Consider the following 72,089-nt stretch of genomic DNA (forward strand, 5'->3'; position numbering starts at 1 on the left):
ATAAAATCGTTTCTATAGCAACTGAGGGAGCCAGAAGTATGACAGGAATACATAGAGGGGTAACATCGATTCTTCTGAGAAAAAATAAACAACGAAATTCTAACATTTTACTGGACAATTCATCAAGAAGCGCTTTGTGCCCAAATATTTCCGGCAGAAATAGTTGAGGTCACGAACTTGGTAATTAAGATTATTAACAGCATCTTTGCAAAGCACTCTACCATCGCCAGTTTAGAGATTTCCTTGAAGAAATAGATAGCCAGTTTTCTGACTTACTTCTGCACAATAAAGTGCGATGGCTTTCCAGAAGCAACGTATTGCAACGTTTTGCTTTGTGCTTGAGTGAAATAAAACATTCCTCAGAGAAAAAAAAATATTGAACATCCCGAATTGGAAGAAGAAAAATGACTGCAAAAATTCATGGTAGATACCACAATGAAACTAAATTAGCTAAGTCTAAAACTGCAAGGAAATGGCAACCCAGCCCACATCTTGCTTGAAAAAAAATCACTTCTTTTTGTTGAAGACATGGAGAGCGGTAAATTACTTCATTTTAAAAATCTAAAACAATATCGCGATGAGACCAATGCAACTATTGACACGAATTACTTTAGCATAACTTAAAAAACATGAAGGATCGATTCGCTGAGAGATTCGAGAAATTCAAAACAAACGTACTCTCACGTTCATGAATCTTCTCAACACAAATACAAATGATGTCAACATTGAACCATTTTGAATGGATGCTGGATCGCTTCAAATGCAATTGCTAGATTTGAAAACCAAAGACTTGTGGAATGGCAAGTTTGCAGAACTCAAGAGCAAGTTGCAAGAGTTGGAGGTCCAGAAATGCATGCACATCGTGCAGCACAAGTGGGCAGCTCTAAAAGAAATTCCACCCTCATATTCGACGCATGGAATAGTCTTCCAGAATGCTATAGTGAGGTGAAGAAGTTAGCATATGGAGTTCTGACAACCTTCGAATAGACTTTTTCTTGTGAGCAAGCGTTCTCTTGCATGAATATAATAAAAAGTAAATTCAGAAGTCAACTAACAAATAAAAATCTAGAGTCGTGCTTAACAATAAGCTATAAGCCAGATTTAATCAAACTTTCAAAAAGCCTACAAAGCTAATGCTCCCATTGATGTAACAACTTATATGTTCTATATTTGTGTCTATTTATGAATAAAGATTATTCCGTATTTAAAACCGTTTATTTTAAAATAAAAATCGAATACATATAAGCAAATTATATAATATGAAATCGAAAATTTTTAGTGGCTCTTTAAAAACTGAAAATTTTTGTCAATGGTTGCTTATGGCTCTTCCGTTTCAATAGGTTGCCGACCCCCGTCTTAGGCCAATCAGTCTTGAGATACCATGGGCGCTGATTAGGGTATCATCTTTGGGACGATCGATTGTCTAAAATTGCCCGATTATTATTGAAAAGTAATATTCAAATTTTCATAAATTAGTCAAGTTTAAGGACTAGCTTAGTTAACTGGAGTGCAACTCTTTATTTAAAATATTAGTATCTCAAGAATATTCTTTAAAATACCGTTCATAGAGCTACGGTTCTAGATAAAAGCTAAACATTCGCAATTTTTTAGAGTATGTATTGCCTCAAGTTACATTACGTATAATTATTTTCTTCATTTAAACCATTTTAATACATATATTTCTATTATTAAAGGTTTATAAATTACAGCCGTTGGGCCCTGATTTATTGAAAGATGATTTATTGAATTAATAATGTAGATATTGCCAGAGATCATATAAAAATTTCTCTTACATTGACTTAAAAAAATATTTTCTTATTTATTTCCTTCATACTGACACGTGAACGTTTCTTGATTTAATTTTTCAGTAACAGTTAACTTTTTTTTTTTAATTTGACCTTTTATTAATGTGATGGCAACACGTTCATAAAAGCTAATTTTTCCCATGCACGCGTAACTTGCTCGTGCAGGCTAAATTTTATTTCTATTTTGTGCGATTATTTCTAAATTGTTGAAAAATATAATTAAATTATTTTTTAAATTCCTTAAAAATAGAAATTAATTTTATAATTTAAAACATTATTGCCATTGATAAGATTATTTTTTGAGCTTCAATATGATGTTAAAATCAATTTTGTGCTGTAATATTTTTAGAAGTTATAAAGGAAAAGGGCCAAAATTTCGCTTAACTTTTAATTAATTAAAATTCCAATTGAAAAAAAAATCGCTCCAAGATGTACATTTCCGCCCTTCAAGATACAGACTTGCCAAATTTGGTAGCTGTAGGGCAAAAGGTCTGGTCTGGAGAGTGCTAACACACACTCGCACACGCGAGTTCGCAAATTGTACAGACTAAATCTATGACAAAGGATACCGACGTGCTCTGATTGGTTTAAGCCTTGGCATCCTTTTGGCAATGTTTTGCACTCATAATAGTCTAGTTTTCGTTTATTTGGCTCAAACCTTGTACCTTTCATTAGTTTTATGGAAGATACGAGTGAATATCAACACGGTCTAATTTTTATTAATATAATTGTTTTCTCTAAATATTAGTAGTAATACTACTAATACTAATTAATAATAATAATAATAAATATTACTAATAATACTAGTAATACAAGTAACTAATGTTGTTTATGCACAGAAGTATAAAAACTGTATGAAAGTAATTACTAAACATATGATGCAGCAATTAAATAATTCTTATTTTTCTATGATTTTCGTGCCTTTATTAGATAATTTATGCAGTCATTGAAACTTGTTGCTGAACATTTGTTACTTTCCCATCAACTACATATGGGGAGATGATTACTTAATGCCCAAAACGTATAAATATGTAAGCTTTAACGGAATATGCGATTTCGTAGCTAATTTTTTTTAGTTATATCAAAATAATATTAAGAAGAAAGACATACAAAAATTATTTTTAATAAATTGTAATTTTTATATTTCCTGAATTTAGGTTTCAGGATTTGATCTTTTCCGCTGTATATGTGTTCCAGATTAATATTACATGTAAACCGTAAAAAATAGAGGGGGGGGGGATAAATCCATAAATTTTATTTATTTTTGTAAAAATATATTTCGGTATGGCATCTTTTTGGCGAAACATTGCCAAAAGGATGCCAAGGCTTAAACCAATCAGAGCACGTCGGTATCCTTTGCCATAGACTTAGTCTGTACAATTTGCGAACTCACCTCGCACACATACACATTGAGCTTTATTATAAGATAATACAATATACAATCGCTTTTATTAAAGGCCAACGGATTATAAAATCAATTAGTTTCTAAAATTCATTAAGATTACAGAAAATGTAATAAAAATTGCAAACTGGCTACAAAGGTTTCATAGTACGGCTGGTGAATTGGCTGATATTTGACTCTTTCCAAAATTATTTGTTGCATATGTGATACTAAGTCGAAAGCTATCAGATATTGTTGAGAAGACTTGCATTTCAGCATATAAAATGAAGAAAACTCCAAAAATACATTGTAGACGTATCCTGCGTAACTTCCACACAATTCTAACAAAGACAATCTGAAACATTCGGACATGCAAATACTCCTTCTGTAAATACAAAAGCCAGATGTTATTGTAATATTTTTTAAAAAATAAGAGACTAGACATTAATATCAGATAAAATATAATTAACTAACCATTAAAAGGGGGAATGAAAAGTTAGAACTTACTAGGGGAGGTGTGGTCTCAAAACCACATTTCCATTACATTCGAATTATATTTTCTAATGAAAGCATTAGTATGAAAATTAGCCAATATATTCGGCAAATATTTTTCTTAATTTATAAATTTGCTTAAAACATTTTCCAAAATATATTAACACTGAAAAAAGTAATTGCATTTGTACATATTGTTAAGAGATTTCCGGGGTTCGTTTGGATAGTGGGAGTTATATGGTGTGGAGAACGCTCAATCAGCAGGCGGCAGTAGAAAATAAAACAACGACGTTTATTTACACGAAGACACACAGGACAGCACAAAGACGACAACTATATATAGCACAGAAGACTTATCTTCAGCCGAGACGTGCAGCATACAACAGCGTACACAGCAGCATATAACAAGACTCTACTACAGACAGTAGCGCGCAGCTTAGTTTAGCACTCGCTTGACTCCGTCGCTTCTCCGCTTATCTCTGGAAGGCCAGTTCTTCTCCGTCGATCCCGACCACGACTCCTCTTCGACTACTCTTCTCTGTCACTTCCGACTACGACTACCGATCTGGTTCACGACGACCCCGGCAGCTGCAGGCTGCTCCTTTTATAGGTCTCAGGAGGCGGGGCTAGAAGCCTCTCAACCAATCAGGAATGTTCGAGGCGTATCTCGGTTCCTACTGGACGGACGGGAAAATTCGATGTTTCGGGTATAATCTATTTTGGCGCCAAAGTCGCCAAATGGTCTCCAAGTTTGTCGCCATGCTCTGGGACCTCTTATGGAACCAACTATGCTTGGAAGCAGCATTACAGATTTGTAACAATATATACACTGGCGGGAAAAAAAAAATTCCAAAACAAAGAAAAAAACTATTATAGAATAATGAAATTCGGACAATGCATTTGTCCTGTTAACATGTTTAGGTGATTAAATTTTCATGTCACAGGTTAATTTAAGCTCAAGAAAATGCATTTCAAATGTGAAATGCTGTTATATTAATAGCTGGTGTAACTTCCAGAATTTTGAAAGCAAGCTGACATATCTGCATACATTGTGTCAAGCAGGTACCGAATGACACTTTGTGCTATTGAGTTCTATACTTGTTTTACTTATTCTGTCAATACTGGGACGGTCTGTGCTGGCTGTGGATGATGCCGGAGCTGTCGCCCAATGATATCCCGTACGTGCTCAGTTGGATATACTGAATATTTGCTAAAGGGAGCCTGGTTCGGAGCTGTCCTTGAAGTAACTGATTTCTAACATTTCGTTGTGTCACTGTGGTACCAACTACAGCTAAATTGGAGATTTGTTGGAGACAGATCTAGTGATCTCGCAGGCCAAAGTAACTAGTCGATACTTTGTAGAGCACGTTGCGTTACACTATCGGCATGAGGGCTAGCGTTATCGTGTTAGAAAACTTCCCCTTGAATGCTGTTCATGAATGTCAGCACTACAGATTTAATTACCAGCATGTCATACAAATTTGCAGTCTGTGTGTTTGGGATAACCACGAAATTGCTCCCCGGAACATGACTCCAAGTGTAGGTCCAGTGTGTCTAGGCCGCAGATAGTTTGGTTGCAGGCGTTCTCTTGGCCGCCTTCTGACTAACATAACCATCACTGGCACCAAAGCAGAACCAGCTTTCATCAGAAAACACTCCACTCCGTCCTCTAATGAGCTCTGGCTTGACACCACTAACGTCGCAAACGGCAATGCACTGGAGTCAGTGGATACTATATATACTATAGGGTGCCTGGTTCGGAGCTGTCCTTGAAGTAAGCGAATTCTAACACTTCATTGCGTCACTATAGTACCAACTGCAACTAAAATTTCTGCCGCAGTCGCAGTACAATGAGCCACACCTCTGGGGATATTTAAAAGCTTCTGAGGCTGTTTCATAAGGGGATCAGTAGGTTGGATGATATTTCGAGGATCAATTTTTAGAGTATCTGCTAAGCCATATATAATACTAAAACACTAATAGGGGGTACGGTCACACAGACGTCGCTCAAAGAAATAGCTGCAATATTTAAATCACCCCCCTCCCCCTGAAACCGGTTGAAAAAGTGCACCTGTAGTGAAAGTCACGAAACAAGAGGTTATAAGGTCAATCTATTTGATTGAGCAAAAAATAGAATAAGGGTGACCGAAAGTCCATCCTTATCGGTCTGAGATAAGAGTTAATTAAGTCTTTTTAAATTGTCAAATATTCAGAATACTGTGTACACAGTACCCATGAAGTCATAAAAACTTTAAAAGGACGTCAGGCGAGCAGAAACATGCTCTATTTTAATAGAACAAAGAGTCGGTAACCTCAAAACTATGATCACCTTTTCTTCCAACTCATAACCAATGACTTAAGTAAAAGAAAGGAGTATAAACCAGATAAAGCATACACAGGGTGCGTAGTGTGAAATGGATGCAAAAATTAAGCACTTTTAAACACCTTCGCGAAAAAAAAATTAAGCACTTTCGTACATGCATGAATACATAAGCTCAAGAATTTTCTACTCATAGAATATTTTTGTCTTATAATAAATTATAGTTTTTATAGAAACATTTTAGAAAAATATCCATTTAAAAAATTTTTAATCTTAGATTAAAAAACAATTTTTTATATTATTAGAAAAATTATCTTCAACAATAATAATTACAATAAAAATTTGAATTAAATGCAAATTGAATAGAATAAATATAGATCAAGATTCAAATAAGTGGTAAATTCGACAAAAGTGGGTTTAGAAAATTATCTTCACAAAACATCGGACGAAAAAAAATTTTTACTAATTATACAAAAACTATAATCAATCATTCATTAGCTCAGAAAACTTAATTTATTAACTTCACTTAATAATTTCGTCTTAATAATTTTCATTTTTTATGTGATCAAATTTAAAAAAAAATTACACACAAAAAGTAACCGACTGTTTTCTTCCCCTAATTTTTAAAATTTTAACATTAAAATCACAAAAATAGACAGTATTATTGATAAATTAACTAATACACACTAGGGTTACATTATTTTTATAAAAAAAATTGATTATGTAAGACATTTTCTATTTATATAAATATATGAATAGAAATAATAAGCAAAGAAAGAAGAACGCTATTATTACAGATAATTTGATAGGTAAGTAAAGAAGCATTGTTACAGCTATTTTTAAATTTAAAAAATTAATTCTCTTTGACAATTTCAGATTCTACGTCTTATAAAAAAAAATTTTCTATCCTTCTTTGAACATTTCAGTACAAATAAAAAATCCTTTGTTTCATTAGCTTTTCGTGACATTAATCTCTACAGTGTATAGTACATGTGGGTTGCTGAATGTATTCAAGAGAAAATCGGTAATATTCATTTTCCATGTAGGATAACTTACAACTGCTGTACGCGATACTTTCTGCTTTGTGTCGTCCACTAATGGATATTTGCATCTGGTTTCGTTATCGGAACTGAATTCCAAACATTTGTACTAACTATCAATTTGATTTTTTCGTTCTAAAAAATGGGTTTACAAAGGAGAGGGGTAAGAATTAATGGATGGAATGTGAGTAGCTAGAATTTATCTGAAGCTTTAAAAGAGGACGAAATTAATCAAAATACTATAGGAGAAATTCAGATTTGAAAGCTGTTAATGGGAAAATTATTCTATTACTATCACAATTAATGCAAACCTTCCAAGATCATCAAAGTAAATGAGAAGTAACAAGCAGCAACCAAATTCACATTAGAGTGTCGAAAATATTGTATAAACACCTTTAAGAAAATGTAAAAATAAATTTTGGGCCAATAACATTCCTTATGTTATGTGGGAAGTACGTTAAAATTTAATTTTTAAATTGAATTTCTAATCAAAATTTTGCAAAATCCTTCCTTGATGAGCGTCTAACATCCAAATAGTCATTGCTCATTAAATTCCATGTCCCTTATTTCAGTGAGCTCGGCTTAGTGGGGCTAATCTTTATATACTGAGAAAGAAAAATTTCGCTGCGAAACCAAAAAAATCGTGTAAAAATTACAAAAGGAGAAAAAACTTTAAAAAAATATAATCTAAATTACAAAGGTTCTTTAAAACTTATAACCTTTCTTATAACTTATGACCTAACCTTATAAAGGTTCTTTAAATATCCGACCTAGCAGAATTTTTTTTTTAAATAAGAAATGACATTTGACAAAATTGGTTCAAGAAATGATAATTTCCAAATGAATGGGAACATTAAAAAAAGTATACCGCTAAACAAATTATTGAAGACTTATATCTTTAAATTAAAATTTCATCTCGCTGGATTTTACGCAGTCAACTGAAGTAATGACTATCGCAACAAATAATCTTACAGTAAAATCTCTTTCGTTGTCACTCAAAACAACATATTAACGAGAATGTGTAATGAGCCTTCATAGTAATCAGAATAAAAGTAGTTAAATATCAGAAATATATTTCATGTACGCTAACTTTATATTCAACTTCTCCCTCTTTGATGCATATATTTCTTTTATGCACCATACTTTATTCTTATTTTCGTCGATCGGAGTTAATCAGTGTAGTCTTTATGAACACACAAAGCGTTGAATATAAAGTTACCAGGCATAACTAAAATAAATTATTCGCTATTTAGAACACTAAATGGAAAAGAAGTTTAAATGTTTTTTGAGTTGCAACCAGTTCGGTGTATTTAGTCTTTCCCTCTTTCAGAATAACATTTCGATGTATGCCGGTGCCCATTGTTAAAAAAGAAGCAGCGAAAAAAAATTAATCATTTTCGTAGCATGTGTTGAAACTCCTGTATCCCTACACCGAATGCTTCCCTTTAGTTGGTTTTCTTTTTCGATATATCTAGTAAATAAAGATTTATGATTGTTTTCGATTTATCGTCTTCATCGTCTGCGGAACAAAAAGGAATATCTTTTTAACACTTCAAGAAAATTAAGCACTTTTTAGGACTTTCTTCCAAAATGAAGCACTTTTTAGGACTTTCTTCCAAAATGAAGCACTTTTTAGGTGCTTAAAAATGGTTTTCAAATTTAAGCAATTTTTAAGGACTTTTCATGATGCTATTCACCCAGTGATACACAGATTGCACTGTTATAGATTTAAAAGTTTAGTTATATTAACGTCCAGTTTTAAAGCAATATTAGGGCTATTTCGGGGCGAATCTCGTAATTTCGAACCGCTGCCAGATGACAAGAATGACACCTGAGCTGCATCCACGCCCCCTCTCTAAACTTCCACACCACACCACACCAAAGGGAGGACTTTTGGCCTCGACGAATTTAATGTGCACCAGACCTGCTTACACGACAGTTCATCAGCGGAATCTGGTTTCGTACCCGAAACCTTACCACCAGGCCTTATAGATTCACAAAGGCATAGATTCATAAGGATGCAGCATCGTCGAATCTGGGGAAAAATAAGATTACAGTTCGTATGCAGCACAACAATTGCATAATAAAAAATATTGGAAAAAATCTTTTTGGAGTTTTTGAATTAAGTCTTCAAATATGTTGCCATCTGAAGCGAGACTTTCTTTGCATATTTCTATTCGCCACTCGATTGCTTTTCTATTTCAAATTTGAAATCTAATATATTTCTTTTCAACGTTTTATCTAGTGTGTCCTTTTTCTTAAATAAATTCATTATTTAAGGAATTTATAAATTCATTATTAAGTTACAGAAGTGGTCTTCTCAATACTTTCCAGCATACTCTATAACAAAGGTATTACCTTCTATCCCTCGCATGAACCTGATTAAGATTGCATAAGACCTGCAGGGCATTGGCGAAAAATAAGTAAAAAAATATAAATCTTTGGCGTGAATTCAGCATATTTTTAATTAATTTATCGTGCGAACTTTGAAGGTTCTTTTTAACAACTATCTCCGATATTTAATTGATAAGCAAATTTGTATTGTAAATGCTAATACCCAACCATTTGACACAAAAATTTGATATACAACTACAACTGTAGTCGCAAGAGAGCACGCAGGGTTTTTATTATTTTTTTAATTCACTGCTTTTTTTTAATTATTGCGTTTACATGCAACTTTATGTACGAGAGGTGTTCAAATAAAAAGTTACGAATCGACACTGAGTAAAAAGGAAAACTTCATTCTAAGTATAGACCATACGCCTGAGCGCAACGATCCCATTGACTAAAGAGCCAAAGAATTCCTTGTTCCCAGAATTCCTGTGACCATGACGAGAACAGTCCCTCAAATCGTCCTTGATTTCGCCGTCCGGGTTGAAACTCTTTCATTTCAGATTTTTTTTTTTTCAGAACCATTAACTCCGATGTGTACTGTGAGACACTCCGAAGACAACGCTGGTCCATCAAGAACAAAAGATCGGGGCTACTCACGGAAAGTGTGGTTCTGCCTCTGATAATGCACGTGCATGCACGTTCAGTATGATAGAACTGTAGTAAGGCATAGTAAAAACCTATTTTTTTTTCGAGGAGGAAATTAAACTTTTAAATGACGATATAATAATTATGTATAACTCCATCGTCACGTGCAAAATTATTTATCTGGGCACACCTGCTTAAATTAAAAGTTCTGAGAGAGAATTTGATTTCCTGTGAAAAAGTGTCCTAAAAAATGTCTTAAATTTTCATACTTGAAAGTATATAATTTTAAATACGGGATACATTATCAAGTATCAACATATTTTTCCTATTATTTTTTGCTATTATCCTGTCAAAACTACCTCTGAAACGTTTGTGCAATATGTTTATATTTTATTAGATTATATAAGTTAAGTAAAAATAGCTAATTTGAGAATGTCTAGCCTTCCCGCATATTATTGAACAGCTATTGTAAATCACTTATATAAAGGGGTCCCCAAAATTAATGCAAGGTTTTCATTTGCCGCCATTCGTGCAGTAAATTGTTTGCGACACTTTCAAAAAAGCCATCTCACAGCTAATAGTTTAGGGTTAATAAAAATGGATCCTTACGCGATAGAACAACGCGATAAAGGAAGATTTGAATAAAATAATTTTTTTAAACGATTTTTCTTTAAATTTTTATATTTTTATTGAATCGCAAAGTACACAGAATAGGGTTATGCATGGAACAACACATAGAGCAAATGTCCCCCAAGGCCTTGCAGGCACATACGCACTCTTTTGTCTACATTTTCCAGGACCATTTTTAATAAATGTGCCTGGATTTCATTGATGCATCATTAATTTCCTCCTTCAATGCACGTGTGCTTGTGGACACATTGGCATAGCAATTTGATTACAAATAAACCTATAAATAGAAATCCCGTGGTGTTAAATCAGACGATCTAGGGAGCCATTTCTCAAATTTTTGAACTGTGGCCATCAGATTTCATTACTTTTGAAATATTGTTCAACCTATTTTGAAATATTGTTGAAATATTGTACCCTATTAAAAAAGGCCATCTGGCAGCTAATAGTTTAAGGTTAATAAAAATGGTGCGTTACAAGATAGAACAACGCGTTAACGATTTGAATAATATGAAAAACAGTTTTTTTTTCGTTAAATTGATATAAATTTACTGAATCGAAAAGTAAACAGAATAGGGTTATTCATAGAATAGCACATAGGGCAAATGGACTTCATGGCTTTGCTGGCACATACGCACTCTTTTGTCTAAATTTTCCATGACCATTTTGCATAAATGTGCCTGGATTTCGTTGATGCATTATTGAATTTCCTCCTTCAATGCACGTGCTTTTGTGGACTCATTGGCATTGCATTTGGACTACAAATAATCCTATAAAAAGAAACCCAGTGGTGTTCAATAAGACGATCTAGTGATCTTAAATTTTCAAACTGTGGCCATGAGCTTTGTTTTTGAAATATTGTTCAACAATGAAAGTAAGTTGTTCTTTCGTGTAACGCTGCATTTTTACCAATTCTAAACTATCAGCTGTCAAATGATTTGTAATACGGTTGCCAATACTTTACTGCAGGGATGGTGGCATATTCAAATATCGTGTTACTATTGGAACACCCTTTACATTTGATTAGAATACCAGTTTATAAGCATAGAAATGGCAAAGAAATATGCTGCATAATATTAATTATATAATTGAAATATATGGTATAGAAATAAAGTTTTTGCAAACGGAAAAGAAAAATCTAAATTCCAGAGCCACTTCATACTTACATACATTCTTCAGAACTGGTGCCTTTTATACGCTCATATTCTTGGTGTTCGCTGATTTCAGCAACAACTAAATCTGTCCACCTTTCGCAATCTCTTTTATCCCTTTTTGCTCTAGTTTTAAGACAAGGAGCCACTGCAAAATATTCTGTGGGGGGAAAAATGTCTCAGATTTTAAATAATGTTTTATGGGGTCTAACAATAGGCTGTACATAGATTTCATGCATTAAAATTTATAATAAATTTTAAATAATGCAGTTACATCTACGGCATATACAAATCATTACACATGTGTTCAATTATTCCCGAAAGAAAATTTAAATTATCAATTCTGAAAAGTTTATATTATATTTATGTATATATATATATATATATGACTTATTCAATTAATACAAAGTTTAAATAATAACTTCTACATCTTCTGAATAGAAGAAGTTTTAGCGATCAATCAGAAGGAAAAGTTATAATTTAAAAATATAACCGTACTTTAGCTAGTATTAAAAAATCACCATGCTTAATTGTACATAATCAACTAAATTACTAAAATTAAGGAAATCATATTAAATTTTTGGATTGATGTAGGAATATTTATAGAAAGGATACCAATCAATATTTCATAAATGTTTTGAAACAAATTGATCAAAATTTTTTTATGATAAGCATGTTACTTATGACGAGGGACATAGGAGGAAAAATCACAAAAAGAAAGGAGGCATTATATATGTTTTATTCTGTCAGAAAAGAAAATTGACCCTTTCAGAGATCTTATTGGAAGGAACTAATAAGGTGCGATTTCTTAAGTGACATCACTTTTGAAAGAAGTGACGGATTTATCTCAACGATAGCCATACATAACCTTCAACGATATCATGGCAAAGAACCTATCTGGAAAGTAATGAAAGGTTAAAATATTCTACAACAGACTTTGTTAAAAACCTTTTTGCAGCTATTGAATATTTTGTAAAGAGGACAGACGACCCTGACTAAAATTTGGACTTACAATATGTATAATATATTAAATGTCCAGAGAACAAACTGATTAAAACATTTGGAAAATTCTTCCATAATTAACCTTTTTACAATAGAGCCTGCCTAACCACCCGTGCAAATTCATGATATTTCCAGGTTGGCATACTAATTACAATTGGCATGGAAACCGATGCTTAAATTTGAATATTCAAGTTTATGAATAAAACAGTTGTCACCATTTTCAAATATGATAATTATTAAAACTCATTTAATATTACAAATATGAATCCAATTTTAATGACAATATTCAATGAAATTAATCAAAGATTTTCTTCAGCTGCTTATTTGATAATTTCAGTTTTGTTACACATAGCAACAAAATACATTAAATAAAAAAGAAGAATTAGAAAAATATAAAGTATGCTGTCATATTTGGTGACTTATCGCCAACAAAAAGTTACAACTTGGCGAGAAAGTCAGCCTTGTATTCGATTCTCCTATCTGGCCAAAGGTTGAGGTCTTAAGAAGTTATCGCTCGAAGAACAGAAAGAAAATGAGAATGGACGCGAAACAGCGAAGGGATGTATCGAAAGTTATATTATATATTTTAATTTTCAATTTTTCCAGCTAACAAGAAGGTTTAGCAGCTAGAACAATGTTTAGACTCCGAACAAAAAAAGATCGTTTTCTAAATATCAACGAATGCGTAATCCGATAACAACGTGACTGTTTCAAACCGGTTTAAACTGGTTAATACTTAAATTAAGACAAACAATGACTTAAAAAATAATAATGTTCTCACAAAATAACATAAAATTTGAGATAGAAAAAAAATTGTAATCTGTTAACTTTATATAATACGCATCAAGAAATCTTGAACTTTATGAAATTATACTCACTCGGATAGAATGAAGAAGAATCTGTATGACATATTTCATGAAGTAAATCTATCGCATTTTCTATAGCAAGAGGCCAACCACAGAAATCTTCCGTCTTGAATTCATTCCTTCTAATGCAATTTCTGTACGCAAAAAGTTTACTGAAAGGCAAATTTAAAGTTAGCAATAGTATGTTTAATTTTTATTTCAATTTATAGAAAAAGTGTAAGGAAACGAATCATTTCAGACGGAAGAAGGCATAAAATAAACAAAAAAATATTAGCTTACGATAAATAATTTTGGGTAAAAATGCTTATTGTAGAACATTCATACGTTTAGTGTCAGTAGTAGATCGTTAAAGTGAGTTAAAAATAAAATAAACTCATTGCTTTCGTTAATTTTTTGAATACTTAATCATCACACACTTGAGTACGCCACCTTTAAGAGTGTCATAATATCGTGCTTCAATGATTTCATTCAATAAATCAAAGTAAAATATATATATATACTTTAGTAAATATTAAGTTATCATGCGAGAACATTTTTTTTTAAGTCACTTGGTTTAAACATGGATGATACGACAGGAAAACGCCATGTTTCTCTCACATTGACTCCTATTTCGCAATCACCAACATTTAGAAAAGTGACTGTTTTTGATAATATCAAAAGCAATCAAGTTTTAATTTTTTTTTCGAGGAAAAAACAGATTTTTTTTAAAAAAACGATTGTTTAACACGTGACTATAAAATTCCACATGTATCGATATTTAGAAAAGAATGACTTTTTCCCCTTTCATCTCAAAATTGTTTGAACTCCAAAACTTTATATCGAGGTCAGATTTAGCGAAAATCCGGTTTAAACCGGTTTGGAATGATGTGATTATTGTGTTGTGCAATCGTCAACTTTAAGAAACGATGCTTCTTTTTCCTTTTTTTTTTTTTTTTTTTTTTTTTTCCTATCTCAAAATCACTTCCTTTCCTTTTTTTGCCATCTAGAAAAATTGAAAATTAAAAATATAACTTTCGATAGCTCTCCTCGCTCTTTCGCGTTCATTCCTATTTTCTTCACTGTACTTCTTCAGGCGAAGCTTCTGACTACGCTGCCCTTTACTGGCCAGACAGGAGAATCGGGCACATGGTGAACATTCGTGCCAAGTTACTTTTGTTGACGATAAGTCACCAAATGTGACAAGCTTCTTTATCATTTTGTAATAACTTTAAAAGCGAAAATCTCATGCCTTAAAAATCAATAAATCGCCACTTTTCTGCCCGAGCATTTTATGGCTTCAAAAATCTCAAATCAAAACAATATCTTCCACAAGATAAAAAGTGTTAGTTCGTATCTCTTCAATCCTCCATGCTTCTCATCATGGTAAACTAGTCAGTGTGGTGTCTCTGAAACTTTTGTACATACCTTTCAAAAATGCTGTTACCATTCATCTTGCCGATGCATAAAATTCTGAACTAAGAGCAAGATCTTGAACAACAGAAGTACTCAGATTTTTTTTACACAAGTATGTGCTTCGAAAGAAAATAAAGAATCCTAATATTTGTGTATTATTAACCGCATGACATCGGCGAAAATTAATTCGAAACATCTGATAAACACCCCGTCTTTCACGATTAATCACAGATATACAGAAGTGCAATGGATATGAAATATATATTTTGAGTGCTTTTTTTGACCAATTAAAAGTAAATTTTGGCACAATAATATGAAGGTAATCACAAGAACTATGGCCTAATTCCATGTGTTTAAGGCATTTCGTTTATGAGTTACGACATTTAAACGCATTTAAAATTCAAATAGACATACTGTTACCCCCCCCCCCCCGTTTTCGGATTCCTTTCAAAATTCGGTACGCATCAGTACTCTAAATGCTAAATCTGTATAGAAATTTTGAATCATTTTCCTCTTTTTTTTAGCATGTTAACTTATATTCGGACAGCTGGACAGACAGCTTTCTTTGAATGAATTTTATTCAAAATGTGATAAAAGCCTAACATTTACGGTAAATTCCACATCCCAAATTTTACTAGCACAGCTCAAAGATATTTTGAATTATCTTTTTCATAGGCAGATATAATTCCAATTTATATTTCTTCGCATTCAGGAGTGTCTAAAACTATGATTTTCTAAAATTGCATTATCCAAATTTGTTGACGATTGCAATACTTTCTCTTTGCATGTATCACATTGGAAGAACTGAAAATCGTATGTGCAAAGAATAATAAATCATTTTTCTTCAATCATTTCAGAACCTAATCTCGTAATTTTTGCACTAATTTTAAATTTAAAATAAACTTTCTGGGAATTTAATTTTATCCCCATTCAATTTTTTTTTCAAATAATAATTTTATACAATTTTTCATAGATATTCTAAGGTTATTTTTTCATAATTTGATTTACCGGGCTTATGATTCGAATGCATTTCTATGAAATAAATATGTCCTTTGTGCTCACTTTATCGTTGTTACATATATTAGAAAGGGGAATTTTAAAAATAAAGTTAGACGAATCACCTAAAGTATTATCATTCTACGAAGGGTTTTCTTTGCATTAAAATTATTCGAATGTCTCTCGATTGACAAAAACATGCACTTAGAAAAATGCCTGTAAAAATGAAATTGCTTTTCGAAGAAAAAATATATTGGTTCAATCAAATGATAAAGTGAAATTTAAAAAAAAATTAAAACTATATGCTGGTGGAAATGAAATAAACTTGTTAAATAACTACATTTTTTTATTCTTGTCGTATAGATAAACAGTATATAGTCTGTCAAAGATAACACTAGCTAATCGCAACTCGAGACTTTATTCAAGGAACTAAATCTTACATCTGTTTGTATCCACAAGACGAAATAACTGGAATCTTCAAGATTTAGTCCAATCAATAACAAAACAATTTTTAAGGCAACTTCGTTGTAGTCAGATACGAACTTGCGAACAGTCGCTTTCAGTCCATAGCATTCTATCAATGAGCCATTCAGTCTGCATCATTCGTTGTAGTCAGATACGAACTTGCGAACTGTCGCTTTCAGTTCATAGCATTCTATCAATGAGCCATTCAGTCTGCATCATTCGTTGTAGTCAGATACGAACTTGCGAACAGTCGCTTTCAGTCCATAGCATTCTATCAATGAGCCATTCAGTCTGCATTATTCGTTGTAGTCAGATACGAACTTGCAAACTGTCGCTTTCAGTTCATTGCATTCTATCAATGAGCCATTCAGTCTGCATCATTCGTTGTAGTCAGATACGAACTTGCGAACTGTCGCTTTCAGTCCATAGCATTCTATCAATGAGCCATTCAGTCTGCATCAAGTTAAAACAAGTTTCGTTACAATATTTGTTATAGCATTTAGTAGCTGGCAAAATTCACTTTAATTTTCTATCAAGAAAGAGAAAAATTGCAAATGATTCATCAGCTACCGAATTTCATTTCATTTCTGTATTATATGAACGTTCCAATTTGAAGCAATTCTAAGTCTATCGTTGGATAGACATAATAATTTTGAACTTCGATCAGATGACGAGGACGTCACTTCAACAGTGGCCTACGCTCTCCAAAATGAGAAGGGACGGCATTTGAAGAATTTGGTCCAGTCCTTTTTAAACACTGGTTCTGCAGGATCGGGTTTTGAACCTGGAACACTCCGATCATTACTCTGAAGCCATCGTTGTCAATGCTTGATTCATTTTACCTTTATCCAAATAAAACTTTTAACAATTTGAGTTGGTTTGTTTTTGACAGAAGAAGTTACAGTTGTTGCTGCAATGGTAGTAGTAACGTGTTCAAATTTATTAATTCAAAGAAATTAGAAAAAATAAATTTTTACCTGATAGCGAAGACTAAATGACTTACGCCATGTAACCATTTACTCACATAAGCTTACTATAAATGTCCAGACTGCCTTTAATTGGATATTTCGAGCTAGAGGTTCGAGCCTCTGTTTATTGGCAAAAAACAGACATCGGAAAAGGTTTGGAAAAAATGAAAAAGACTGCTTTAGATAGAAAACATTTATAAATGATCGCTATTTTACACTGGAAGTTCATAAATTGAAACAGGAATTGGGAGTTCAAAAGATTATAGTCATATTGTGCTACTAACTAAATTCTAGTGTCATAAGATGTTTGTAAGATGAAGGACTTCCCAAAATTTACAGCTATCAGCTGTCAAATGATTTTCTAATAGAGTGTTGCCAATATTTTATTGCTCGAAATGGTAGCAAATTCAAATCTTAATTTAATTTTTGGACACCTTTTAGTACAGCGCAGCCTTAAGAATGCGAGAAAGTTGAATGGGGAATATTTCAAATAGATGCTTTCATTTCTGATGTGTTATAGTATATATGTATTGAATAAATTCCTCCTGATGTTATTTTAATATATTGGTGGAAATTTTTCACCGTCAATCAATGTGTATGTTATCTTTGCAGCTAGTATTGTTCACACAGTTAAAGTATTTAAAAATATTGTTACGAAATTTCTGGGGTTCGTTTGGATAGTGGGAGTTGTATGGTGTAAAGAACGCACAATCAACAGGCGGCAGTAGAAAATAAAACAACGGCGTTTATTTACACGAAGGCACACAGGACAGCACAAAGACGACAACTATATACAGCACACAATTATCTTCAGCCGAGACGTGCAGCATACAACAGTATACACAGCAGCTCTACTCCGTCACTGCTCCGCTAGTCCCTGGAAGACGATTTCTTCACCGCTTCCGACTCCTCTTCGACTCCACTGGTCTTGACTCGTTCTTCCCCGTCGATCCCGACGACTCTACTCTGTCGCTTCCGACTACTCTACCATTACTGGGACACGATTCCAATTCACCACTGGTTCACCACTCGACTCACCACTCCTCTGCTCTGCCGCTTCCGACTTCTTCTCAATTCACCGCTCCGGTTCACGACTGCCCGGCAGCTGCGGCTGCTTCCTTTTATAGGTCTCAGGAGGCGAGGCTAGACGTCTCTCAACCAATCAGGAACGTTCGAGGCGTATCTCCGTTCCTACTCGACGGATCGGGAAAATTCGATGTTTCGGGTATAATCTATTTTGGCGCCAAAGTCGCCAAATTCGTTGCCAAGTTGCCAAATGTTCGCCAAGTTTGTCGTCAAGCTCTCGGTCCTCCTATGGAACCAGCTATGCTGGGAAGCCGCATCACAGGTTCGTAACAATATGATTATATCAACAGTAATACTTGAAGTTTATGAGCATCTGCAGCTTATTAAAACACGATATTGAAGGATATTATCAATAAGTTAGTCAATATCGTGATATCGTAATGACATTATTCGAGACTTTAGTGCTAAGTATATTCAAAACTCATACGATTAAAACTCATTCAAAATACATACGATTAAAACTGAAAGATCTGATCGCCGCGACAGTATAGGTTAGAGCTGGATTAGAGTAATAATGCCAATCAACGACTACGGTACAAATCCTTTCGTAGAAGATATATCCCGTCCTCGCTAGAGGCCTCTATTCCCCATTTTTGAAGTATCTCTCGGTGAAACATTGCGATTAACCCCTTCACTGCCATTTACGAGACATCTCTTAAGAAGCTACGGTAAAATTAAGCGTTTTTAAATTTCGCTGGCATTGAATGCGTTAAAGGGAAGCAGTCCAAAAATAAGAAATCATTAAACAGTATACACTCACAAGTGTTCGAGTATAACTAATTAGTTTTACTTACTTGCAAAATTCTACGAGCTGTGTTCTGTTTACCGGAATTAATTCGTAACTTATTTTCAAATTGCATGTATTAAGTGGAGTATTTTCACAATGAAATTCTTCCGAAAAACGTCCTAATGTGAAAAAAAATATTCATTAATATTTTGAAAATTACAAAACAGATCATTCATTAAAAATTATCAGTTCTTCATACAATTCCATTATTAATCCAACAGAATAATTCCTCTCAAATATTTAGTGTATTCGCACATCATGGGACATGATGCATTCAGATTCATAACTTTTCAAAAAGATTCAAATTAGTTTCATTCTTAACTTTTTCTACTGTGGAATGTAAATTAAAATTTGATACTACTATGCATAGTTTTATTTTCTTAGCTAATTATGTGCTTTTATAAATATCTAGCTCTGGAATATTGGTACTTCTTAATTTCAGTTAAATCAACTACGAATTCAATCTTTATCTCTTAAATTACAATTGGTGTTCAAATGAAAAGGCACGAAACCCTACTATGGGTATAAATAAAATCATAATTCAGTTATACACCATCAGATTGAGTACAACGATCCCATTGATTAACGAGCCGAAGGATTCCTTGTTCTCAGAATTCCTGTGAACGTGACGAGACCCAATCCTTCACAGTGTCCTTGAGTTTGCCATCCAAATTGAAGCGCTTCAATTTCAGATGTTTTTTTCAAGGGACTAAACAAATGAAAATCGCAGGGTGACAAGTCCTGGTTGTAGGGCGGATGATTGAGCTTCTTCCACTTGAACTTGGCCAGGTTATCACGGAGCTAAACTACACCCTCTGTGAACAGCCCCAGTCTTTTGTTCTTGACGGACCTGCGTAGTCTTCGGAGTGTCTCACCGTACACATTGGAGTTGATGGCTCTTCTGTTGGAGTTGATGACTTATTCAAAAAGAATTGGATCTTGCATGGCGTTCTTTATAAGAGCTTATGCTCTCCAATCGCATCTCCAAATGTTTCGCTACGTTCTCCCATAGCGGTATAGGCAAATATATTACGGTTATGTTGTTTCGTATCTTTTCATTGGAACACCCATTATAGATGAAATTTGACACATGGTATTTTTACCAATTAATATTAAATGTTGAGCCAAGTCCGTTGAAAGAAAGTCTGTCTATCCTTCTGTTCGAATATAAGGTAACATGATGACTATAAAACGAAGAGCCCCCAATGGATGAAATTCGGTTCACTGGCATAACATCTATTGTGTTGACATCTATCAAAATTGAATCAAGTTCAACATGGGGTTGACTGTCTGTTGGTTTGTACCTTCAGAATCACGTGAAAGCGATTTCTCAAAAATGCAATAACACAAATATACCAAATACGGAATGTGATTTTGTACTTACGATTGGATTTCCGAGGTAAATTTTTGTTCCTAATGGTTGGGGAAAATTAGATTTTCCGCATGTCAGAGATTAATCACCAAAAAACTCGCCACGGATCGGTCGAAAGATTCAATAAAAAATGGTAAATTTACACAAAGGTTAAATTTCTGTTACTCTTGTTATGCCAATGCCATGTAATATGTTTAGTGATAACACTTTTATTAGAAAATATGCGAGGAAATTTTGAGGAGACTATTCGGCTTGCCGTGTACATAAACATTTACAATACAATCTAGTCTCATGACATCATAGAATAATGCTTAAAAGTTTCTGGTTTTATTTTGCACGTTGTCATTCCACTATTATTCGGTCCACTATTATTTTTCAGGTAAAATAAGCAAATAATAAATAAAATATATATCAGTTTTATTCTTTAGCTTTTAAAAGGGGAAAAAACAAAGGAGTTAAATTATTTAATGAAGCAATGAATGTGATTTGAATTCCACTGCAAAAAGGAAATATGGGTAAAAGTGTAATTTGGTGTGCCTCTTGCTGTACCAGGGATAAAGATGTCGGACAAAATTAACACTTCTGCAAAACAGTTTCGATCACCACTTTCTGCATTAAAATTATAATCTTTACTCATAAATATTGTTTTATCTGAGATTTTTTTTATCTTTGGGATCTTATCTTAACACACTTGAAATAAAGAAGTTTTTCAAACCGGCTGTGCCGTTTTTTTGGGTAGAGAGTAAAATTTAGAGCAAGTGATGCCTTCGGCAGCTGAAGCAGGCACCGGGTAGAATTTTTTTAAATTTAAAATAAGGTATCCTACAGCTTCGCCAGCACCGGGAACGGAATCCTCGTAGTTTCGATAGCTCATTGTACTTAAGGACTCTGTGGATAACAGGAACAGTACATAATCAAAAGAAGAAAGAACGGAGGAAGAAGCAATTAACCCATTCTCCATTCAAAATTTATTAAAAAAACTTTATATAACATTATATATATATATATATATATATATATATATATATATATATACACACACATATTATATATGTACACACACACACACGTTATAAACTCTTAATTTAAACCAAATTAATTTTCAAAATTTTATCTTCAGTTAGCTCAAAGTAAAATAATCTCTTATTTCGTGATCCAATTCCACTTTTGGTTTAATTAATTCTTTTGTAAAAATAATGCGCCATCAGTACTACGTATCAAACGAAAGCGATACTTTCGTTGCCCTTGTCAGGGTCAAAACGTGTATTGAATTGGCCCGTGGCCGAAAATCCCATGTTATATAAGGCTAGTGATCATTTGTTTCGGCCCTTTTTGCCTTCTTTCTTATTTCTGTTTTCGTGCCACCTGCGTCTGCTTGTAAATAAATTGCTTTCCCGGAATGGATATTAAAGAGAATTAAAAATACAAAGTATCTTCTCTGCTTCAAACCTGCCTTCTGTTGCAAACAAAATAATGTTCCATTTCATTTAGCCGACAGGATTCGACACACACACACTCACTCACTCATTCCAGTCAACCGTTATCCATTGTGCAGTTTCAAAATATTTCCTGCCATCCCATTCACCACACATCCGTTCTTGAACAATTAGCGACATAACGACTTATCAAGGGGACTGTCAAATCAGAAAAAGAATTACGAAAAGTGCAAGGAATTCCATTGCATACTATTTCTCAAATTAATCATTCAGGTGATTTCTAAAACGCATACCGAACAGTTAAGTATTGCAAAAGAATACATATTTTCTGTTCGCATTCACATTAAAAATAACATTGCAATGTCTTATTCATGTACAACTCAACCATTGCAAAAAAAAGTAAACAAAACAGTATTAGGGTTGCTATAAGTGTTATCGTCGATTAAAAATGGATGTATTAGAAGAAAATACGGATGACGTTATGTAGTTATTCAGGCTTTATTTTGTGCAACCGCTTTCAACGGGTTACAGCATTCGAATGTACAAGATCACATTTGTTGTAGGTGGCGCTCTTGCATGCCATGACGTAACATTCCGCCCGGCGTTGAAATATGCAAGATTTCAAAACACTTTTAATTATACAATTAGCTTACATTTTCTAAAACCAAATAAACTATTCAGATGAAATATTTACAAGTGAACATCAAAATTGCAAAATATATATTAAATTTATATTAATTAAACTTATATATTAAACATGATATAAATACAATTATTATGTACATACAATATATACAACTATCTTAATTTTCAAAGATATCCCTTATTGGTAAGAGACAAATTTTTGAAATAGGGCGTGTAAAAATACCTGTGTTAGTTTTTGATTTAACAACTCTTACTCTGCCTTCATTTCCATAAATTATCTCTAAAATTCTACCCATTGCCCATTTGCAAGGAGGCAAATCATTTTCCTTTAACAATACTAAACATCCGACCTTAACATTATTTTTTTTGAATTGCCACTTATTTCTTTGCTGTAAGTGGTTCAAATAGTCAATTTTCCAGCGTTTCCAAATTGTTTGAACACATTTGGTAGTATATTGCCAGCGCGACAACCTATTGTCAGAAATGTCTACAATTTCCGGTTCAGGTATTGAAGTTATTGGGCGTCCAATGATAAAGTGTCCAGGAGTTAAAACTTCATATTCATTAATATTATCTGATAATGGGATTAAGGGACGTGAGTTAAGTATACCTTCAATCTGAATTACTATTGTTTCAAATTCTTCAATAGTTATTTTACTGTTAGCTAAAGTTCTATAAAGATGGTGTTTAAATGATTTTACTCCTGCTTCCCATAAGCCTCCGAAATTGGGAGAAGGGGGAATAAATTTCCATTGGATTGATTCTGCGGATAGGTAATTGGCTAAAGTCTCATTAGTCTGACAAACTAGTTTTTTTAAGCGATTTAATTCTGAAGCTGCACCCTTGAAATTAGATGCATTATCCGACATCAATGTTGCAATGCGGCCTCTACGGGCGCAGAGTCTCTTGAAAGATGCAATGAAAGCTTCAGTCGTCAAATCTGTTACCGTTTCTAGGTGAATAGCTTTAGTTGACAAACATACAAAAATCGCTACATAAACCTTTGAATATATTCCCTTTCTTTGGTTTTTAAACTTTATTTGAAAAGGACCACAAAAATCTACACCAGAATTTAAAAATGGAGAACTAGGAGTTACTCTTTCTGAAGGTAAATTTCCCATTAACTGGTCTAACACCCTAGGCCTTTGCCTAAAACATCTAATACAATCATGGACAATTTTTCTTGCAATACCTTTACCATTTAAGGGCCAGTATTGTAGTCTAATTTGATGTAAAAAACCTTGTGCACCAATATGTAGACATTTTTTATGTACATGCTCAAAAAGTAACTTAGTGAATGTATGTTTACTGGGTAAAATTATTTGATGTTTAGATTCAAATGGCAAGTCAGAATTTTTAAGTCTACCGCCAACTCTAAGTAATCCTTTTTCATCTAGGAATGGATCTAAAGATCTTAACTTACTTGTTTTAGAAATATTTTTACCTTTATTTAGTGCATCTATTTCTGATTTAAATTCACTCAACTGAGCTACACTAGCTAAATATTCAGTACTTTTTTGCAGCTCCTCAGTAGTTAAATATTTACTTATCTTATTACGAGACTCCTTAGCTTTAGTGTTGTTAATAAACCTGAAAATAAAGCTAACTATTCTAATTAGTTTTATGAAATTATTTGTATGATTAAAGAGTTCATCATAAAAATTTGAATTAGAGTCATTAATGTTTAGAGTCACAACACATTTTAGTTCATCAGCAAAGGCAAAATCCTGCATGGATTGATTGTCTACTGGTTCATCAGTAAGTTCATCTGGACCAGCAAACCACATTTTATTTCTTATGAGTTCATCTGCACTGCATCCTTTAGAAATAATGTCAGCAGGATTGTTTTTGCTACTTACATGCTTCCAATGACAATCTGATGTGAGGGTTTGGATCTCCGCAACCCTATTGCTGACGAATGTTTTTAGCTTATAGGGCGCAGTCTCGATCCACGCCAAAACAATAGTAGAGTCTGTCCACAATGAGATAACATCAATGGGCAATTGCAGAATTGGAACTATCTTTTTCACTAATCTAGATAACAGCAACGCAGCACACAGTTCAAGTCGGGGAATGGTAAGTGACTTTAATGGAGCCACTCTGGATTTGCTGCATACTAGACTAGTTTTAAACTGTCCAGATTGGGTGAAGCACTTTAAATAGACAACAGCAGCATAGGCACGTTCTGATGCATCAGAAAATCCATGAATCTCAATGCGAATTGCATCAGGAAGTAGAATAAACCTTTGAATTCTGAAGTTGTTTACTTCCGAGAGTTTTATGTAGAACCTTTTCCATTCTGTCATTGCATCAGATGGTAATTTTTCATTCCAGTCCAATTTTATCTTCCAAGGTCCTTGGATAAATATTTTTGCCTTTGTAATGAGAGGGCCTAAAAGTCCAAGTGGATCATAAAGACTCGCTATTTCTGACAGCACTTCCCTTTTTGAAAAAGAGTCCTTAGGCTTGATCTTTACCTTATATGTAAAGCAATCTTCTTTTGGATCCCAAAACATACCTAATGTTTTTACAGAACTAACACCTTGTTCTTTCGAAAATGAATAGGATGTGGTAGACAGGTTTTGTAATAAATTAGAGTTATTAGCGACCCATTTGTGAAGCTCAAATCCAGCTCTTCCGAGGAGTTCAGAAATCTGGGTTTGAAGATTTTTAGTATCTTCTAGCGTTGCATCACCTGACAGAATGTCATCCATGTAGAAATCAGAACAAATCACATCTGCAGCCTTAGGAAAGTCCTTTTTTTCCTCATCTGCTAAAGCTCTTAAGGTCCTGGTAGCCAAAAATGGCGCAGAAACTGTTCCATAGGTTACTGTAGACAGTTCGTAAATCTTCACTGGACCATCTACACTTGATTTCCAGACAATACGCTGTAAGTCTCTTTGAGTGGGATCGATCAGTATTTGTCTGTACATTTTTTTAATATCTGCACTAAATGCATATCTGTGCTTTCTGAATCTACTTACTATGGAAAAAAGATCTTGCTGAATAATACCTCCATTTAGTAAAATGGAATTCAGAGAATATCCACTTGTTGTTTTTGCACTTGCATCAAAAACCACTCTTAAGGGAGTTGACGTTTTCTCAGGTTTATATATCGCATGGTGGGGAATGTAATAGTTCACATTGCTATCAGCTTCAATTTTAATCTCCTCCATGTGTTCTAAACTCTCATATTCTCGCATAAATTCCTTATATAAGATTTCCATAGTATTATTTTTGTTTAATTTATTCCAGATACCATTTAGGCGCTTGATTGCATTTCCTTTGGAATTTCCTAGTAATGATTCGGCATTTTCCTTTATGGGTAACTGAACTATAAATCTTCCCGTTTTATCTCTTTTATAGGTTTTAACAAAATGCTCCTCACAGTAAATTTCTTCTTCACTCTTTGTTATTTCTTTAACATTATCCGGCAATGATTCCAATTCAAAAAATTGTTTAACTGCCTCATCTAAATTTGGTTCACTTACGAGATAACAATTGGCTTTTTGAGGTAACTGGGGAAGAATGCCTGTAACTAAATAACCAAACTTTGTATTTTGTAATATTACATCTCCATTTTGCAGACGAAGTTGCTCAGGTTTTAAAATCTCAAAAAATAGCTCACTTCCTAATAGTATATCAATTTGACCTGGTGTGTGGAAATTGAAATCAGCTAGTTCAATTGAACAGGGAATATTTAATGCAGATATATTTAATTTCGATACAGGAATCTCATCGGTTATTTTATTAAGAATAGAGCATTTCACCATGTGTGAAAATGAATAATCTCGATTTGATACTTCAATGTTAGCAGCGTGTTTAATAAACTGCGTAATTCCATTTATACCAGTTATACCTTGTTTTATTGATTTTAGATTGATTCCCAATTTTCTAGCTACATCTTCTCGAAGAATACATAAAGTCGAAGCATTTTCTAAGAGCCCTCTTAACTGAACTCTCCGACCATCTGCAGTTTTCACATAAATAAGAAGAGTGTTTAATATAACTGATTTATTCCCTTCTATCGCCTGTTTAGTCTCTCTCGGATTCAACGTCAAAGCAGATACTTCGGTTAGTACGTTTAGTTTCGGTTTCGTTTCTGCATCTGTTTGGCTTTCGCTAGCCCGTGCCCTTGGATCTGAAGTGGTAGCTTGATTTTCAGCTGACTCATCATGTATGAGTGAGTTATGCCTTTTACCGCAACTTGGAATGTTGCAAGAATATTTTGATTTGCAGATCCCCGGGTGAGGTTTAAGACAGTTAATGCATAATTTGTTATTCCTAACAAAGTTCTTTCTGTCATCGATAGACATATTTTTAAAAGTAACGCATCTAAATAGTGCGTGATAGTTTTTGCATAAAATACAAGCTTTAGCATTGGAATTTTTATTATTAACTATAAGTGTTTTCGCTCTTTTAAATATGCTCGTATTTTGTGGACGTTCGTATTTACTAGGAATACGGTTAATACTTTCTAACAAAGAACTTCGCTTTTCTAGAAATTTCATCAAATTTTCAAATGTAGGAATTTCTGCCGTATTTAGAGAAAGCTCGAATTGCTTCCTTGTCTCTTTATCTACTTTCTGTAGAATGATGTTTACAAGCATTAAATCAGATAGCTTATTTTGTTCGAATGTAAGAACCTTTAACGCTCTGATGTTTTTATTAACGCAGTCTATTAAGGCACACAGTTCTTTAGCAGATTCGCTACGAATTTTCTCAAAATTTATTATTTCTAATATATGAGAGTCTATCAATTGACGTTGATTTTCATAACGATCTGATAATGCTTTAAAGAGTGATTGAAAGTTATCACTAGACGATTCTAATAATTTAGCTTCTCCTCTTAAGCATGCACGGAGATAATACAGCTTTTGAGAATCATTTAATTGCTCATTGTTGCTAATTAAATTAACAAATAAATTTTTAAAATTTGCAAAATCAGCTATTTTTCCAGAAAATTCTGGTAATGGAATTTCCGGTAGTCGGATTTTAGTTACTGCATTATCCTTTGAAACAGGGTTAATTTTAAATTCATCTTTAATTGAATTTAATAGCAATTTCAGACCTACCTCTGTTTCTTCAATCCGTATATTTATTTGATCAATATCTTCTAGGATGGTTTCTATATCTTCCGACGTTTCAATACCGCAATATTGTTCGGATATCTTGTCCAACTGTGCTTGCAATTGTCCAAGTTTCCTTAATTTCACTTCTAATTCCATTGCGTTAATGTCCTTGGAAGCTGACTTTTCGGCATTAAAACTTTCGATTCTTTTCAAAGTAGTTTTTATCGAGCCTTTCAGTTTATTTAGTTTCTTTTCTGAAACCGCTTCTCGGTCATCGCTTTTTTCAACTTTTTTATCCATGGTATTTGTTCCGGCTCGCTTTTGACCAATGTTATCGTCGATTAAAAATGGATGTATTAGAAGAAAATACGGATGACGTTATGTAGTTATTCAGGCTTTATTTTGTGCAACCGCTTTCAACGGGTTACAGCATTCGAATGTACAAGATCACATTTGTTGTAGGTGGCGCTCTTGCATGCCATGACGTAACAATAAGATCGTTTAAGCTATAGAGTCGTTTAGTTGGGTTACCATATTGGCGATACACTTGGGAGTACACTAAACTACACTTCAACCAAAATATGTTGTCGAAGAAAAATCAAAAAATATATTAAAAAATCATTGAAATTCTGAAAAACATTACATAACGTTGAAGTGTTATCAAAGACAATTAAATACTCATACAAAAGAAAGTTTTATGTAATAATATCGTTGGAAGCTCAGAGGCAAAATATCAAAGTCAAAGCTATATTTAAAATCTAAAAATGCCTTTCAAATAAGTGCATATGTTCATTTTCCGAAATACATTTGTTCTTTAGTGATTCTAGCTCGAAACTCAAACATATACTTTTATTATAAGTATAAACTGTACGTGTATGCACACAAATGCATGCATGTAGTGTATTCGTCTAAGGAACTGCTGCAAAATTCATATTAAAAAATCTTGTTGCTAAATGTATATTGTAAATTTCTTTATATACTTTACAAATTGAAAATATATTTATCAATTTAAACGCAAGTTTTTGTACCTTTAGCTTTAAGAATGTAACGATCATTCGACTTTTTGACTATCATCATACTTTTAAATGTCAATTCATTTGTTTGCCATTATAATTTAAAATAAGAAAATTGATGAAATGCTTATTATTACATCATCTACAATCATATAATTTATATTTTTTCCATCTGGCTCTTAGAAATTTGACATTAGAAAAATATGAATACACGGTCAGTATTGATTATCAACGACAAGAATTTTAAAAAAAAGTATAAAAATAAACTACATAAGGATAATTTTTGATTCAAACACATTAGGGAATCGGAAGGTTTATAATCACAAAATAGAATATTAAAGTTTAGATTATTCACTTATATTATATACAATAAAACTCATTTTAACAAATAAAACATTTACATAATATATATACAATACTTTTTAAATGCTGTTTTAAAAAAGAGAAAAATACGTGGTAATTATTAAGATATGTTTAAAATGAATATTTGTCTTATTTGTTCTATTATATGCGATGAATGTATCCATTTCATTGCAAGCAATTCCACATACCAGTTTTTACCTTCTATAAATTTGTCAAATCAAAATTACCATCATGTTTAGTATTTATGTATAAGGAATAGTGTCCTTGAAAATATAGTGACAAGAAGATAGAATTTGTTGAAAGTTATTAGAAGTTATTATTATTTATCTCTTTTTGAGAATAAACTTAATTTTTTTTGTTTTCTCTTTTAAATCATTTGCATCAATTTTTCACCATCAAAAATAATGCATTGTTCCAAAAGTAGCACATTAATTATAGATTTAATTCAATATTAGAAATCATAATTTATGGAATTAATTTTACCAATTTCAAAATTAAATTATGGAATTATTTTTACCAATTTCAAAATTAAATTATGGAATTATTTTTACCAATTTCAAAATTAAAAATTCAGAGACTATTTAACAAATTCTCTATTTTTAGCTGCATTCTAGTACAAATTCCAAGAACAGGTAAAATGCTTAAAAATGTTTAATAACTTTGTTGCTATAAATTTGTCGAACCCTTCATCTTGGTTTGGTTTGGTTTTGGTTTTGGTTATATTAACGTCCCGTTTGAAGCAACACTAGGGCTATTTTGGGACGGACCTCGTAATTTTGAACCGCGGTCAGATGACGAGGACAACACCTGAGCTGGCACCCCCCTCTCCACACCACACCACACCAGCGGGAGGACGTTTGGTCATGACGGATTTAACGTGCAACAGGCCCCCTTACACGACGGTTCTTCGGTGGAATCGGGTCTCGAACCTGAAACCCTCCAGTTCCAAGGCCGAGACCTTACCACCAGGCCACCGCGGCCCCCCCTTCATCTTGGAGTCATTCATATATCTATGCGGTTACATCCATATTTTGATTCCGATATTTATAAATTTTAATGGAAATATTTATATTCAAATTGATTAATAAAGCATTTGCTTATTTTTTTATATCAATAGGTTTTAATAATTATTACTAATGTTAATTAATGTTCATAATTATTGTAAAAATTATTTTCAATTTTTTAAAAAAATTTAATTGCATTGCTGTCTAATTCAATGGCAGACTTTAAGAAATGAAAGGGTTCTTTAGAAGTTCATGAATACCTAATACATTAGATAGTTTAGCCGTAATTGCTTTAATTTTGTTAAGAATATTTAATGAACTATAAATCATCCCTGGTTCATTGCTCATTTGTAATTAATTGAAAAAGAGAAAATTGATTGTGTCTATATTCTCCTTTTAGATGTACTTTTTTTTAAATACATGAATTGAAATAAATGTCCAAACTAAAATGTGAGATCTTATTAAGAAGTTAATGCTGTTAAAAGTCAAAATGTGTTAAGGTCATCTCATATTTCATTTTGAATTTTTATTTGTTAGAATTTCTAGCCAATCTACATTAAAACACTAATTATTATGACTTCAGTCATTTGTGTCATTAATTAATATTGTCATTATGTGAAAAACTAAGAATTATGTAATAATATTTAATGAGTAAATGCAGCAGAGCAACAGTTTTTGGCTAATATGTTCTAAGCATAAAATTTTACTATAGTATGCAATCTTATACAATATAAGCAATGCCCATTGCCATTTTGCCATTTATACTTATAGTCAAATTTCATCTCATGCATCATCATGCATTTATTAAATAAGCTTTTATCATCATTTATAAAACTATCCAGAACAGGTCCGGTTATTTTCTAAAGATCCAATTATTTAATTTGAATAATTACAATTCCACCAATTTTTTAAGAATATTTTCTAAAAGCATTCATAAAAAACACATTGAACATAACATCTCTTTAAGACCGTACTATATTATATCTTGAAATTCTAAATGTATTTAAATAGAAAAGAGTTAAAATTATTCCTCAATTTTAAAATAAATCATAAATGTAGAAATATTTTTTTTAAGATTTGAAAGTAAATTAGAATTAGAAAGTAATAAATAGATTTCTCAATAGACTTCTTGATTATCCCGCATTAATTTTTAAATTACAATGAAATATTATAATGCATGTGTAAATAGACTTGTGTATTTCATTCTATTATTCTAATCTGTAATAAGTAAAACTACTAAAAAAAATTGAAAAGTAACTAAAATTTAAACATACTGCTATGTTAACTGCATTTTAAATTATTAAGTTAATAAAATACAACTATATTATACATTTCTCCAAAGTATTCCAATAACATTTGAAACTGTCAGTAAAAAAAGAGCATTTAACGAAAATTCTATTTTAAAATTTGATATTTCTACCATAGTAAAGTTTCTAATTGATGCATTATACTTTATATTTAATTTAAATGTTATGCATGGCATTTCAAAAAAGTAATTTCATAATAACTTTTTAAAAAACAATTTGTTTTGTAAAGATTTAAAAAAAAATCTGAAAACTTTACCTGAAATAAAACAGCAAAACACGTATAAAAACAGGAGCCACGTTTTATACATATTGTTATTAAAATCAAATATTTAATCAATCTCGGTCGTCAAAACTTGCTTTGGATAAATGTTATTTCAGAATGTTTTAATTATTTCTTATTCATAGAAGAGGAACTCTTTTAGGCATACATTTCTAATCGAGCAAAAAAATATTCCAACTCGGTTATGAGCTAAAATTATCGAATGATTTCAATGCTGTTCTCACAAAATTAGGATACGATTTTATTAAAATTTAGGATACGATTTTATTAAAATTTAGGATTCGATTTTATGAAATTTTAGGATCTGATTTCACAGTATGAAATTCCGATTTGTATAAGGATCTTGATTACTGTAAATACTAATTCAGTTCAAATAGTTAATAATCAAACAGCTAAATTTATCGAATGTTTTTAATGCTTAGCACATAAAATCAGGATTCGAATCTATGAAATTGCAGGATTCGAATTTTAATTATAAAAATCCGACCTACATAAGGGTCCTAGAATACTTTAAATACTCCATCATAAATCAATAATCATAGGTCTTCAAAACACATCAATACAAGTTCTTTATCATGTGAAAACCTGATAAAAAAACTTGTATTGATTTGTATTGTTTGTTGTTGAAACTTGCTTTGGTTTCTGGTTTTTGAACCCTCAAAATGCAAGGGCAAAAAATTGGCGATTTTTTTGCTTTTGATTCCATATCGAAAAAAAGTTTTGGAGCTCGAACTATTTTAAAATGGAAAGAAAGAAAAAAAAATTAAATATGATTAAAAGAATAATATTCTCACATGATAATTTAAAATCTGCGATAGAAGAATTCAATTTTTATTTCTTTTTCAAAATTGTTTTTATGACTTGGCGTGTTTTAAATTTGTTCTTACATATGCTATTCTTAATTCTATAAATTAAGGAATTCTCATATTTCCATCCCTTGCAAAGAATTTTTGGATTTTCAACAACTCCATACCACAGGAAAGCAACTTAATCAACCTAAGTTTCAGCCCGAGTTTCCAATTCCCAGAACATCAACAAATTCTCCGATTTCTCATCAATTCTAGGATATCTGAAAAATAAGATCGTTTCTTCTATATTCAAATCCACGCTGGAGATTCTTTTTCTTTTTTGCTCCCATATCGAATTCTAAAAAAAGAGAAAAAGTATGGAAGTTCTTTCCTTAAAAGTGGTGTAATTTAAAACGATTTTTTTTTCTAACTTCGGGATCAAATGAAGAAAAGGTTTTTATTTTAGCAAATGCTAGGAAAAAAATTTGTTTCTTTTTGGAGGGGATAACAGAAAATTAGATCGCCTTCATATGGTTCGGAATATTTGTTTTCCACCAAAGTTTTGCCTGAGAATCTAAATATGTTTATGTTTGAAGGAATTTGACAATTCAGAAACGAAAAAGGAGTTTTAAAACTTTTTTTCTAAGACATCAAAATAGAGTACAATGTTCGTTATTTCAGAAAAGATTTTTATTGTTCGACATTTGCAAAATATCTTTGTCTGTATTATTTATCCTTGTTATTATGCTATATTTCAAATAAATAATTGTGATCACCCCGTCATTAAGCTACAATTATAACAAAACCTGAAAACCGATTTAGAAAACGAAATTGATTCCCTTCATCTTTACTGCATTGATTTTTTTTAGGGATGAGGTGCACATATACCTGTGAACCAAGCAGAACTTTTGTGAAGAAAGAAAACATTATAAAATATAGTAAATATTTATACAAATAATAGATAACTAATAACAAAAGTGATTAAGGTCCACTTTTATCTGAATGAGTGTAACCATAATCGAGTAATTGCAGATTAGAGTAATAAGCGACGCGATAAATTTTTTAAAAAAATTGTTCGTATTATGCATTAACCGTGTTTTGAAAATATTTATGTTTTATTTTGTTTATTCATTAATTTTTTTTTCTCATTCAACGCGAGTCGTTTGTTTACATATTGCGCTTTATCTTTCCAAGCTGTTACCTTGCAACTTGAAGAAGATTATGAATTCGCATCACAATTTTCCAAACTATGGAATAAAACTCATACATTGAAAATCATATCATGACCACTCAAACTTCTTCTAAAGACCTACAGTTTGGGAACTTTTGTCTTTTAATGTTATGAATAATTAACTAATATTGATTAATTTTACTTTGAGCTTCAAGGTTATGAGAATATAAATTTTCATACTTGTTGAGAAAGTAAACTTACAATTGGAATGAAGTTTTTTCTAAGTTGTAAGCATGATTATATATTAGTTAACCTTAGTGAGTGCCTTAGTGAGTGGTTGAGTCACTAAGTTAATGGTGCTTCACTTAAATTATTGAATTAGATATGTTTAATTAAATTATTTTTTTTCTTCATAGAAGGAGTTTGACTAATGCCATCGTGTTCCATGAAATAAGAGTGATATTAAAAACCTGATAATTTTATTTCAAATTACACATTACATTTTACGATTATGCAATTTCACTTTCACGTGAACTGTGCGCAAAATATTTCTGCCTTTGCTTTCAACAAAAGTGCAAAATTGAAAAATAAATGCATAAAATCCATGATTAAAATCTAAACAAAAAGCATTTTTTTTAAAGAAACTGTGAAAATTTAAGAAAAAAATAGCATGACAATGAAATGTTCCAGTTTTTTTTTTAATTCTTGGTAATAAAATAATTTTATTATTTTTTTAGAAATTCAATCGTAGAAAACTTACGACCAGACTACTGGAACTTGACAATTTTCGGGCAGTACAACACTGAAACATTTTTTTTTCAAACACGAACGAAAAGCACTCGTTATAATGTAACTTTAATTAAATAAATTAATTGGACTACATTTTGATTAAAAATTTGCACTTTCTGGACTTGCACTCGAAAAATGACTAATTCTATAGTATTTATGATAGTGAATTACAAGTTTAGCATTATAAGAAAAAAAATAATGAAAATGAAAATGCTCTACTTTTTAGGTCACTAATCAAAGCGAATTTTTAAAAAAACATTTTTATTAAATTTATTTCCTCTAAGTTATATTTTTTTATTCAACTTCTAGAAATTATAGAGTAAATAGTAATAGCATTATTAAGGTATTTTTTTAACTTCTTTAACAAACAAATAAAATGCTGTTCTTTTCAGCCATTAATCAGTTTAATTGAGGAAACTAGACGGTTAATGTGTAAAAGGAAGAAGAAAAAATATAATATTTTCTTTTATGCAGTGAGTTCTTATTTTTGATATCGCAATATATATAAACTCACTGAAGCTACATTTCTTGTAAATACGTTTCACATTTCTTAAACAAATGTGCCGAAATTAGCCAAAATTATATACTTACTATTTAAAACAAGAGAATATAGAGAATTTTTACATTTTCAACTTTTAGAAAAGCAAAAATTAATTAAATAATCATTTAATATAAATTTTCCGAAGGTCTTTTTCCCGCAGTAAATTCGGAGTGAATAATTCCATAAAAAATATTTTTATTTTTTCTTTCATTTTTTTTAATTTAACAAATTATTGAATAGATGCAGAAAATGTTAAATAGGAAAATTTATTCGGGGCTTTTGGAAAATCATCTGACTGAATTGATATTAACATTTTAATTAAAAAAATGTTTCAAACAATAATAGCGATATTTGTTCTAATAATATTTTACACAAAAATATTTTTTGCATTTAAAATATTAGACACGAAAGTACTTAGAACACGAGTGATATCAATTAGTTTATGGAAAACATATATTTTCACCAAACCACCTCTCAGCAAAACAACTTTATCGACAATTGTACTTCGAAATTTTCAACATCTCCAATTTTTCATCAATTATTTGAGATTTCTAAAAAAGGAAAATACAATCTTTTATATTCTGACTAAACTAGACTATTGCTAGGATTTCTTTATCTGCATCGCTTCCATATTGAATCCAAGAAATGAAAGAAAGATGGAAAGAAAATATGGAAATTCTTTTCCTAAAACTATATTTTAAATTTATTTTCCTTATCCTGAATATCAAAGGAATATCCCTTTCTTTCTTTCTTTTTCTTTTTTTCAGATTCCCGGGTTACACAGAAAAGAATTCACCTCTTTTTCTATGGAATAACATAAAATTGCATCGCCTACACAGCATTTTTCACATACATGTTTAGCCCGAGGGCTCGAAATGCGTTTGCGCTTGAATGAATTGGTGCAACTGCGAACATGAAAATTTTAGTCACCAGATTAAAGTATAAAATTTGTTAGTTTGTGAAAGTTTCAATTAAAAGAGATGCGAAAAATATTTCTGTGTGTATCAATTGTTCATGCAACTGTGTTGTTATACAAAAGAAATAATTCCGATTCTTATAACAATAAACGAAAAAAATTTTTTTTTCTTTTAATGTCATTAAAATATAGGTTATCAAATAACTGCATAAAATATTGATATTTTGTTCGAATACACTTACCAGAGGGCTTATTTACATTTTATAGATCTAATACCAGGGAAACAGACCTTAACTCGACATATTTATTTTTCTTTTCTGCATTGCAAAATCGTGTTTTTTTAAAAGAAAATTTTAGATATAAATCGCGTATTAATTACGTATGAATATTTTTCAATCTTACCTACTTATGAACTAGTCATTCAAATTAATATCAGGAATGTACTTACTTTAACATGTAATTAGAGGCAATCTGCTGTATTATAGTATTCGTTTTACAGTTTATCTACCATTACTTACATTTTTTAACTTACAGTCAGTTTTGCCATGCTGAAATCAAATCCGAGAACGTCTCTATATGACATTGTCAGCATGAGAGCAGACAGAAAAAGGCTCAAATAGTTAGATACAAAAAATGTTCCATTTAATAGATACAAGAAATAAGTGAATTTATATACATGCAAGAATTGTCCGTTTATAGTTATAAAACTTTTATTGAAGTTCGGATGTTTACCTGGTTTGTTTAGGTTCTTCTTGGAGTGATGGCGCCATCTCTTGGACAATATTAGTTGGTAAAAAAATGCTTTTCTATGTGTGCGTAAAAACTCATTTTAATTTTTCAGGAAAGACGCCCACATAGATAAACTTAAAAAGAAAAACTTTATAAAAATATAAAATTTGATCCAAATCATTGGAACCGTTTCTCAGATACACGAAATAAATATATATACAAGAATTGCTCGCTTAAAGATATAAAATGTAGTGCATCTGTTAACTTAAAAGATACAAAATTAGAAAATGGCATATTCAACATCTGGTATAAACTCATATCAATGCCGTCGATGAAAGGTCAAATATTTAGTTATATTTTTATTATTCGGGCCATCATATGTTGACAAGCAAAAATAAGCTCTGGTGAGAAGCAAAATGCGAAATTTAAAACGCAACCAAATAAGCAAACAGCTGCTATTTAGGTTTTTCTAATTGTTATAGTACTGTCACATCATTTGTCATATAATATTTTAATAAGGATATTATTGATATTATTTTCCTTTCTCCTCTTAAAATGTTGAGTTCATTTTAGTTCAATAGTTTAAATGACAAATAAATTATGAACAAGGACTATATAAATAATAAAATAGGATTTTAAAAGATTAAAATGTGTCTTAATGTTAAAAAAAATTATTCAGCTGTCATCATCCTTGTGTGAGAATGTCGATATTTATTTAAATGTGAGTTAATGATCTCTAAAAAATTATTTCGAACATACATTTAATGATTATGAGTACCGATGAATGCTGGCATTCATCGGTGAATATCGATATTTACAACATATTTGTCTATATTTGTATCGGTCTTTCATAGTAAAATATGCTTATGAATCCGTAGAAAAATGATTTTCATATGTTTTACATCATTAGAAATTATCGCATTAGAAAAGATAGATTCTTTTTCTAGCAACAGAATTTTTTAAGTACGTATCAATGTAAAAAGTTTCTAATTCCCCTTAATGGTATGAAACATTCGATACATATTATTACATATGGAACAAAAAACGTCATCATTAATCATAATACTTAACCTGCCCCTAAGAAAAGGAAGAAAATTAATGATAAATGTGATTCATCTCGGTAGGTTGACTCTGAAACATGATTATAATAAAAAAATAGCGACCGAAACAATTGCCATAAAAATAATCAAGAAAACGTCAGGTCCTGAGATAAATTATAAAATTGAGGCTATCAAAAAACAAGCAATAAAAAGTTTAGAAACACAGTTATTAATGTTAGATATTATTTACAAAGAAATTTTGTAGAGTTAAAGAGATGAGAAAAATCGTTTGTTATGTTTGATGTTGAAAAATAAAAAATACTGCCAAAGAGGAGTTTTCCAAAGACTAAGAATTAGATTTAATGGGAGAATGCGTCTCCATAGAGAAATACTTTGCAATATGGTTTGCAGAATAAAATTCTCCAAAGACAACATCAAAGTTTAAGTAATCAGTTGTATCTAACTACTTCGCATTACGCCATAAACTCATTATTTGATTTCCGTCAAACTTCAGTTCCTAAGATAAATCATGAAATTAGAGAATATCAAAAAATAAATAATAAAAAGTCTAGAAACAATTTAGATATTAATAATGAATATGATTTATAGAGAAAGTACACTGAATTATAGAGGTGTAAAAATTGTTTGTCAAGCTTATGAAATAATAAGTATTGATAAAGACAATGTTTTGATAATCTAAAAATGACATTTTTACGAAAAAATGCATCTTCATAGAGAAGTACTGTACAATCTGTTTAGTATAATAAAATATTCCAAACACAACATCAAAGTTTAAGCAATGAAGTTGTATCTAAGTACTTCATACTAAGCCAGAAACTATTAACTGAATGTTTGATTTCCGTCACACCGAGCTGATACGTTTGAAATGCTTTGACATTTCACGAAGTATGCTACACAAACCTCTGACGGGTGTATTCGGCGCTAAGCACACAAGCTCATCTTATATTTATTTAGAGACGCAGCTGCCATTTCGGTTGTCGCGAGGTCTCTACAAACCCTTTATGTCGAAACAGCTGCTTTTAAACATGTTGCATATCATTTGCCAGCTACTCTCATCAATGAAATAAAATCTGGGGCATTTCGATAACACCTAAACTAGAAACCTAAATAATTTTTTAGCGCTTTACTGTGCTATTTGGTGTGTAATATATTTTTACCTTATGAGTTTTACTTCAGTTTTGAAGTGCGATTTAAATTTTTACTGTTATAAATATAACATTTATGAACGTTATGCGACAAATTAAATGTACTTTTTTCACTTTCTCGTATACATCGGCATCAATTCCAGTATGGGTACATTTATTTACCGACTAATAGCAAATGATCGCCAAAAAATATCGGCAAAGATTCATGTTAGTGTATTGACTATGTTCAGCAATGACTTACGGTTAAGCCTAATATTTGTCAAAGGCATGCAATTGATAATAAATACAATAGTGCGGAAGAATATTTAAGAAGACTTGTAATATATTTCCTTTTACCCAATTAATAGTTATAATAGGAATATTTAAATTCATAACAATAACATCTTGATTCCAATATTAACTAAAAAAAGCAGGTTATCCCTCCCCCGCCCTCCAATATAAATGAAAATCAGACGATAAATGTTTACTTTCTACTATGAAACGTTATTGATTCCATGTAATTAAATGATCAGTATTTGACAACTATAGTTAATTTCTTCAAATATATTTAAAATGCAGAAATAAACTTTCAGTTCTTGCCGACTGATGCAAACTTTTGGCTTCAAAGCTTTTGAGAAATATAAATTTTGTTACAAGCCTAGATTTGTATATTATTTTTTATAATATTTGTGCTTTGACGGAATTTATTTTTCAACAAATACTAAATTATATGGTAGAAATGTAAACATTACTTTTGATTGCTTCAATATTTCATATTATTTCAAAGTAAATGAAGTATAGAGAAGACATTGAAAACGTCAAAAAATTCAAACTCAAAATTTTGAGGAAACTTTTTGTTTCCGACCTTGCTGAGTTCCAAAAATATATTTTTGGCATTATGGATGTCAGTCTATACAAATATAACTCAAAAAGGCTTTGAGATATATAAAATGAATTTCATATAAGACCATTTCACCAAATTTTTAAATTTCCATCAAATATTGAGCAAAATCTATTCAGAGGAAGTCTATCTGGACGCAAAGAGGCATATAAATATATTCAGAAGAACGCAAAGAGGTATATAGATATATTCTTTGCGGGACGTCAGCGAACACCATTCAATGTATTTTTGAACTCATCCAAAGTCCATCATTTTTTGCAGAGAAAAAGGAGAGGGAGAAATTAATTGGGGGATATCCGAGAATGTTTCTGGAAAACCATTCTCGTGAGGTTTTGCCTAAGGATTGAAAAAAAAAAAAATGTGAAAATAGTGATTCAGATTTTAGGGAATTTACCTTTCCTTCCAGTTTGCCGAGATGAATAATTTTTATATAAACTTCTAGTATTATTTTATAAAATCTTTCATAAATGAATTTGACAATATAGATAATGATAATTTACAAAAAAATGAATTTAGCATGCATTAAAATTTTCATTCCATTGTGAAATATCAGTTTTATTCAACCGTAAATTTCATTGAAGCCTACATCATTTATACAATGAAATGATAAATCTCATTTGAATTCTTGATTCTTTTGATTAAATAATTATCAATAAACAAATTTACTCATCTCATTATGATTTGATATTAGAAAACGAAAAATTTAGGATTTTGCTTCTTCAAAAGAAATTGTCACAAGCAGATATCAATTATTTCTTCACCTTTAGGTTTTGCATATTACTGCCTTAATATAACAAATATAATTATGATAATTTACTAACTAATTTCATTATTTAAATCATGTTATGCACTCAAAGTATTAATTGATATTTTTTTCAAATTATTAAGAAATTGCAGACAAAAGGAGGAAAAATAACTGAACATATACATTTAAAGGTGATTAAGGTATCCGACGAAGTTTAAAACATGAATTTGGATGAACATTCGCATTTTTATTTATTTTTTTATTTTACTTGTATTTATTTATTTATTTTATTTTTATTTGCAATTTCATTAAATAGGCACGTTTCGTTTCTGTTTCCAGTGATATCTTTATTTAATCTTTATGTTAAGTAGAAGCCAAGTTATGATAAACTATTGACATTCAGTAATGCTTATTAAGCATATAAACAATTTAAATGCATTTTTTGACGAACAACTTTTTCATAATCTTATTATGCGAGTTTCGCTATATCTCAAATATATATTCAAGATATCGTGATGAAATTTGTAATTTGTGCTCTTTATGTTATGCAGAATATAATGAACAATGGATTTGATGTTCAATGCTCTAGAAGTGGATTTATTATTGTTTTAAATAATAAATCCACTTCTAGAGCATTGTTGAAAAAAAAATTCCAGAATTTCATAAATAATTTCATATATTAATATTGCATATAAAAATTTTATTTTTGAATATAATTCTTAGAATTACACTCTAAAATATGCTGCACATGCAATGTTACAGAAAAAAATGTAACACATAAAAAAAAAACATTTCTGCACAACAATCCTAATGTTAAAATTTACATCAAAAAATGGCTTTTCCTTCAAACGCTATTTATATACTTAAATAATTTCACTTTTATTCATAATTTTATCATTATATTAATAAAAAAATCAATAAATCAAAACAAAAATTGTTCCAACCTACGCAAAATCATTTATGGTGTCGATATTTTTACGGCCGACTTTCATAGAATTGAAACATGTCGTAGAATCTGAAACGGCTTCACCTTACGATATTCGAATCCGCGATAGATTCACTTTACATTTTTACTACCAAAAGTTTTTTCTCCCACCATTTCTTAGCTTTTTGATTTCTACTGCAATAAAACTCTGGAATGTAGAAACTTTTCACATTTATTTTTCTTAATTTTATTTATGAAAGCATCTATTTTTTACATTAACACCAAGTTCATAAAATTTGATATTCTTTTTATATATGTTTATGCATTCGAATGTTTCTCACCTTTGCTATTTCCTTCGTTTGAAATAAAAATTAATATCTTCCTCTTTTCTAAATTACCATATAATGCAATATTTAAAATCTCAACTGTTGTTTTTTTTCTCTGCATGTTAAAATAAGAAATTTGGAATTGTTATAATTTATTTAAGTTCCTATAATGATATCTACTATTGGTGTTTTTTTTAATTTCCCGTATGTAATCTATACAGAGAGAAGGGTGTGTAGTCGTCGAAATATTCGATCCTCATATTTTGATGAATCTTCACATTTCAAATATCACTGAGCCCAAAAATTGCATATTTGGAATCTCAGTAAGAATATGTTAACTAGAAGACGATTTGAGCTAGACGGATGAAATTTAGTATGCCAGTTTAACACCATAACAATTTTTTAAATAATCCATTCACAAACTAGATATCTAAATACAAATGGGCACAAAAATTACAAAATTTAAACATTTAGATGGATAAAAGTTGATAAACCGTTTTAGCATTTAAAACATGGATTCTTATTAGATTTTGAACTAAATTAATCAAAGTGTAATCCATCTGTTGTTTTGTACTTTTCATTCTTGAAAACGCTACAATTGAAAAACATAAATAGTGAAATTTGGTTATGTGATCTCATTACTTAATTTGTAAATCTGTATCAAATATTGCTCTTCATTGATCGGGAAAATGATATCCAAAATGTGTATTATTATTCATTTCTATACTACTAAAAAAAAACTCACATTTGTGGGCATCTGAAAATAAAAATGTGAGCTCTCTTGCTTCCAGACCCTGCCGACTATAGATACTATTATAGAGGGGAAAAGTGGAGATAACAGTTTTATTAGAAAGTATGCTAGAAAGTTTCAACCGGACTATTCCCTCTTTTTTATATGAATATTTTCCATTAAGGAGTAGATTGTGTCCCTTTTAAAAGATTTTAAATTTCTTATTTTGGATGGTCTATCCTTTATATTTATTTGGGTGAAATAGAATCGTTAAGTTCTATCATTTGGCAACCCTCTAACTGACTCCAATACATGTTATAATGTCACAAGATTTATTTTTCTGGTCAACAGATGAAAAGGACATACAACTTTGATAACGACTACTATACTTTGAAACTCTCGGTGACGTTTCATGCAACGGACGGTGGTCCTAACTGTCTCTTCTTTTATTGTGCGGCCAAGAGTTTTTGAATAGCGTGTTAGGTAAACTGCTTTCTTTGGTAAGCCTTCTGAAAAAAGTACAAGTAAATCAACAGAATGTGCATATTTATGACCATTTATCAAATTTCATCTGTCTGATTAAAAGCGTTTGAGAGGTATCGTCGCAGACAGACATATAAGCATAATTCCAAAAATAAATTTTTAGATTTTTTGCATTCCAATTTTTTGGCGTTTCCAATATTTTGTAGGCAAGAAAATAAAAATGAGTATAACCTTGAAATAAAGTTTATATCAAATAAATAATTTTTTCATGCTTTGCAAAATCTCGCTTCCGTTTCATTTTGTTATCTGTTGAAAAGTTAATAGATATTTGTGAACTTTGCCAATGAATTACATCATGATAAATCATATGCACACAAGAACATAAGAAATATGAGAAGAAAATAAAAAAAATTACAAAAGAAATGGTTTATTTATTATCATTCATTCTTTTATTTTCATATTTTTTTTTCTCAAACCTCTTCCTATATTAAATAAATTTTTTCGATAAAAGAAAAGTTTTTATTTTTATTTTATTTATTTATTTATTTCTGAAAATATCACTATCAGTTTTGAAAAAAAAACACGATATTCGTATAATCAACTTACGATAGATAAACTCGAATGAAAAACTTATTTAATACATATCTAACCAGATTTTACTTCAAAAACATAAATTTTTTTGTCTTAAAAATATCCGGTTTCCTTTCGCTTTTTTTTATCGAAGAAGATAAAAAGTTTAAAAAAATCTATACTAGTAAATGAAACTAAAATGATTTGCTGGATTTTCTGTGCATTTCTTCGCATTATTACTGCTTTCTGCGGTACATCCTGGAATATCGCGTTTCCAAGAAGATGAGCACGATATTAATTTAAAATATAAAGATATAAGCAAATGCACCATTTTTTCAACTTTTAAAGTTGTCTTCCCGAAACTTTCTCGCATAATTTCCAATAAAGGTTTTACCCCACTCACACACGTAAAATTGGAGAATATGGGTAAGGCCTCGAATAACTTGCATGCCATGAATGATGGTTACGAAACACATATTTTTGGTACGAATCTAGCATTCTTATTGTATCTTTCGAGAGAATAATTTTGATTCTTTTTTTTTCGGACGATTTGCACCAAAATTTGATTAAAAAATAACTATAGTTCATAAGATAGAAAACTGAATTCCATTGATTTAAGAGATTGCGTTTTTGATTTATTGCTTTTACATACACGAGAAAGCACAGACTTACAGACGATCAACTTTTTGATGCATTTCCTTCGATCAACTGTTATATTCTATATTTTAGATGCTAAACCTCTATACTAAATTTCATTTACCTAGCTGGGTTTTTTCTTCTTTGCTTTGAGTTATCGAGTTCAATTCTACAGACAGACTTCCTCTAAATGGATTTCACTCTAAACTCCCAAAAATATTTACAAACTGGACAGTAATTCCATCTATCAAATTTCAGCTGTCCAGCGCCAAACGGTTTACAGTTATCTTGTTCAAAGTTAGAGAGACAGAAATTTTTAAAGAATGTGTTTTCCGAACTCTGGAAGGTCTCAAACGAGGAGATTTGTCAAAATCGCGAATTCGAATTTTCTAACAATTACGATAATAAACTGGCTCATTCTGCGAAAACGCAGCTCCACCGTTATTTTCTCACAACTAGTCCTACCAGATTGAAAGAACTGAATCATTGCCATTTTAGAAGTCTGGATACCTTATCTGTCGTAATCCACAATTCATTTGTCTTTATTTCACTACATCTGTCTCTGAACTAAAAGATAACATAGTATGTCATATATATAATGTCACGTACGTAACATAGTACATAAATTGCTTTAAACAGTTGAACATAATATTTTATGCTTCCAAATGGAATTAGTCTATGGCGGATCATATCGAGCATGTTTTGTATAAAAATATTCCACATTAAAAATTTTTCTTGCGTTCTCTATAAAGTATTTCATTATGCCATTCCCCAATTTTCATAACATTTTACTGCATAATACTCGATACAGACATTTCGCAAATGGGATTTCCTCAGGGGGACACCTTCTTCAAATGTGACGGGCTTCACGACCCAAGGTACCCTAGCGATCTGATCTGTCTTCCAAGTTCTCCTCCCCTCAGTCTACTACTGTCTGCTTTTTCTCTTCCTTTCCTCGATGGCAAGCGAGGCAGCTCTCCATGAGAAACTGTCGCTGCTGTGTTTGCTTCTTGCTTCTCATGGACAGCCCAAAACTCCACATATTGGCTTTGCGTGGCTAGCCATCAGGCGGGTGGTGCACTGTAGTCCCCAGTGTATCAATCGACCGGTAGCTAGCCACCTGAGTGGTTAGTTTGCTAGGGATCAATCGAAGGACACACTGTATTTTTAAACTAATAGTATAAAATCTCAAAAATTAATGATTGTAATTGTATTATTCCTCAAGATGCAACTCTACGCAGTGCAATATACATCATAACAGGTTAAAAACGATGTCAAAGCAGAAAATGATAAACATTCTTTTTTCTGTGTCTTGCCATATAACTCCATCAGTTAAAAGTCTTAGCATAAATAATGCTGAGTTTGACAAAAATTTTCATGCAGTTGTTAATAAAATAAATTATTCTAATTTTTCGAACAATAGCATGATCAAGATATGAAATTTTTATAACATTTTTCCAGTTCTATTAAATTTCTTTAATTTGGATTGAATTTTCCACACTTCCATAGTTAAATTCCCCATTGAATAAAGTTATATAATGTATCTTTATAACTTTCTACATTTTAGAATTCTCAAATTTCGACAAACATTTTATTAATTCATTGAAAGAGAGGACACGTGCAGCAATAAAGTGTTTCATAAACTTCAATGCTGACATTTATCAAGCAAAATAAGAGCCAGTAATAATAGTTGGAAAGTTTTGGCAGCCGAGGGCAAAATTCATCGACGTCAGAAATGACTCGAAGAACAAACAACTGAATACATTGATTATTTTTTGAAAGCGATTTGAAGGGAAAGTACACGAATGAAGAGCACTTTATCTAAGATGAGAAAATGTTAGAGGCAATTTTTTTACCCAATATTTTTGTTACTACTTGGAATATTTGCAAAAATTTCTTGAAGAAAAATATTAATCAGTAGCTTATATTAATAAAAATGTTTATTCCTGTTATGTTAATCATCCTTTTCACTTATTGCAAAGATATTTTCCTTCAGGTATTAAAGCAACGGCATTAAAGAGTTCCTATAAGGGTTCTAATATTTTATGTCTCTAATAAATATTTTTATAGCAGTGTTTTGATAAGAAGTAATTACGTGCTTATTACTTATGCTATTATGTTAACAATTTCTCCTGCAACTGGAGTTGTTATTGTATATTTTTCAGTTGCTTCGTAATTGAAGTATTATCCCTAAGAAGAATTTATTATATTTTCAAAATAATAGTCAAATTCAATTTAAAATTCCACAGCAATAATAAAAAAAATTTTTTTTAATTTTTTGTTGTAATAACATGGGCGTTCCAGTAAAAGATGATTGCATTTTCTTGCAAGAGCCATAGAAATGTAGAGTCAGCAGAAATTCTATATGTTTTCTGATTAGTACTGTAATTGATTTCGAGACGCAGTAAAACACTTCTCCACTTCTTTCGCAATCTTTCTATCCTTAACTGTACCTGAGTCTCTTTGAATTTAAATGTCTTATAATTAAAAATGAAATTTCGATTCAATTTTATTGTTTATTGTATTTTATCAGTGAATGTATTTCGAAAAGAAATTTTTTGATGCTTCAATTCTGACAACATTTCCCATCCCTGTTTATTTGAATATATATTTTAAATGGAATTAAAAAAAATAGATTATTATATGACTTTTCCTGGTTTTCTGAATCATGAAACTAATTGATTACACAAAGTCAGAGGCACAATTCACCTTAAACATATTCTCTAATTATTAAATTGGTGAAACTGAAATGGTGATCTCTGAACATCCCAAGCAAGCCTTCTATTACCCAAATAAAAAATTTCACTCCCATTTTTCTAATTTCCACCTCGTCAAAAAACATTAAATTTCAGAACCATCCACCAATCTAAAAGATTCCTTGAAAAGCGATCTGCAGCCCCGCTTTGATGATGACTTAAGAATTCCAAGAAAGCCCCTCCCCCCCCACAAGGAGCTGCGTAAGCGACGATCTTTAACCTTAAACAAAGGGCTGTTGAAAGATGGGGCGTCTTCCGCTGAAAGGCCTAACAAGCGGCGATGTGTTATTTATCGAGTCTGGACCTGGCAGATCGCCCTCCCTTTGTCCGTACATCATTCGCACCCTCGTGGTCCCTGTACAAAAGAAAAGAATGGAAAAGCAAATAGGAGCAGCCTATTATGATGCCGGCAGTATCGCATTAGCTCAGTAGAAGCGTTTTGTGGTAGATTTTCTTCGCTTACCGAAATGCTCGCAAAGAAAGGAATCATAGAAACGAGATGGGGTCATTTGTGTTTAAGGCAGAATTCTAGTTATTAGTTGTTGTAAAAGACATGGTTTATTTTTATATATCTTTTGGAACTTAGATGTCAATTCTAGCAATAAAATATTTTCAATAAAGAAAGACCCAAACGCTTAAAGAAATACATGACTCGTTTTTCGTTTTTAAATTATAGCGTTTACTACTTTGAGTCAAATTTTAAGCTTATCCAGTTTCTGACTGGGCATGGAAACTTTAAAGCATGTTTAAAACGATTCAATTTGTCGCCGACTGATAGGTGTTCGTGCTACAGTGGTGCAGTCCAGGATGTCAAGCATTTGATATTTGAATGCCCCAAGTTTATTCCGGAAAGACGAAAACTCAAGAACTGCCTTCGAAAGAACAATATAGCTTGGCCTCCTCATTTATCTGCCTTTGTACAGTGTAAATCATCTTTCATTTCATTTTGTACATATATCAATAGTATTTTTCCACGTATGATTTAAACTTTACTTTAGTGTGTTTGTCTACATATATTTGCATATATACTTTTGTATTTGTATATTTTATTTGATCATGCTTATTCAATTGTTTTATATCATTTACTGTATGTTTCTGTTATTATGTGAGCAATTTTGTTTCATTTTGCTTTTGTTTGTGTGTCTACTTGTTTTCCCCTATTTTTCTTTCTTCTATTTTTGCATTTGTACCTGCGACCTTATATTTGAAATTTACTTTATTGTCGATTGCATACTGACTTACATCTGTAAGCCTTGTGGTATACTTGTTGGCACACAAGGAGTTTAAACGTAGAGAACAAAAAAAAAATTATAGCGTTTACAAGCATGTAAAAACAGAGACTAGAAAATAGTTAAACTCTAGAAGGATGTGGTTTAAAATTGTAATATGAATCCAGATTTTAAATTTTAAATATGTTTACTGAATTTTATCTATAAGGTTATTATGTTTTACTGTTGCCGTATTCACTCGTACTCGGATTTGCAGAATGCCATTCATTTAAAATTTGATAGAATTCATTTACTTTGGTGAAGCTCAAAAACCAAATTCGTCCGTTTATCTGAAAGAGGTTGTTAATTACGGTGTTAATGGTCCACGCGACATGCAGACATAATTTAAAAATTGTGGAAGCAAATGCTTGTGAAAGTGAAGATGTCGATAATTAATATCCAAAAACTAAGAAAATTGGTTCAGAAGTTTATGGCTATGTACAACAAACATCATAACAATAATATTTCAAAATAGGAAAATAGAATTAATATTTATTAAGAAAAATAGTGAAAAAAAGATATAATCTGCAATTTGCAGTGGTATTAGTTTGAGGACTGAGACATCCAGTTAATGTAACAGCAGACAACAATTGTTTTAGTTAGCTGTATTAAGCTTCTAGATGACATAGAAAGAAAAGAAAAACGATTTTGGAAAGAAAAATGTTTGAATTACAAAATTCTGATTAAAAAAATTAGCCCACATAATCGCAAAATTAAATTTGGCCTTCACCTCTTCGCATACAATATCTTTCTTGACAGTCGTATCAAATTACTGAGTTTTTAGTTTTAAATCTGTAATGAGGAGACAAGATAATATATCTAAAAAATTCAAAAATCACTTAGAAACGATTCCATATCTCAAATTCTTATCAGAAACCAAAAAACAATAAATGTCCAAAATAGGATGTGTCATTTAATAAAGAAGAAATAAATTCGCATGGCAAGAGGATAAAATATAATTAATTCCTGAAATACAGATTTTTTTCTATACAGAACATTATAACCACTTTAAAAACTTTCTTTTTATGGCTATTCGTATTTTCAATCTGTTTGCACATGTAAGCATGAAATAATAAATACAAAAAATACAAATTCTCATATAAAATGCACTCATGTCCATAAATTAAGGATAATTCAGAAATGGAAATCTAAAATACATATATCACCCATAAAATAACTACACACATCTTCAAAAATCATATGCAAATTGCAGGAAGTCAACAGATGACACCGATAGTCACAATGACGAGAGTGTAAGAAAGTGATGTATAAGGAATACAAGCAAAGAAATAAAATTGTTCGCAAGCGCTCTATAAGCCTTCCAGTGCAATAACCGCATAGTTATGACACAAAGGACGCATTTGGATGATTTTTTTATGTGGTAGAATTATCGACCGTCTGGAATGTGGGCGTACCTATCTGGAAGTATCCGAGGAACGTGGAATCTCCCAGAGTGTCATCTCCAGGCTTTGGCAACGATTCCAAGATGATGGTAATGTGAGTAGATGTTACAGCACAGGTCGTCCCCGAGTTACAACGCCGAATGAGGACCGGCATTTGACAGTTACTATCAAAAGAAACAGAAGGAGAAGAGCATCAAACCTGTCTCGCCAACTCTTTCCAGCCACTGTTAAGACAGTTTCAAGGCTGGGGAGACGCTTTGGGTAGATTGGTCTATATGCTCGTAGGCCTGTCAGATATGTTCTACTTACTGCAATTCATTGTCGCATGCGGTTAGCCTGGAGTAGAGAGCATGCATTGTGGATACCGCAACAGTGGGGTTGTGCGGTGTTTTCCGACGAGGCCATGTTTAGTTTGCCGTCTGATGCTAGCCGGACTTTCATATGGAGAGTGCCTGATTGTATAAGAGGGTCCGGTGCCCGTTAATCGTTCTGGCCAAACGTCCTCCCTCTGGTGTGGGGACGGGGTGCCAGCTTAGATGTCGTCCTCGGCATCTGACCGCAATTCAAAAATACGAGGTTAAAAACCCGTTACCACCAAGAGAACATCATTGAACGACACCGCTACGGTGGTGCAGGATTGCTCGTTTGGGGAGGAATTTTTCTGTGTTTCAGAACTGACCTGCAATGGTTCCAAGTATTGAAATTGGAACCATGATAGGCCAAATCTATAGGGACGCCATTCTGGAACAACATCTACATTTGTTTCGGGACACCATGGACGCAGAATTCATGTTTATGGATGAGAACGCTCGTCTTCACCGTGCAAACATCGAAAACGAAAGCCTTCGATCGGAGGATATCACCCGTATGGACTGACCAGCATTCTCACCGGATTTGAATCCAGTTGAGCATGTGTGGGACATGCTTGGCCGACGAGTGGCACCCCGTCAACCACCTCCTACATGTCTACTGGAATTTCGGAGAGCATTTCTTGATGAGTGGTGTAATATTCCCCAAGATCAGATCGATAATTTAATATTTAGCATGCCTAGGCGTTGTATGGACAGTATTGCATCGTCTGGGAGGCATGCTATGTATGAACCATCATATCAACCATGTAATAATAGTTTTTGTAAATAGGTTTTTTTTTTATTATTTTCTCCAGGGAGCAAAATGATCGCAATTTTTTTTAATGATATCAAACGTACAGCATCTTTTTTGATTTTTGTTTAATAAATAGACTTTTATTAATAATAAGTCACATTTGTTTTGGTTCTGACTCTTTGTTTTCCAGAACTTGCATTATCCTTTATTTATGGACATGAGTGTATTTGAAAAAATGAATTATGCAGTACAAAATGAGTTCTCATATTTTCACCAAAATTTTGAATTCTCTCGTAATCCGCATCACGTGAAAGCAATTTAATGAACCTGACTTTCAGTCCGAGTTTCTAATTTCCAATACGTCAACAAATTCTGCAGTTTCTCATGAATTCTAAGACATTTGAAAAATGAACTCATTTCTACTATATTCAAATTCGCACTGAAGTTTATTTTTCTGTCTTTCCATCCTATCGAATTCTTAAAAAAGAGAAAAAGCACGGAAGTAAAAACTGTACTTTAAAATCGATTTATTTCTATCTCAGGGTTCCGATAAAGATTCAGATTTTTTTTTCTTTCAGTAGATTCCTATATGTAGGGGAAAAAAAGAATTTGCTTTTATTTGGATAGAATAACAGAAAATTATGTCGCCTTTATACAGTTCGGAATATTTTTTTACACCTAGTTTAGCCGTAGGGGCGAAATATGTTTATGCTTGACGGAATTTGCACAGTTGAGAAACGAAAAGCGAGTTTTAAAACTTTTTTCAAAGACATCAGATTAGAGTATAAAGTTTGTTATTTTAGAAAAAAGTTTTTATTGGTCGAGCTATGCAGATATCTTTATTTGCATATTTATCCATGTTATTATGTTGCTATTGGAAGTAAATAATTGTGATAATCTCGATAGTAAATTTAAAATATCTTCAGGTTCTGTTAGAATAGAATTTCCCCTACTTCTAAACACTGTAACCATTTTATCGAAAACTGAATCTGACGGACTTTCCATTTATGTGTATTGAATTTTTTTTACACACGAAGAGCCCATGTATTTTAGAATCGAAAAAGAATTTGTGTGAAGAACAAAACAGTATCAAATAAATTTTTATTCAGATATAATTAAATATTTGCATCTACATAAGCATTTTCGTAATTCAAATTCTCTTATTAAATAACTTCCGAAGGGCCAGGATGGCCTGGTAGTAAGGTTTCGGCTTCAGAACCGGAGGGGTTTTGGTTCGGGACCCGATTCCACCGAAGAACCATTGTATAAGAGGGTCCGGTGCCCGTTAATCGTTCTGGCCAAACGTCCTCCCTCTGGTGTGGGGACGGGGTGCCAGCTTAGATGTCGTCCTCGGCATCTGACCGCAATTCAAAAATACGAGGTCCATCTCGAAATAACCCTAGTGTTGGTTTAAAAAACGTCATGTTAAGGAAACTAAACTGAACTAATGGTTTCCTAATTTGACAAAACAATGCATGAATAAAATTTATCCACGTTTTAGTTCTTTCAATGGGCAAATCAAAATTAATTAAAAACCGATGAATGAAAGTATTTTTATCGTTGTTATTTCAATTTAGATAGAATAGTTCGAAAACTCATATCAAAAAGATTGAAAATGTAGAAAGTTTAATTTTAAAACTCTTCAGGAAAAGTGACTAACTTTTAAAAACTTCATACATACCAATACATATTGCTCCTTAGAGTTAACGAATGTTATGAAGATGTCGCAGTCAGTGAAATAGATAGTAATGAAGGGAAAAATGATAATTCTTAAAAAAAAGTCACCCGAAGAAGAAATACTGATTGCATTTGGTATCATACAAAAGGTATTCAAGGAAATATTACTTATGATTATAATTCAATATTTACAAAAAAAAAAAAAAAAAAAAAACCCGGAAAGATAAGGAACTGATAAGAATTTCATATTTTTAATACTTTCAAATATAGGTCAATTTTAATAAATTGGATAGTTAAGCTTTATTTTTTATATTTTTTAAAATGACAATAACCTAAAAATTCACTGTTTAACGTGTCTTCTTTTTAAATAAATTAATTTAAGTGAAAAGATGCGGTTATTTTAATAAGAAAATCAGTTGGAATTATTTCAAAATAAAAAGTGATCTGTTCTAAAAGATTGTAATAAAATGGATCATGTGTTTATGAAAATTTTTGATAACAAAGTAAATGATCCAGAAGAATAAAGGAGCATCATAAACTTTTATTTTCTGTTTATATTCAAATCGAATAAATATGAAACAACTTAAATATTACTAATCGTCCGAAATCAATTACTCATATCCATTAATAGTATGTTTTTTCTATGTCAAAAAGATGAAAATAAAAAGTTTCTGAAAGATTCTGTTTAGAGTTAGCAGTGGAATCTTCATATTTAAAATTATTAAAAAATATCTTAACTCTTTAAAGGGCCATTTTTTTCTAGTCATATTATGTTAAAATATTTTTAGGCTTGAAATTAGAATAAGAAAAGGGATTCATTTAGCTTATTAGATAAATTTAATTTGATTCATTAATTATTTTGGTTAATTAATAATTAAGTAACAAATCAAGACTCATCATTTTGTCTGAGATAAAGAACTGAAGCCTCTAAGTTTCTGACTTACTAAAAAAATTTGTCAGAACTTATACCAACCGACATAATTTCATACAAAGATTGATAAATTTGGTGGGAAGCATACTTCCCACGGCCCTAGAAAGGGTTAAATTATTTAAAACTGTCGTTTACGTTTTATTTATAAAATGTCATTATGCTAGGAAAATTTTATATATAATGAATCATATGAAAAAGTTTTATTATAATATTCTCCTGGATGTATGTGTGCTTTTTAAATAAGTATTGCAAAAGATTCCGTCGATAAATCTATATTATTCAAATTATGAAATTTCGCAAACATTTCAACTGAAATACACGGTTTTTGACATCATATTGTTGCGATACTGAAGTATTCATATAAAATTCTATTCCTATGCTGCCATTTAGAGCCAAATTTGTGTGTTTATATTTTAAAAAAATATCCAACTATGTACCATTTCACTACAAGCACAACATCAAAGTTTAAGTAACCAGTTGTATCTAACTACTACATATTAAGCCAAAAACTATTAACCGAGTGTTTGATTTCTGTCAAATGAGTTGGTACGTTTGACATGTTTTGACATTTCATGAAGTACGTTACACAAACCCCTGATCGGGTATATTCGGCGATAAAGACACTCGCTATCTATATTTATTTAGAGACGCAGCTGGTGTTTCGGTTGCAGCGAGGTGTTTAGAAACGTTTCATTTGGAAATAACTGCTTTTAAACATTTTGCATATCATTCGCCAGCTGCTTTCATCAATGAGACGATATCTAAGGCATTTCGATAACACCTATTTTTTGAATCCCAGCAGAAAAATATTAATTGATAGTATCCCAATTTTCTTGTTACATAAAAGCAAACATTTTTATTACAAATTGAATGCGCCTTAAGAATAAATAAATAAGGAAAGAGAACAGGTGAAATTCAAGACTCACAAAAAGAAAAAAAAAATGCTTCATTAAATTTGGGTAACACTTTTATCTTTTCATATCCACATAATTATTTTTTCTGAACATAAATTTCAATTTATTCAGAATCCTTTACTTATTGAAAACGAAGCAACATTTTCTAACATTATAAAAGAATAATTCGAGTGAAACTCGAATGAAAAATTTCATACGTAATTAGATTTGCTCCAGAAATATGAGTTAACTGTCAAAAAACTCTTCCTGTTTCTTCTATTATTTTATTACAATAGAAAGAGTTTTCTGCTAACGATGGCTGCAAAAAATAACCCAAAATCTTAACTACGTATTTCTATCAATTTTTACATTATAAAGTGTTTCACAGGGACATTATGGTAAAGTTGTTTTGCTGGGAAGCAAATAGAGTTATTGTTGGTAACCCTAGAAATTTCTTTTGATTTTTCGGCTTGCATTGCCTTTAGATTATAAAGGAGCAAGTCATTAATACAGAAAATATGTTACATGTATGTATATAAGACTGTATGTTCCTTTATATATGTGAAAATTCTGAGTATAGTCTCATTTCAGTATTCTTAACTATTCTTTTGCGAGTCTTAACCCAGAGGGTATCGCGTCTTCCTCGTGATCTGGGCATCCCGGGCTCAAGTCCTGGTTCGGGCATGCTTATTCTTCACCTTGTGTTCTATCTTTGAGGTGTGCGAAAGAGCCTCCCTGTAAAAAGGAGTTGTGCAAGCGAGTGTATGAGTGTCCTTTTCATATGAGCTAGATGTCAGACTTCTGCCCTCGGGTGCTCAGGGGTCTTTACTCTCTGAAGCTACTGCACTCCTTTTCCTTTGTAACGCGGAGATGGCATCATCATCAAACTATTTATTTCATAAAATGAGTCAAAAAAGTTTTTATTACATTAGTAACATAGTTTTATTTGTTTAGTAAACTACTTTTGCTAAGTTACTTAAGTTTCCATTTATGGTTATTCGATGGCTATTTCTTTACAGAATTCGTAATCTTACGTTATGCGTGCATAACAAAGAAGAAACTTAGGTTTATTCCATCAACTTAGGTTTAGAAACTAGGGGTTTCTCCATCTTAATTTATTAAACGTAGAAGAAATTGGGACCTTAATTTGTTTAATTTTAAATAAAGACGAAACCTGGACCATAAAAATGATCCATTTATCAATAGAATAGTATATATGAGTCTATTAAAATTATCCGGATTTAATGTTTGGCATAATTGAATGCTTAATAAATAATTAAATATTTAAATAAAATATCAATTTATTTAAAAGCGATGATAATCAAATTAGTCATTAGAGACTTAATTGATATTACACACAAGCAGTATTTCCATTGAAGCAATTAATCATCATAAAAGACTAGTCTGAAATAAAAATAATTCTAAAACAGACATTTTTCTATAAAAAATAATTTGACAGTGACAATTTATCAGAAATCGGGGTTTTGATTGATTAATTTTAAACAATCGTGGCGAAAATATTTCGGGCATCACTCTCTAAAATGTAAAGAATAGGCGTAATGAATTCTGGGAAAATTAAAGTCATTCAATATTTTGGATATAGCCATCCTATATTTCCAATTATGCTGATAGTTATGTGCAATAATAGTTTAAATAGATAAGTATTATTGGCCTTATTGACCAGTTAGATTTTACTAATAATAGATAAGCACGTTCGTGCAATTTAGTATGATTTATTATTATCTCAAACCAAAATCGGTTGGATTCTACATATTCTCAAAATGGTTTTATTTTACAAATAAGCACAATAAAACTTTGCTTATTTTTCTAAAAGCATAATTCTTAAAGAAACAATTTATAATTAAAGATATAATATTCCAGTAATTCAAATAGTTGTCAGAATTAGTAGTGAGCAGCTGTTATTTTAATGAACAAACTTTTAAACAAACTTATTTAAACTAAATATTATTAAAAATATTCTGCTATTTATTAAAATCAGATTTGTTATTGATGCAGAATTCAATCATGTTCGTACAGTTAAATTTTTGAAGAAAAATAGTTAAACAAAAATATTTCTTAAATATAGATTTGTTAGTTTCAAAAGATAAAATCTTTTTAATTTAAATTTTCTCTATTTTTGATTTTTTTAAAACTTTAATTAGTTATTATAAATATCATTTAACCCTGAATTCCTTTTTCCTTCAAATTCAGATCTAAATGACTCCACTGGTATTGGTTCCTCACTTAATTAAATTAATTGATTAATTAACAAAAAATTAGAAAATATTAAAATCTGTGTGTTGTTTTAGAGAAAATATAATAGTGCAAAATTTCTAATTTCTATCGCAAAAGGTGAAAAGGGGTGGGGTGGGGTTCGAAATTTCACTTTTACAATGATGAACAAATGAGGTTAAATAGAGGAATAAAAAGATAATATTTTACTAAAATTGCTGTCTTTGGTTTAAAATTTAAAATGTTATTAAAACTTTTAAGGAATAGAAAATTTTTATCTTTCAAGTGGCACAAACAAATCTTATTAATTTCTTAAGGAGAATTTAAAACTATTTCTCGCCACCAAATCTTAACAAAAAAAGAAGCGTATAATTTTATGAGAAACAACTAAAAACAATGTCTTGAGCTCAGTCGAATAATTCTCTTCCAGTATATTTTCGGAATTTTCCAGGGATGTGTTTGAGTTTCTGCGAAACTCGGTACTCTTAAAAACAACTTCTGTAAATTGAATACGTTTTTCATTTTTTTTTCTGTAGGATTCTTGGAAATTATTCTCCGAGCAGACCGACTGTTTCTAATAAATTTCTTAGTGTTTCTCTCGAATCAGAAGCAATTGAAAACTTCGGTACAAGCATCTACAAAAGAAAAAACAGACAGATCATTAATAATTGTCGGAGTTTTTGTTTAGATTCTTTGCTCGTATAAATGAGTCAAAAAATGAACAGCAGCTGACGTTACAGGTTTTTAAGACGAAAGTTTAATTAAAAATACACAAATCCTATGGACCTGGAGAATGGAAGAAAGTGGAGAATTCCACTCAGTTTTTTTTTCTTACTTTTTTTTAACAAAAGAACTTTTGTTTAAACTTGAGATATTTGCTATATTTTTTAAAAGCAAGTATTAGTTAATTTTGTTATTTAATTCTTCATTTTATCAGAAAGTTATTAAATTTTGAGTCCAATTATTGAACGCAGAAATTTTCTTTTAACTCAAATGATTTTTGTTGGCTTTTAAAGTATAAGTTATAAAGTCTTTTCTTCAAAATATTTTTTTTCCTTCTGATGTATACTGGGATCGGAATATATTTTTATATTGTATACACTACTTTTAGGGCTATTATTACTTTCAATGAAACGGGAATATGATCTGCTTCCTTACTTCTTTACTTATCTCAACACTCAAAAAATTAAAAGAAAGTTAAAAAGATAATAATTACTTAGCATAAATTTTAAATACATTTTCATTATTCAAAAATTTTCCATCTTCTGTTTCAGCCTTACATTGCCAAAGCTTTCATTATTGTTTGAATGGAAACTGAAATCCCTTTTGAGATGGCATATTAAGTCTCACCTTCCTCCCAACTCCGTTTTCTATTGTTTCGGCTCGTTGAAATAGAAAACAATGAAGTCTTTATTCTAAAAGTTCAAAAGAAAGTTTTCGCTTCTATTCATTGAAAATAAAATTTCTAAATTTAATTGGCGGAAACATGAAATCATTTTCTTATTGTAATACTAGCCGCCTTTGGCGACCAGCCGGTTCGCCAATCTTAATGTTCGTTCAAATTTTAATAATTAAATGGGTTGAAACGGAGTTTAACCCCCTTCTTCGCCAAGTTGCGATAACGCACCAAAGCTGACAATCTTTATTATGCACTATAATTGAACATCTGCTTCTTTGCTTTCGAACATTTCGCAAGGCCGTTGTTTGCGATTTTTAAAAATTTCGCCAAGCAGGGGATAAAACTCCGGTCGTACCATTAAATATTTTACGCAATTCCAACTTTAATAGATTCTTCAGCAAAATATTTTAAAACTTCACATTTTGAGAGTCATATAATTCACTCATAATATTATAAAGGCCTTCAGTCATAACGTAATCTGTATCTCTCTCATTTTCTGTTACCCCTCGTAGAATTTATGCTTTAAATTAAAGTGTAAATGATTCATCTGCAATTAATATAATAATATTTTTTACTGAAACAAAGCATTTTTTTTAATAATATGATTACTGATAACAGAGTCACTGAGTGTTTAAACTTTATGGGCACTAAAGAATATCTTTCTTAATTTATGTAATATTTCAAAAATTTGTCAACAAAATTTTCTCAGATTCATCATGACCAGATTGATTCATTAACAATGTTTAATTTTAAATGCATCAAACACTAAAAAAAATAAATAAAACGAATCGTTTAAAATAATCGGTTGAAAACAGGTTAAAAAAAACTACTTAAAAGACGATGGTCTTAAAACTATAAGCATACACAAAAAATATATAACTAACATAAATACACTTTAATTACAAAAGCATGCAACTAATCTAAAAATAATTTAAATCGTCCGTTGATATTGGTTGTCATGTCAACAATCAGAACACAATGCGCATGCGTGAATTTAACAACGCTAGTTACGGTAACGCAAATGCGTGAGTTTTTCTAAGCCAGTTGGGGTAACGCTATGCAGATTAGAAATTTTTATTTCCTTTATTCTGTTTTATTTTAATTCAAAAGTATTTCAGAATTAATCTGAAACATCGATTAATTAACAATGTTTAATTTTAAATGCATCAAACATTACGAAAATAAACAGAATCCTTTGAAATAATCAGCCAAAAAATCTTAAGCCTGGCCTCATTACTGTTGGGAAAAAAACTGAACTCTTACTCATTTGGTGGTAGGGAAAATGAATAATTTTTTGTCGAGAAAGTTAGCTTTTAATTAATAATTAAAATTCTAATTAAAAATTCAAAAAAAGGGACCCCAGGTGCACATTCCCGACCTCTAAGATACATGTACCAAATTTGGTAGCTGTAGGTCAAATGGTCTTTTCTGTGGAGCGCCAACACACACACACACACACACATTGAACTTTATATATAAGTATAGATGTTTTTTTAAAGCAAGCGAAGAGGGGAAAAAAACTATTCTAAAAAATTGGGTAAAGCAGGTGTTCTAATTAAATAAGTAGTTTTTTTAAAAAATGAAACGAAAAAGGGGAAAAGTTATTCTATAAAATTGTGTAAAGCAGATGTTCTGTGTTAGAAACTTCTTTTCCCTTTCCAGCTGCGTTGCCATAGAAACCGGCGCACAGCTGTTAACACGTTTATGTTTATCTATTCAGATTTTATAACATCTAATCAGAGTAACGGTGAATATCAGTGTGTTCGTGTTCGTCAATAAATGTTAATTTTTTTAATAACATGATTAACGAAAACAGAGTCAATGAGTATTTAAACCTTATGGGAACTAAAAAATATCTTAATTTATGTAATATCTCAAGAATTTGTCGACCAGCCGGTTCGCCAATCTTAATGTTCGTTAAAATTTTTATATTTAAATATTTCATGCAATTCCTACTTTAATAGCTTCTTTATCAAAATATTTTAAAACTTAAAATTTTGATAGTCATATAATTCACTCATAATATTATAAAGGCCTTCAGTTATAACGTAATATGTATCTCTCTAATTTTCTGTTAGCACCCGTACAATTTATGCTTTAAATTAAAGTGGGAAGAATTAATCTGCAATTAATATAATAATATTTTTTACTGAAACAAAGAATTTTTTTATAATCTGATTAATGAAAATAGAGTCACTCAGCGTTTAAACTTTATGGGCACTAAAGAATATCTTTTTCAATTTACGTATTATCTCAAGAATTTGTCAACAAAATTTTCTTAGATTCATCATGAGCAGATCGATTAATTAACAATGTTTACTTTTAAATGCATTAAACACTAAGAAAATGAAACGAATCGTTTAAAATAGACGGTTTAAAACAGGTTTTAAAAAACTACTTAAAAACGATGCACTTAAAACTATAAGCATATACAAAAAATATATAACTAACATAAATGCATTTTAATTACAAAAGCATGCAACGAACCTAAAAAGAATTTAAATCCAGTCCGCATCCGTTGATAATTATTCGTCAATACAATGTGAAATTCAGAACGCAAAGCGCATGCGTGAATTTTCAACGCCAGTTACGTAACGCAAATACGTGATTTTTTTTCTACTCCAGTTGGGTTAACGCTATGCGGATTAGAAATTTTTAATTTCCTTTATTATGTTTTATTTTAATTCAAAAGTACTTCAGAATGAATCTGAAACATGGATTAATTAACAATGTTTAATTTTAAATGCATCAAGCATTAAGAAAATAAACAGAATCGTTTGAAATAATCCGCCGAAAAATACTAACCCTAGCCTCATTACTGTTGGGAGAAAAATAACCGGAAGCCTTACTCATTTGGTGGTGGCGAAAATGGAAAATTTTTTTGGCGGAAAAGTTGGCGGTGGGGAAAATGGAAGATTTTTTTGGCGGGAAAGTTAGTTTTTAATTAATAATTAAAATTCTAATTAAAATTTCAAAAAAAGGGACCCCAGGTGCACATTCCCGACCTCTAAGGTATACATGTACCAAATTTGATAGCTGTATGTCAAATAACCTGGCCTGTAGAGCGCCAACACACACACACACACACACACACACACACATTGAGCTTTATTATAAGTATAGATAGATGATTAAATGCACTTTTGAAATGCATAGCTAGCTCTCTTGGAATATTGGGTAAATTTAATTTCAGTGAAATCATTCATATATAAATTCATGCCCATGATTAAATCAAATTATCAGGCATTAAAGTCATTATATTTTAATTGACTTACATATGAACTGTTTATTGTGTATATGAAACTTTATAATGTAGACCAGTCCCATAAAAGGAAATAGTAATTAAAAACGAAAATGCCACATTCTTATATTGCCGCATTGAAGAAAGTCAGCCGAATTTCCATGGTGGAATGGTCATGGCACTGCTCTCATAACCAAGAGACCCGCTAGAGGCAATGCGTATCATAGTATATGTACATATTTAATCCCTTGATTTTATGCTTTCATTTATTTCATGTTCCAGAAAATACTGGACATTTCTTTAGTTTACCAGACAAGTGTTTTGGACTTTTCTTACTGTCTCCCGAAGAGTATTCTGGAATTTTCCCTGCTAGTATAAAAGCAGAATATTTGTCAGTCATTGTATTCTCAGTTCAGAGTTCAGTTAATAAATTGGTATAGCTATACTTCTTGTGTGTCTCATTAAGTCCCATATTAAAGTATCTACGTGACAATATATTGTAAATTTCTTGGATTTTTAACTTCACTTTTTTATTCGTTTTGCAAACTACACGGATGTTAAACAAAATTCTATTTATTTAACCTGAAAAAAAGGGAAGAAAATCATGCGATAAAATATTTAATGAATCAAAGAAAAGTGTTTGTATTTCAGGGCAACGATTATTACCTGGTGTTAAAAGTTGAGCAAAATGTTGCAAAAATTCAAGAAATACTTACACGACTATTAAACTACTATAATTAAAAAGACAAGTTTTTATGTTTTGAAAACAAAAGTATAAAATTCCTTTTTGTGCACTAATATTTTCAGAAGTTGTAATCGAAAAATGCAAAAATTCATCTTAATTTTCAAATATTTAAAACTATAATCACAATTATTTTAAAAATTGTACTAAAATACACTTTTTAATGTTAAGACTATATATGTACCAAAATTGTTATCTATAGGTCAAACTGGGCTGTAGAGAAGACACACACATACACACACACACACATTTTTATTATTACGGACCGTAATGAAAATTACGGGCATAAATAGAGATAATAAAGATACACACGATCTAAAGACGAGGTTTATTAAAGCTATTAAGTAGTAAAGCTATTAAATTTACCCTAAAAAACATTTTACGGTGGGATCTGTGCACCTTTGAGTTATCTATACAAAATTTTAAGTACCTAAAAATTGAGTGAAATTTTTGTGTTTTTTATTGGTAATTCTTTTACATATGAAAGCATAAAATCATTTTTATTTCATGTTAAAATTCTAAAAATTATCCTTTCAACTATGCAAACGTTTTTCCTGAATGGTGTATTTTCAATTTTTAATTTAATTTTCAAACAGTATATTCCATCATATTTTCACGACAGAAGTGAAAAGCAAATTGTTTTCGTTGTTGCTACTGATATTCATTCTGGCTTCTTTTTCGCTGTTGAAGATCAATAGTCAAGATTTGTAGATTCGGCCAATTTTTTCTAACTGAATAGACTTTAATATAAAGGATGACTTTTATATATATATATATATATATATATATATATATATATTTAATTTACAATTTACCAAGGTTGTAGAATTTTTAAAGTGAATTCATTTTCAAGCAGTATTGCGCTGCAGTTTTGTTGCAGTTTTCTGAAATACAATTGGTCAGAATATAGACAGAAAATTCATGAAATACAGATTGAAACAGAACTTCGTATGACATTTTAATTAGTACATGATTATAATAAAATTTCAACCACAACAATATTTTACATTAAGAGCAACTTAATACAAATAATTGAAATTTTTAGTAAAAATAATCTAAATTTTTAGCTATCTTTAATTCCGATGAAAAATTTGGTCGACAAAGGCGGCTAGAAATCATGCTTAATTTGTATAATTTTTTTAAAACTTATTTAGTTGTTCTTACATAAATAAATAACGCATATGTAAGTTCACATTTCTGAACACAATTTGATAGATCATTGCTTCTCCTTTTTTGTTTTGAAATGATAAGTTATTCTTTATTTTATAACGGATAATTATTTCATAATCATCCTGACATCTTTGACCATCCGGATAGACAATCGCCATCCAGATGGTCAAGATTCTGTTGTAATGACTCAAATGTATACACTTTTTTAACATTTTATAGTTGTTCGATATATATTCTTACCACCTGCAAGAGATCCTTTAAGAGGGCCCAAAATAGTATTGTAAAATGATAAACAGGGTAATGAGATGCTGAAAATTCGATTGAGTTACCTCAATAGTTCCGAAATACATTAAATCTATAATTAAATATCATTTATATTCAAAATTGGTACATATACTAACCACTGCCGTTCACGATATAAGGATTTTTGTAAAGCTATTAAGTTCCAACATTTGTCATTAAATTTTATCTCCTGTAAAAGATTTCAGAAATTCAGCACCACCGTGTTCTGTCCCTTATATCTAATATATTCAAATATTTAATTATCTTTATTTGTTAGTGAATTCATTTAATTTAAATTTTACATTCATTTTTAAAAATGAACAAAAACTGTTGATGCAGTTGGAATTTCTTAAAATTCGAAATCTTCTCTTTAATTATTTTAGGCTTATTTTGACTTCATTTTTGAGGTATTGATTATTTGAATACTGTAGTTTATGACATTCTAGTTTATTTTTAATGCAAAAAGTGGTTAAAATGTTATTTATAAAATTGCATCGGATTGGAACAGTTTTACTTTTATGCAGTGTAACAATCCGCCCAGCCGGCCTAACAAATACAAAATGAGCTTCAAATTTTAGTGTTTTTTTACTGAATTCAAAACAATTCCATGATTTATAACTAAAAAACTGTATAAAGTAGTTTTAAATTACCAAAAATTGAGTGTTAAATATATTTACCGTTGAACATTCGATGATATTTTTTACCCTTAACGCTCAGTGGTAAGAATGCTAACCACTTTCAGTTTCCTCTGAACAATCTCAAGTAAGCATATTTGCCACCTCTTATTTCATAAATTAAATGATGAATCAATGAACCTTCTATGTTTTAGTATTTACATCATCAATTTATGATGATATAACCCTAAAAAATTTTATTTGTCAATGCCCCGGAATTATGCCTATAAAGGGTTCACTTAAATTTTGTGGTTGCAATATATAAAAAAAAGACTTATTACAAACGAAATAGTAGTTCATTACATGCAGTTACATTTTCGGAAGCCTTAATAAGCCAAAAATAATTCCGCCGAAATTAAATGAAAGCTAATAAGAAAAAAATAGATCGAAAAGTAGACTATTAAGTAATAAAATCGTACGATTTTGCAGCATTGTCCATTAAATTATATTCAAGCAAGATAAAAATAAAGTATCATAAATTGAGATGAGATTGTGTAAATATGTGGCAGGAAATTTTAACACGACAATGTTTGTAGGCTTGAATACTACTTGTAATCTGCTTTAGGACATGCTTTATAATACTTATATAATAAAAATACATCCTTGAAAACGTTTAACAGAACACTTTATTAAACCCAGGCAGTGGTGCGTTTTCGAATAGGCAGCCGTTAGCAAGTGGATTGAGAAAACAATATATGTATATATATATTTTAAATTTCCGAATGAATAAATTTGTAGAAAAAGAGAATTATATTAACTAAGAAAGCTTAGGACAATACATTTTATAGAATATAATTGAACAAGTTCCTACTTGATTCAATACATTCACCGAATTATGATAAGTTATAATTAATAAATAATGAGCTACTGCACTTATTAACTATTAATAAGTATTAAAACAGTTAAAAAATTAATCTAATGGATATATTTAGTTTTTAGTATATATGTTAAATATTGAAATTAACTTGTATTATATTTAAAGAGGGCCCACATAATGTGCACTGCTTAGAGCAAGAAAATGATTAAATTTAGTACTGAATCACATTAAGCTATAACATTCTGAACACAGATAGGACAGAAGACAGTATTTAAAATTTTTACATTTTTCCTAGATAACCTCCAAGGGTATTATTGTATAAAATCCTTTTTAACTTGATTGTTGTATGATACTTATTTCACAATAGGTTTACCTTTTTGTAATAAATAAAAAAAATGTAAGTTACTGAATTCATATCCACATGCGTTGCAGGATATTAGATACATTTTTATTTTGTGTAATTATATTTGGCTACATACTTAAGCGAAAAATTTGAAAATAAAAGAAAATAAATGAATGGGGTCTAAAACACCAAAGTACTGCGATGTCTTGGACAAGAAATTCATAACATCCTTATTTTTTAAACTTTTTATTTATTTATTTATTTATTATTATATTACTTAGAAATGAATGAAAGGAAATTAGCATATGTGTCTGCTATATCTAGGGACTAGAAATTCGTATCATAATTTTTTTTTGCTTACTTGTGTGCTATATTAGTCAATAATGAACGCCAGAAGTTCTTGAGGATACATCCTATTAAACACTGTCGCTAAGAGCTGCTTAGCTTGAAATCTACAGAAGCTGTCTAAGCATAAAACATGCTCGATCATTTTCTTCCCAAACAGTATAATGTAATCTATTTATAAGATATGATTAAATTTAAACTCTTTATAAAAATCTCCTAAATACAGGCCAGAGTAATGTTGAAAGAGTTTCTAATATTTTTTTGAGAACTGAATACTATTTTTACTTTTTACTATGCCTTCTGCGAAGTATAGAGTTATTATTGTAATCGCCAAAAGATCCGAACTCGGAATTTTAACGAAGCTTCAAGTTTCCGGCGCCAAAGTTCAAAATGCACATTCTTGCAATATATCTGACTGTGTGTCTCTGAACCCGACCAATCAGCAATGATTTAAATTAGACAGATGAAATTTGATATATGGAGTAGTTCATAAATCTATAGATTTCTGCCAAATTTCGAATGAAATAAATTCAGAGGAAGTTTTTTTATCTAACTTTTCGATTATAAGTTTAATCGATAAACTCAAAACGCTAAGAGATGAATAGATAAAAAATGGTACACATGTTTATCATCCAAAATTTTGAATCAAATCTGTAAATGTGTTGCTCGTCTGTCGGTCTTTCCTTTTACTTGTACACAAAAGAAATAACACATAAATGGAATAACGTAATCAATGAAATTCGTTATGTTCTATTGTGACTACAATTATAGTTTTATTTCAAATATTGGTTGTATTCCCTCGACAAAAAGGTGTCCGAATTACGTATTTACACGATAGATTTATCAAATGGTTAAATTCTCGCGAGAATCGCAATGAATGTGATTGTAACTCTTATCTAGTAATGCCGTGAAAAGCATTTATGGCATCACTATAAGGCCCTTAATTTTATATTAGAGTGTAGAGATGCAGAGGGGAAAAAGACTGGAGAGTCTAAGGAGAAAGTTTCGGGGAAACCACTCCCAATGGTCATTTCTTAAGATTTAGAATAAGAAGGCCATAAGTAAGAATGGTACCGAATAAACTAATCATGAACTTCGGAGACAGGTCAGCGATGTCCCCAGCTGACAGAACTGGAAATGGTTTTTTCCTCATATTATTCAAGGATAAAATAACACCAGAAAAAGATTTGTGGTCTTCAAGAAGAGTGTCTATCAGCAAAGAGATGGTAGTCTGCAATATTTCGTGATGCTCGCGGATACCTGCAGCACAAAACGAAATTCCAAAAAGGGACGAGGGCACGTAAACTATTATAAAAATATTCTCGCAAATCTTTGGAATGGATAAATCTTCGTCTTCTGTAAGCATGAAATCCGACAAGAAGCAAAACAGGATGATCGCTTGATTGCAAATAAATGCGAAGCAAATGAGGGAAATTGCATGCTGAAGTTGGCGCATCGTTTCGAATAGTCGTGCATGCATCCGAATGTCGTCTCGCATTTTATCCCTGTTATTTGCGTCAAGAAGTGAAGATGGACATCGCTTTGCGGTTGCATAGAGATAGTCCAATCGTTTCTGATATCTGGTCAGAAATTCGCTGAACTCAAAAAAGAAGATACCGCACATCATGGCGACCAAGCAAGGATATACAAACTGATAAGAGTAGGCTAACTGGATTATGAAAAAGCGAGTCAAAATGGCAGAAATACCATCTTGAAATATATTGTAGAAATTGTAGAAAAACTTTAAAGGGCATGTTGGGGCCATTGTCAGAGCAGATATAGACCCTAGGGTTGTACTTAAGAAAATAATGCCAAAGAGAATGAGGCTGACAGATTTGTTTCTCTTGGTTTGCTGGTTATTTACCGCCATACTTTCCAATCTGCTGTAACGATCAACTAATTGTTGTAACAGACATTTTTTTGATTGCACGATGTAGTGAATAATTAAAGGAAAAGGAGTAGCTACAATGTAACTCAACGAAAGCTTACAAACACGCCTGTCGTAAAATCGTGTATTAAAACATAGCAGACTGACAACGGAAAGATTATAAATTGACATCAGATGAATAAAGACAATATAGAATTTAGATAATATTTTAGTAATTGTCTTTTTATGAACGTCATCTCTCAAAATATCGATACCATTAGTTTGAAGAGCAATCCAAAGGAATTTATACTGCTGCCAGATTTTATAATTGAAGTTTGATTCCAAGGTTACTTTTTTATCAAGTGGTTTTCCATTGAATCCAGTTATCATCTCGGATACTTTCTGAAATCGAATCGAATTATATTCCATGGTTTTAATTGGAGTCGAATTATTTAGAAACAATCATAGTTTTTGCCATCTCCAAGAAAATTTCTGGGAATAAATTTTCATAAGGAAATATAAGTCTCAGGATACTGAAAACGCTTTAAATCTCTTCAATTGAAATTTGGTTATGTTCATTAATCTAGAATGCAGCAAAAGTGGAACACCTTCAGCAATGTCACAACTAGAAAGAACTACATATGCCACTTGATGATTTTATTGTGAATTTCATGTACAATTTTGATAGAAGTTAGCATTTTGAAAGATGTTGGTTTCGTCAAAAGCTTGTTATTTTCCTTCCTGTAAGAGAAATAAAAATGTCGCTATGATTTGATTCAATGAATTTCCAATGATTTCATTTGCTATCTACTTTGGAAAATGAATTGTTGATGTTTTAATTTATTAGATTTCCTCTGAGTACTTTTTGTTGATTTAAATATTCCGCCCTAGTATTGCTTCCTTTTTGATAAGATCTATTTCAGCTATCTTTTGTATGGTTGCAGTAAAATTGAAATTTTGCAGACAATTTCTTTATTACGGGGATTCAAATCACAATAATGTAATATTAAATTCATGAAATCAAATTATATTTTTATTAGAGAAAATTGCTTTATATATATATATATATATATATTTGATGCACAAAAGAATAATATTAACCGGAATATTACAGAGACTCCTCTGATTCAGCTTTTTTTATTTTATAAAAATGCTCTTTATTATAAAGAAATTGCGGAATAAAAAGATTTAATGGATTGCAAGATGTTAATAAACCAAATCAGTGAAATTGATATTTTTCTTAACGGCACCAGCAAAAATAAGAATACATTTTTTTTATTTCTAATTGAATTTAATTCATTTTCTGGTAAAAAAAATAGCTCTATAAACCTAAATGTATGGATTTAGGGTATCTATTCAATATACGCAATTTATTCTGTTCTGAATTGTAATCTGAAACTATCGCAGACTGACAGACATAATTAGTAATACAGTTACATTGACTGATGAAAAGAGATTATTAACAAAATCTGTTATCGAATTTTTTACAATTATAGTGCTTTTTCTACTTATATCATTAGGACTCTTGAAATACTAGCTTATGAAAAATTGTGAAAGCAAATGAAACTATACCAAAGTCAATTTAAGTACAAACACTTTACAGATATTTGCTTTTTAAATGCACTAAAAAGTGGAATCTTTTAAAATTTTTGAGCTAGTTTTAATTTTGTTAGTCTTTTATTTCTATTTTATCGATTCGTTTTAAACCCTTCAGTGCATCGAGTAGGCATTTGACTACATGTTTTTAATTCCTTTTATAAATTTCACATGACTGTTCCAAAGGGTAATAATGAATGTTTGGAAACCCTTTTTTAAATGCTTTTTGATAAAAATTTGAAAAATAGAGCGATAGATTATAATAGCGGTACTAGAATTAGATTTAAATTGGAAATTTGGAAAAATACTTGGTCGTCTGTTGTATGAATTTTTCTACAATTAAAAATACAATGAAAATACTTTTTTTTTTTTGCTTCGTAAAAATATTTTGGTAAAGGGGAAATTTTATTTTTATTACAGAATTATTATGATTTGAATTTCTGTCACTGGAATTTGTTTAATTTATAATGTAACCATTTGCCCATTTTTTTTTTAATTTCACGAAAAAATACTTTAAATTTTTTAAAGAATTTTCTTGAATTCTATGCAGCTATTCAAAACACACATTTTTTTTTTTTCGTAAAAACTAAAAAGTCTTGCATTGTAGGGTTAAATACTGAGGAAACCTTGAGTGAATTTTTCCTTCAGAATTACTAAAAAGTTTCACACAGTTATAGAAATAACCCAAAATTAATTGATCGATAAATTTGCAAATAAGCCTTGAAAATATTTAAAAATTATACTGTTAAGGAGAACACACGCCCCTTCAAAAATTCAAAACTCTAATAATGCGAGTGAAAAGTTGATTGAAAAATTACATTCTTAAAAACACCAAGCAAGTCAAATAAAACAAAAGTTTGAAAATGCATTCACATTTTATGTATTAATAGGAGATAAAAATGAGACGCGCATATTTTAGTAGCAAAATAAATGATAAGCCAAAAACAAAATACAAAATTTCGCTCTGAAGCGATAAAAAATGACTGTGTGCATATAAATAATTTCTTCATTTACTTAAAGTGCTTGGTCTTTGTGAAATGAAATGAACATTCTCGAGATCCATTATTTTTATTGTTGCAAAAGAAAAGGAAAAACAGTAAAAGAAGTCGTATTACGAAACTTTTTTATCTAATGTGTTTCTAGAAACATAGAAAGTAACGAACAGAGAGTGTTCTGCTTCATAAATAATAAAGTAAAGGTGTCCTTAAATCAAAGATACTATTCCATTTTCTAAGAACTGGTGGATTCTGTAAAGCAAATTATTTTAATGTCTCTTTAGTAAAATAAAATTAATTCTTTAAATTCAAACTAAGATTTTTATGATAAAATAATTAAAACCGCTTATACTTTGGTGCATTTGATTCATATTTGAAAAAAGTTATTTGATTCAATATTTTATCCTTTGAAATGTTTACTAGATAATCGAACTATATTTTGAACTATAACGTTATGTACTTCATAAATTTTTCATCAACATTTTACTTTCTTTTTGAAGTGGCTATTTCTAATATTTTAAAATTATAAATATGTTTTTCCTCTACAACTGGAAGTTGAATAAGTTTTTTTTATCCACTGAATTGGGCAAATATAATTTTAATAATTTTTATAGGGCACATTCGACTTTTGGAAGTTTTAAAGTTAAAATATTTTACTGGAATAGAGTGCGAAATATTGACTCTATATTATTTTATGAGCATAGTAATTAAATACTGTTCAATTTTTAAGTCATATTTATGAGCATAGTTATGAGCATAGTAATTATTTTATGAGCATAGTAATTATTTTATGAGCATATTAATTAAATACTGTTCAATTTGTAAGTCATATTTAATAAATTAAAGATGTCTAAATGAGTATATTGATCAAACTTTCGTGAAGGAATAACAAAAAAGAAAAAAAAAAAGCTTTTTACAAAAAAGTACTGAAATTCCATTATATTTATGGGATATACAAATATCCCGTATACAAACAATAAAATGACAAACTCTTTATAATTTTGTATTTAATGAAATTTTTTTAAAGCTTAGATGTTGAGAAAAATCAATATATTTTCCTTCTATTAAATTAAAATTAAAGTTATTATTAATCTATTTCGTATACATTACGAATTTAAATTATCTTATTTAGAAGAAAATCCTGCACAGTTTAAAATAAAAAATACTCAACTTAAAGTTCTTGATTTTAATGAAACTCCATTTCTTTTTCATTATTTTTGGTTTCTATCAATAAAATTCTAGAAATAAAGCTTTCAAAATTGTAGACATAAAGCTTTATCTCAACTGTCTTACGTTTTATTTTAATTTTAAATGATTGGAAATAAATTCTTCATTCATCCATTAATTGAGTTCGCATTAAAACAAAATCCTTTATAGTTATTAATCCTTTTCTGCTCCACTCTCTATGAAATTACTTTGTTGACCCCCCCCCCAAAAAAAAATATTTCCATTGGTTTGAACAATTTTATTTTTTTATTCTAATCGTTGCGTTCCTGACATAAGATTATTATTAAAAAAGGTTTATAGAATTACACAGTATAAAGCTCCTGTCCATATAAGCGTCGATAAATGAACAACGATATAAAAAAATCTGAACAAAAAAAGTTTAAAATGGATTGAAATACTCAATGATTTTATAGAAAAATTTTCATCTTTTTGTCAAAAATATTTTGATTGAGTTTTTTAATCTGATGCTATGTGAAAATTTGATTTCTAGAAATCAGAGAAATGAGATCTTAGAGATCATCATATAATTAAATTTTCTCCAGTGTAATTCAGCTATATTAATGTTGCGTATTTTAAGTCACACTAGGGTTGTTGTGGAACGGACTTTACAATTTTGAACTGTGGTCAGATGAAGAGGACGATACCTGAACCTCCCCAACTCTCATTGCAAACTTCTGCTCTACATCTACAGGAGAATATTTAGTTCTAACTGATTTACCTTGCACTAAATCCGCTTGCAAGACAGTTTTGTTTGTAGAATCGGTGTTGCATCCGAAACCCTTTTGTACGAATCCGGGACCTTAACAATGCACCACAAAGGCCAAAAATGTTATCGCTTGAGCA

At 30.8% G+C, this 72,089-nt stretch overlaps 1 protein-coding gene across 1 annotated transcript; it reads right to left on the bottom strand.

The window, feature by feature from the left end:
• Positions 1–3,214: 3,214 nt before the first annotated feature.
• On the bottom strand, positions 3,215–32,005 carry LOC129985320 (uncharacterized). Its single transcript, XM_056095305.1, has 5 exons — positions 31,826–32,005; positions 19,365–19,476; positions 13,676–13,815; positions 11,811–11,955; positions 3,215–3,571 (listed from the first exon to the last, which is right to left on the bottom strand). Exons 1-5 carry the CDS (start codon positions 31,875–31,877, stop codon positions 3,307–3,309), a joined length of 714 nt encoding a protein of 237 aa, XP_055951280.1. The 5' UTR covers positions 31,878–32,005; the 3' UTR covers positions 3,215–3,306.
• Between the last annotated feature and the right edge of the window lie 40,084 nt (positions 32,006–72,089).

The sequence above is a fragment of the Argiope bruennichi genome, chromosome 9 (genome assembly GCF_947563725.1).
Source record: "Argiope bruennichi chromosome 9, qqArgBrue1.1, whole genome shotgun sequence".
Lineage (NCBI taxonomy): Eukaryota > Metazoa > Arthropoda > Arachnida > Araneae > Araneidae > Argiope > Argiope bruennichi.

Coding starts and splice junctions, on each gene's coding strand:
- LOC129985320 (XM_056095305.1), bottom strand. CDS start 31,877: ATGTATAAAACGTGGCTCCTGTTTTTATACGTGTTTTGCTGTTTTATT. Junction 19,477..31,825: donor GTTTTGCTGTTTTATTTCAG/GTAAAGTTTTCA, acceptor TTTTCACATTAG/GACGTTTTTCGGAAGAATTT. Junction 3,572..11,810: donor ACCAGTTCTGAAGAATGTAT/GTAAGTATGAAG, acceptor TTGTATTTACAG/AAGGAGTATTTGCATGTCCG.